Here is a 69941-nt window from a genome sequence, read left to right as displayed (position 1 = left end):
TCTTTTTCAGAAGGATTTACCTATCGTGATATTTCCTTTTAAGTCTCTCATGTTGAAGTGTCCTTATTGGTTAACATCTTATTCTAGAATATCGTAAGATCATTCGTGCTTTCCTGAAATCTTGAGTTTTATCGTACAAAACTTATGATGAAACCCGACCCAATTCGTAGCTTCATTTGATAAGGAAAATTTAATGAAGTTATTTTCACGAGAGCACATCATCCATGGAATTTGCAAATTTTTGTTACCATTTTCGTTTCCGGGCATCGTTATTGATTCGTCCGGAAGTTTTTGATGATAAGATTTCGAGTGGAAAATGACGCCTTCGACTCATATGTTACACGGCAAAAGGATGAGAATTCTAATAAAGCAAAAGATATCAGATTCGCTGCAAAGAAGATGCGGTGGTTTGACAAAGATTTAAAGGAGATTGAAGATAGGGGGGGACAAGCTTTTGCTTACCAAAATGGAGGATGTTTCGTCTTTCGACAAATCCCAAGAACTTCCCTCAGTTGGAGAGCAACTGAGGGCAAAAAGCGGAAAACGTCGTCGGATCGTCGGCGGGGGAGATTAGGGTTCGCTGTGAACAGGTGAATCCAACCCTTTTCACCCCCCTTCTCTCTTCGTTTTTATACTGTTCATCTCCTTCGTTTTAGCCTGGAAAAAATGTCGACCATCCATTGCTCTCTCTCTCTCTGTCTCAATGAGGTTGAGAGGCCAGATGATGCATGTGATCTGAAGCGTGGCTGCTGGTCCTATCCGTTCCGAAAATTAAGGATTTCACAGGAGACGGATAGATTTGGTACTGTTAATGACTTGTTTTGAAGCATTTTCGCCTCCAAAAGTTTGAACCTTGTCAATATCTTGTAATCAAGGCACGAATGATAACTAATCTATTTCTCTATTTATGTTCCAAACCTGTTTGAAACAGAAATTCGCTTGGTAATGCAATTCTATTTTTTCATTTTTGAAACAAATTTTTGTTCCAAAAATAGATTTGAAAGAGAAATAATAAGCTAGAAATTGTAGCTTCTCTGTTCCAAAAACAGAAATGAATGAGATATAACCTACCAAAACCCTTCGTTTTTTCTCAAGTCATCGCCGCACTCTCTCTATTGACCTTCCTTTGTCGGTAACCACCAACCGCCGCCCCTCGCAGACCTTCACTAGCCGCCCTCGCTCACCGTCGGCCATGGCCGACCCCCATCGCAAGCCGTCGATCGCCTAGCAACCACCACAACCATTGCACCGCCCATTACCGCCAACCAAAGCCCGCCGCTAGAGTAAAACTTAACTAATATATTTTTTAAAATATTAAATAATATTTTTTAATAATTAAAAATGAAATATAAATTTTTTGTAGAAGATTTTATGCTAATAATATTTGAGAAGTATAAATTTTCAACATTTATCAAACGAACTTCTATTCCATGAACATAAATTTATGTCGTTATCAAATACGTTTTTTTGCTCAAAAACTCATTCAAAAACTTATTTCTAGCCAAAAATTGATGTCAAAAATAGAATGGTTATCATACGTGCCCTTAGACACCAAAGTGCAAGAGGGGTAGCTTCTTCTATCTCCTTGTTTTTCTTAATGGGACATGCAGGAGATTTTGTAGTCTAGGTCAGAGATAATTGCATAAACATAGTGAGAGGAAAAAAAAGTCGAGTCATGACTCTCACCTAAATTTTTTCTAATCTCATGGTTGTATCTCATCAAAAGAATATTATTTTTAATAGATAAAAATATTATAGCAGAACAGAAAACTTATAAATATTCTTTGTATTTTCGAAAAAAAAAAAAGACTACATGGAGAGCCTGTTTGTACGCTCTACTAGAGGGCTATCTAAGGAAATCAAAGGAAATAAAATCATATATGCATAACTAAAATCAATATAGATAATCATATGATATGTCATAAATATATCTAGAATATCTCTAGATAACAGATATTATGCATGGTATCGTCGTGTTCTGAGGGAACTCCAAAGCCTCGATGTTTTTGAGTCTACAGTGGATCTACAAGCGAGATTTTCTTTTGTCTCCGAGTGACATATTCGATATTCTTTGAGCACACAATTGGTCTTTACGAACGTTCTAGGGATTTTGCTTGATGTATGTAGTTCACGTGCGAGGCCTCGAGAGGCATAACTGCACCTTTGCTTTGTGTGGTATCCCTTCAAATGATGGACTACTGCTACTCATTTGGAATCGGTGCATCAAATCATGTGTCGTAGGCTTTTGGAGCTGTCATAATCATAGGCGAACTTATGATTAAATTAGGTTGACTCGGCTAAGTTTGACTCAGCAAGAACTCCACAAAATAATTCAAATGGGAAAAAGGAAAACCCCACGTGCTTTTGTTGTCGATTGGATGAAAAGAATCGCTATGATTACTTGATTAAAAAGCCAAAAAAAAAAGGAAATGGCTTGTCAAGAATGGGATTCGAACCCATGCCCTTTCGGACCAGTACCTGAAACTGGCGCCTTAGACCAACTCGGCCATCTTGACATCGATGGCTGACTCTCTGTATTGATGATATATATCAAATATGAGTTTGGTCTCCCCACGCTTATTTCGGACAAGCAAAGTTGCCTAAAGAAGCTTGAGTTTGGTCTGCATTCCGATCAATAAAACACTTAAATCGAGGGTTTCCAACTCGTCTTTGCCATCGTCTATTTTGTCAAGTCATTCATTCATAACGAAGAAGAAGCTCGAGTTATCATTGAGAGCCTGTTTTTACTTGCTAGAAATGCAAAGGGCCAAATCTTTGATCCGAAAAATCTGTCTCATTTCGTGTCCATGCCCTCGAAACTGTCTTCTAAGACCTTCCTCGAAACACACTCCCTCGTTATCAAAAAGAATCTGCGGATTCGCGATGGTAAGTGTGTTCATCGATGTCACTAAAGACCAGAATCTCATTTAGATTCGTTCGAAGAATGCTAGGAGCGTGTTCATCTTTCTCACTAAAGACCACGTAAAAATTCAATGTAGATTAGTGGATGCACCTGCAAATATTAAAAAAAAAAAGAACAAGTGAAATAGGAGGTAGTTATTATTGCACATTCTCATATAAGAAGAACGCCTCAAATTAGAAGGAGCGATTTCCAAATACACAAATTCTAATCTAAAATAAAGAATTTAAAAAAGGTTATAAAGAGCAATATACAATCTGGGAAACAAAGGAGGATTTTTGGAATACATTCAATGACCAAATGTGGAGGAATTGTATTAAATCAATGTCGATTGGGAATTCTTCCCATTGCTAAAAGCCTAAAAGAAGATGACAGGGATTATCCACGTCATTCAACAAATCTCAATTGTTGATACGTGATCGGTAAATTAGTTTTCCATAAATATTCTTATTTAGATGGATCAATATTTTAGATTTTTTTTTTTTATCCTATCTCTAGCTCTCTTCTTTTTCTAACTTTTTCTATATTTCTTTGCAGAGCGCAAGAAGTCGAACCTCACACCTAGGATACTAGTGCCCTACTTTCTAATCCCTTTACTAACAGGACCGGATGCCTATTAGCAATTGATAATTTAGATAATTCTCCGCGAAGAAGATGCCTTTGAGAGTGAAGGATCTCTCTCCATAAAAAAGAAGCTAGAAAAGCCCATGCAAAGTTGGGCCTTATGGGCCCATTGAGTCACATCATGGGCCAGAGCCCATTTTCTCTCGCTTCCCCATTTCCCTCCCTTCGTCTCCCGCTTCTTCTTCTCCTCCTCCTCTCTCCCCCTCTCCAAACGCGAGTCCTACCCCTAATATTGCAGAGAAATTACGAATCAATTTCTCTGCAAGCAACCCGCTTATCGATTGCGGTGGATTCGCCTGCTGCTTTTGCGATTACGGTAACATCGATCTTCCGGAAGGATTCAATTTGTGCTGGCGATTTGATGAAATGCTCGGAGAACGCAATGTCAGGTGCAAAAAGCTGAAATCTTTTGGGTTTTGCGTTTCGATTTTTTATTTTGCGCCATTGTTTCGATAATGAGAGCTCATCCATCGGTGTTGGGGCTTAGTTTGGGTTTATTGGATGGATCATTGCGTTTTCAACTCGCAAATCATGGTTTTTCTTTGATAAAAGTTCGAGCTTTTGGCGTTTTAGAACTGCTCGTCGATCTCGGGTCAATAAGAGGTCCGGAAAAGGAGGAATTTCACTGCTGTTCGTAAAGTCAATGTCACTTGTGTTGGAGTTGACCTTCCCCATCCTTGGTTCCCACGACATTGTTTGAGTCGGGTATGGTGTTAGAACAAAGGCTCTTTAATGCCGCGTTCATCTGCAAGAAAGCTTCCGAATAGCAATGTGGTATCAATAGCTAAGGGATGGGATGGAAGGTTGATAAACAATGATGGCATTGCTTATTGAGGTGTGCGGTTTATTAGGAGATTAAATAGTTGCAGAGAACTCCCATCAGTGATAGAATAGATTATGGTCTTTGACGTGTGCGTTGAAAATTTTTGGAAGGAAACAAAACCATCTGATGAGAATGCGTGACGAAGATTTTCAACTTGTTCCGTCTGGTTAAGGATATGGTAGTTAGGGCTAGAGTTAAATCTCTGTTGGTTGTAATATCTGGGTGCCTAACTTTGAAAGAGCGGTGAGGGTTTGACTAGTTTTATTGTAGTTTATGTAATACTTCCTCGCTTCTATTCAGTGACTTACCAATACAGTACTAAAGCGAGCTTGCCAATCATTTTTTATGCCATGTCACTCATCTTGCTGATTAAACTTGGAAAAATTTGGACAGAACCTGGTAAATGAATTGTTTTCATGGGAAAAACATGGTAGGACAATTCATGGAGAACACATGGTAGGGCTAGTGACCGGTATAAATCTTGTGACGTTCAGATTATCAAAGAAACTGCTTTTGCAAAATGCAATTTGTAGTTCTACAAGGAACATGATCTTCACATTAAAGCATGCTATGTAAAATTTGGAACCATAATTCGGTTTAATGATTGGATGTTCTCTGGTAACAACTTTCTGTCATTCTCTGTACTGTTGATGGATTGAAGTGGGTGTACCATCTTTTGAGAGTTAACAGTTTCTGTTTTTTTTTTTTTGCACAACAAACGAAAGGGTTCTATTAAAGGATACAGCTTTGATGCTTGCTTAACACAGATACTTGCCGTACCTAGCGACCTTAGAAGCTGAGGTTGGAGAACTTGCTAGAGAAAAGAAATATTTGAATTTTCCCAAAGTTCTTTTTCTCTGCGTCAAGTAATTAAAGATTCTTTGCTTTCATGTTTTGTCCTTCTATGTTCCTGCCCTGATTCCCAAGTTTACTTTAAACTTGCCTTTATTCAGTTGGGCTCTAACTCTTTTATCAGCTCACCTTGGGACTGATAATTTTGTGTTTTATCTGGTGAGATTTGCAACCTTGAAAGTGTATACTCCATCAATATGGCACTCTAGAACCTAAGACTGTGGCAGTTGGAAAATGGCTTTGAATTCTGAGGACGAACAAGCTGAAGATTATTTGTTCAAGATAGTTTTAATTGGTGATTCAGCGGTTGGGAAGTCAAATTTGCTTGCAAGATTTGCCAGAGATGAGTTTTACCCTAATTCCAAGTCCACAATCGGAGTGGAATTCCAAACGCAAAAATTAAATATCGATGGCAAGGAGATCAAGGCGCAAATCTGGGATACAGCAGGTCAGGAGCGGTTCAGGGCCGTCACCTCTGCATACTACAGAGGCGCAGTTGGAGCTCTGCTTGTGTACGATATTAGTAGGCACCAGACATTCGATAGCGTCGGTAGATGGCTCAATGAACTTCATAGTAAGTTTCTTTTTTCTCCCTTTACCCCGGCATCCTGCCTTTCTTGCTTCTCTTCCTTGCGCATTGGCGTGTTGACTTGATTTTGAAGAAATTACTTGTTTCCTCACATAACCATTGGATTTAAGATCTTAAAGAGTCTTTAGTCCTTGCTGAAGGTTCCTGCATTGCCCTGTCCCTGAGGGTTGGCAAACAGATCTTCTAGTCACTATTCACTATCTTAAAATCATTCTTTAGATATGGAGTCATGGAGCCGATTTCGTTACAAATGAATATGAACTACGACGAGCTCATGGACATTACTAAATGACCAGTTTCTACCTTTGCCTTTTGGTTTTGAAGTTATCTTACGTCATTCCTAGGCAGATAAAAACGATTTTACCCAGATCTTCAAGCAAAACAATGAGCTTAGCATTGACTTCTAGCATTTCTATGAACAGCTCATTCCGACATGAACGTGATAACAGTTCTGGTTGGCAACAAGTCGGATCTAAAGGATGCGAGGGAGGTGAGCCCTGCCGAAGGCAAGACATTGGCGGAGGCGCAGGGCTTGTTTTTCATGGAGACATCGGCCCTCGATTCTTCTAACGTGGCGGCCGCATTTCAAACCGTGGTTAAAGAAATCTACGGCGTGCTGAAGCGGAAAGTGGTGGCGTCCCAAGAGGTCAATAAGCAAGACCCCGAGTGGTTGGGGAACGGGAAGACCGTAGTCCTGGATGGAGAGGGCAAGAGCGAAGAAGACGTGCCTCCTCGAAAATCTCGGTGTTGTGGGACATAAAATGAACCATGACACTAACATGAGGATCTGAAGTCTTGATCGTTCGTTCCTTCTCCTCCAGGAATCAAATTCTTGAAAGCAACATGTTTATTCAAATTAACCCCTTCTTTTTTGTCTGCATTTTCTTGAAGTTGGCCTTGGAATGGGGAATGTATATTGGCATGAAGCTTTTTTTTTTTTCTTCATGAATCTCTACAACTTGATGACGAAAATAACGTCTGTAAGCACCCTCTCCACCTTGTTTTTCCCATTCAGGTGCAGCGTGTATCTAATTTAACACCTTTTCTCTCTTGCCCCGGCCCTTACTCTCTCTCCTGTAGGTAAGGTATCCCTTCAAGCTATGGTATGGGGAAAAGGAAGTGAGATCTACCGATTGATTTGATATTAGATGAATGGCCATACTACGATCGTTCGGGAGACATGGCCATTCAAATGAAAATAGAATGACCATCTCCGACTAAGGGGAATGGAATGTCCACCACAGGGCGAGATGATCTTTTAATACGAAACTTAGTCATTTTGATAAACATGATTGCAAGTGGATCGGGGTTTCTTGGCTTCGCCTTTTATGATGGCCACGTGGCAAGACACGCCGGCGTAATTTTGGAGACGGGTAAAGATATTTTCGCGGGACGCATACTCATTCGAATCTCCTCCGAATTATATTAATTATCGAATAGAAAATTGCAATCCAGGTGGCACCTTGACAGAAGCCAAAGGAAGATAGTCTAATGATAATGAGAATAGCTATTCATTTAACTTTTTTGGGTTTTTTGTGTGGTCCAAAGCGGCTATCGATTGTATCTTTTCGATTAGGACTGGACGTGGATGGTGACTGGCCGAAAGCTACATGGCATTGGCACATCCCCTTCTTCTTTTAATCGAGTTAGTGACAACGTGGTACGTGGGCCCCATCCCTAAGGCTTTTTTAACTTACTTGCCCATCCCATCACCCCCTTTTTTTTTTACTTTTTTTTTTTGTCTTCATTTTTTCTTGACGTCGATGGACGGCCAATCTTTATCTGAACACGTATCTTCGCCGATATTATTTTGAAGAAACGAGTGACAAATTTTTGACGTGTGAATAGATTCAGGATTAGAGTGAAAATTTAAGATTTTTTTTTGAGCTAAAAAGTTCAGAGGACAGAACTTGATTTTGTTATGAGAAGTGGGATTTCCGGTTCTTGATGAACATAAAGTCGAGAGTATTTTAAGAAATTAATCCAATTTATAGCCATCACGTGAAAGTTGATTACTGATTTTCAAATATTTTTGTGGATGTTTGGTATTGGTTACTAAACTTTTTTGTTCTGTAAAGTAAGTATTGGACCGACTATTTCATTAAAATTTGTAATTATCGAACAATTTCTTAACATAAAAAGTAACTTAGTTGCTCACTTTTTTTGGAAACTTCCCTTAAAATCGTGATGATAGAATGTTCCAGTTAATTTGTAATCTGTCCGATCGCACGATTATTCGTCTTTCCCTTCCTTCTAAATGGACGGCCCAGATGATCCGAGTAGTACCAATTCGGGCAAAGCATGGCGACGCAAAAAAAAACAAAGGGCAAAAACGAAATAGGTGGACAGTCACGTCCCACGTGGAACTTAGTGGCCGTCGGTTTGTCGGAGTGGGGACCACATGCGACAGACAAAACCGATACCCCCACCCTTAACGACAATTTTTTCCAGATATGGCAAGTGGAATGACACGTGGCCCCACCAGCGTGTGCGGCCCGCGTGTGATTTTGGTACATATCTTTTCTGGGGATTCTTGGATGAGAGTCAAATTAGCCAATCCACGGGCGACACGTCTTACAGCTGAATGACACATATGTGCTCACGTGCATTTTGTTTTCCATGCCTATCTCCGGAAAACGCGCCACCTGGTATCGCGGAAACACGACGATCCGAAGCAAACACGTGCTTGGACATGGGCCTACACAACTCGATTTGTCCATCGTGATGGGTAATTGTGTGAATGCCAAATGATCGACGGCTAGACTTGCTCCTTTTTTTTTCACATCGTTGATAGGTGCTGCTAGGTTTCGATAATGATTATGCACTTGTGTTTAACAATTGATGAATAAGTTTGAAAGCAAACTAAAGTGCCTAGTTTTAACACGCGCTTGGACTTGGGCTTACACAACTCGATTTGTCCATCGTGATGGGTAATTGTGTGAATTCCAAATGATAGACAACTAGACTTACTCCATTTTTTTTTTTTGTTTGCACATCGTTGATAGGTTCTGCTAGGTTTCGACAATGATTATGTACTTGTGTTTAACAATTGATGAATAAGTTTGAAAGCAAACTAAAGTGCCTAGTTTTAACAAGTGCTTGGACTTGGGCTTACACAACTCGATTTGTCCATCGTGATGGGTAGTTGTGTGAATGCCAAATGATCGACGGCTAGACTTGCTCCTTTTTTTTTTGCACATCGTTGATAGGTGCTGCTAGGTTTCGATAATGATTATGCACTCGTGTTTAACGATTGATGAATAAGTTTGGAAGCAAACTAAAGTGCCTAGTTTTAACACGTGCTTGGACTTAGGCTTACACAACTTGATTTGTCCATCGTGATGGGTAATTGTGTGAATTCCAAATGATAGACGGCTAGATTTACTCCTTTTTTTTTTTTTTTTTGCACATCGTTAGGTTTCGACAATAATTATGTACTTGTGTTTAACGATTGATGAATAAGTTTGAAAGCAAACTAAAGTGCCTAATTTTAACAAGTGCTTGGACTTGGGCCTACACAATTCGATTTGTCCATCGTGATGGATAATTGTGTGAATTCCAAATGATAAACGGCTAGACTTACTCCTTTTTTTTTTTTTTTGGCACATCGTTGATAGGTTCTGCTAGGTTTCGACAATGATTATGTACTTGTGTTTAACGATTGATGAATAAGTTTGAAAGCAAACTAAAGTGCCTAGTTTTAACCAGCCGAGAAGAAAGTATAAATTAGCTATGCATAAAGTTTATTATGTTAATATTCTTCCGAAGATCAACCGTTAAGCATTGCTACTAAGTATACAGTAACCTTAAATGATAACTGATGATTCTTATATGTGCACAAGTCATCATCAAGTTTTCGGGCAATGCCGATTGGTTCAAAGGCCAATGCCCTAGAGCCAAACCGATTCCCAATTCTCTCTTTTTTTTTTAAAGAAAAAAATCCAGAACTGAGTCGGTCCCTATGTAAACCGACTTGGAACTAGCCAACTAAGGGTGATTCAGTTCGATTCCCGGTTACCGACCCCCGAATTTTTTTTTTTTGGTCGGTACCGACCCCTAATTTAAAGCACCAATCGTGAACTTTCTCTTGAGTAGAATGACTGAAAAATCTAGAAGAGACAGGAAACGACCAAATGTCTTGTAGCCCAACTAGCTGTAATTGAAAAGAAAAGAAGGCTCAAAAGTCAACAAGTAGGAACATGTTCCACCTCTTAGTTCCAACCCCTTTTAACAATATGATCAGCCAACAAATATAGCAAAATGACTTAAAAACAGAGCATTTACAGTCATACCATGACAGAAGATGACTCAAAAACAGAGCATTTTCTGGCCCATCAGAAAAAATTATTTATAATAGTTCTCTTATGGTAAAAATTTGATAAGAATTCAGTAACACATCTCTTTGGATTTCACAAGAGTATTCCATATCAAACTAATAACTTGTGCATAACTCTCAGTGTACATTTATCTGAAACAGAAGCCTCGGAGAGGGAATTACTGACAAGAACCAGCATGGTTGCCGAATAATACAGTGAAGAGAAAAAAAAATGTAAAGAACACTTGGAAGAAAAGAGAGAAAAAAAAAAATGTGAACAGAAAAAAGTGTCAGCCTTCTTATGTATCGGTGGATCACCAGAGAAGCATGATACAAATTTCTGGAAACACCCTACCAATGGTTTTTCACCGCAATCGGAACTCCAAGAAACAAAACCTATGTGAAAAATCTCAAGCCTGAACCTTGCACAAGATTACCTCTGTATCTGCTCGACTTACGGGCTTTCGTAGATGGGCAAACCAATCATCTGTAGACGTACTTTGAACTCACAGAAACAACTCAACATGGAAATTACACAAACACGAAATACTCCAAGTGCTTCGAAGATACAATTTGCCTACCGTAACTTTCTGACGTCTATATAATGTACTAGGTAGCAATTCCTGTCAAAAACAATGAAAGAAATGTCAGTAACAATATTTTGCATTTCGACTTCTCTTTTAGATATGAATGCTAAAACATCGGATAAGAAGATTTCTGTGAACAAATCAAGGGCACAAAAGCTTTAGGTGATAAATCAAATCCTTCCGCTTGTTGCAGTGAGTCGAATTTTGACTTTGCAAAGAGAATACAGATGAGCCAAATTTAAGAGTAAGAAGTCTGTCATCCCCACTCTTTCAATCCTTGAGTTGCCACCAAAAGATGAGTGGGAATGCCAACGATCTTCGAGGCATGGAATAGTGAGATAAGGAATCAACTCATTGTACCACCAGACATGCTATCAAAGTATTGGACGGAAAATTTTGTTCTACCAAAGGTTTAACAACCGCAATGAACCTACTGCCAATGTTCTGCGACAACCTGTACTACGCATGAGAAATTATTCTTCTTTTCTATTCGAAGGTAATGGAAGAACTACTATTTTGTCATGGGAACAATATGCTTCTCAATTTATGAGCATATATACTCGAATAGATCAATGCTTCCCAATTTCTGAACAGAATGCTAATCCGTGAAACATAATCAAAGATGACTATCCCAGAGATATCAAACACTCATAACATCAATGACAGCCATCGTATCTTTAACGGCTAAGATGTCCTTTCTCACGCATGACGTATTCATTGGCCAGAAATGAATCTATCGACTTAGATTTATTTTGCAGGACATGATGCAGAATGGCAGTTTACTGAGTATGGAGCAACTTTTCCTATCCCGCGGTCAAAAATGCAAAAGTTGAGAACCTAGAATCCTCTAAAAACTGCAACATATTCCCTATATCAACCTCGTTCTTGCTATATCATTGCTTATACTACTAATGAACGTGAAAAAGGATGCAATTAAGGAAGAAGAGAAGAGGAAGGATAACTGGCTTATGCAATGTCCACAACTAAGAGTGAGTATCGTTGACAATCGCACCTCTAGTTGATTGTCTATTAGCAACCCCATAACCAACATAACCAGCAGTGCTTTTGGTCATAACATCTGAAGTTGCATTTCCAAGTCCATAGCCAAATGGTCCAGATGTTTCTGGTTCTGGAGGTGATGATTGCCAAGTGAGGTCTCCATAAAGTGAACTACTTTCATAAAGATCTGGAGTCCCAATGCGGCCACCACTTGTTGCAGGATATGACAAAGCTTGTCCAGCTCCAACCACTCCACTGTTTCTTCCAATTCCTCCAGCTCCTGAAACATAACTACCATCCATACTGCCAAGACTAAAGTTTTCACCACTTAAGGTAGAACTATTTCTTCTACCTTGTGCGGAATTGGAAGAGGGACCCCAAATTGTTCCTGCATTATTAAAAGAGCCCAATCCCGCATTTTCACTTCCAGATCCCATAAGATTGTTGGTACTTGCATTGTTTGAAGAATAACCAAGACTGCCATTGCCCCAGAAACTCCCCCCTGCAGGGCTCAAGATGGAACCACTTCCTCCATGGCTCCCAGTGTTGTACCTGCTTGTCCCATTGTAGAAAGAATTGAACATCTTCCCGTAACTGAGGTTCGAAAGTATGTTTGCATTTGCCCCAAAGCTTGGGTTAAAACCTGGCTCGTTATTCAATCCTTTCGCATAAGGAGGAGTGAAAGGAGGAACTCCACCCAGACCAGTTGTCACTGGACTAAGTCTCCCATCCATTCTGGCTCCAAAATCTCCAACAGAGTTTGGACCATATCCCTGGGTATAACCATTGAGGAAGCCATTGACTCTGCTCATGCCGTGGTTATAGTTCCCTAATGGGCTTCGACTTGGTCCAGGAGATAATTCTTTTGGGACTGCTCGCTTTACCTCCACCAGTTTACCTTTCAGTTCATGGAATGTCTTGTACAAGACTCTATCCACAGCGTCTTCTGAATTATAAGTAATAAATCCAAATCCTCTGGGCCTCTGGGTGTTGTGATCATACATCACCACAACATCAGTTATTGTCCCGAACTGATCAAAGTACTTCTTGAAGTCACTCTCTGTGATTGTTGAAGGCAAACCTCCGACGAAAATTTTCTTTGTCCGGGTAGGAGCAGGTGAGCCACTGATGCTTCTATTGTTTCTGATAAGAATGTTGTGATCATCCCTTGGGACAGCCTTTTTTGCCTCAACCTGATCACGTTAAAGTACCTAATCAACAAGAATTCGATGCTTTTCATAGTATTCAATACTCGACTTTTCAATTGTCCTCTGAAATAGAATTGTGACCACTGAACTCTAAATTAAGGATCTTCAACAATATATTTGTTCTGCACCTTCACCATTCTTCAACAGTTAATGGAATTTCAGCCCCTTGATATTTGAGCTATACTAAGATAAAGATGGCTCACACAGAATCAAAAGAAAAAATAGTCAACTGTTTGTCTCATCTACATCTTTTCACTCATTAATAGTTAAAAAGTTAAATGAATTTAAAAAGGATCGTTACAAAGGCAATAATCATGAAACAACTGCAGATCATAATGTAGAAATAATTGAGATCCTTCTGATGCATAACACATTGCCATACATTCTCCGCACATGCCCACTAGTTGCTATCACATTTGCAGTCTTGTGTATTTTCACCAATTCCCAAAAAGATGTTGCTTCGTAAAAAACAGCTAAAAAACAATCCTATTTAGTAACGATTGAATATATGTGCACAGTATCGATGCTGTTATATTTCTATTCTATTGTTGGGTGAGTTCTTGTTTCTGAGCTTGGGATTTCAGCAAATTACCGTGTTCAGTGTGAACGTTCCAAAGGTATGCACCTGATCAAAGGTATAGTATGGATAAACTAAATGCATTCCTGCTGTAAATGCAATTTTCAGCAAGGAGAGAAAAAACCAAGCGTGTTAGAAAGAAGGAAACACTTACGCTTCTACCGTCAATCACATGCTTTTCCATAACAACTCTTTCCGCAACAGCAGGATCAGCAAAGACGACGAAACCGAAACCGCGGGCCCGTCCAGTAGCTCGGTCTCTCATAATCACAGCTTCTACTACTTCGCCAAAGTTTTGGAAATAATCCCTCAAGCGGTCCTCATTCGTGTCCCACGAAATCCCACCAACAAACAGCTTCCCATGATCCATTTCCATGCTGCAAAAAAATCCCATTCACCACAAACCACATCGATCAATACACCATCCTACCTAAAATCTAGCCACCCACTTACTAATCTCAACCATCTAACTGATCAACAGCGCGAAGAACACTCGATGCAATCTCCAGTCTCTCCCTCGATAAAACAGTGAGATACAGCATCAATAAAGAGTCCGATTTTCCGGATTCCCAAACCACAGGAAGCTCCGAATTCCACCCCAAACAGACAATTCAAATCGAGGGCGACAAATCGTAATGCGGATTGCACAGGACAAACTCACCTTCCTCAGAGTTTCTATGGACAGAACTCGGAATGCTTCTGGTTCCGGATGATGAACAAGCTCACGCCCCTTTGGAAATTCAATCCCGGATCATCGGATCGTTCGCCGATCCGGAACAATCCAGAATTCTCCAATCCCAACGTCGGAAAGAATCAAAATTCAGCACTGAATCAGCTCAAGCATTCAAAACAAGAATCTCCAGTGCTCGCCCAGCTAATTGATGAAAAAAATCGCGCAAAAACCGATACAGCAAAGATGGGTTTTCTCTTCTCTGTGAGATGAAATCGAGATCGAATTGAATCGAAGGAGGAATCACGAGAAATGGAAAGATCTGAGAAGAGAGGAATGATAAAGAAAGAGAGGGCGATAGGCCCTCTTTTTCTCTCTCCCTCTTTTGTTTTTTTCTCTCCTTCTTCTTTTTGTGTTTGGCAAGCAGTGGCTTTTTTCGATTCAATTTATATCAACCCAAGATTAATGAAATGATTATTTAATTAAAATTTATTTTTCTAAAATATAAGATCATATTATTTTTATTTTCGAATTCAAATGGAGAGAGAGAAGGGGGGAGAGCAGATTTGTAAGAACGCAATGAGTTTTCGGCCAATAGGTATGCGGCTCTATGGTAAAAGAATTGAGGGATGGAGACGCTAGTATTATACGCGCAGGGTTTGACTCTCGCGCATGCTCTGCGAAGTAAAAATGGAGAGTTAGAAATAGGATTTGCAAAAAAAAAATTGAATATTGCAAATTTTTGGGAAAATGACATATAATTATGTTAGAAAAAAAAAAGAGAGAGAGAGAGAGAGTTGCTATTGCTATCCCCTTATGTAAGAAAGTTACAAAGAGGAGAGATGGTGACGTCATAAATTGTAAAGTCCTTCTTTTTTATTTGGTGGGGGAAAAAAGAATAATGATGCCACTTTGTGTTGAGTTCAAAATTAATATGAAAAGTCACCTCGGTTATTTACGGGAAACTTGGAGGTTGGTGTGGTGAGTTGACTCGTACTAGATCGGACATTTTTCCAAAAAAAAAAATAAAATAAAAGCACAAAATTAATCGATATGCACAAATTACATCGTAATGATCGGGTCGAAACGCACGCCGCAAACTCATTTGATCTATTTCAAGTAGTGACTTTAAAATCTCAAGCTATGCAAATATGCCTAGAAAAACGTGATTAACCGGTCGGCGCAATCACATTTGGTGAAACAAGATGCAAAGTAAAGTCGAGGAATCGAAATCACGTACGCTTATTCCGCCCAAAGAAACCATTCTTGGTTAAATTGACTACTCTACAAGAAAAAGCGTGGCTTGCCAGCTCATTATTCCCCAATGTTTTGCACTAATTTTAAATGTGGCGTTCCACCACTTAAAAGGATTCCTTGCAATTATTTGTCCCTATGCAATGTAATTTATCAACAGTGATGAGGTCATACCCAATCGGAAAAAAGGAAAAATTAGATGATTATCCAGACAAATAATGCACCCCCCATCTTCCAGTTCTGGCTTCTTCTCCTCCCTCCCATGAGACCCACTTTTCAGAAATTTCAGCATGATTATTTGTTTTTTCAAGTATGCTAAAGTAATTTAATCTTGCCTTAATTTATATTGATAAGCAAAAATGACGAATGGTAGTGCAATTCCACAATGCATCGTGGGTGATTACTTCCTTCAGAGGCAAAGGATGCAACATTTGTTTGCACCATGACTTTGCTTTTTTAGCAAGAACAGTGGTGTGTTCGACAATGGTTGCAATTTGATTGCAAGGTCTAAAATAAAGTGATTAGATGGGGAAAAAAAAAACAAATTAAAGTAATCATCTTGTTAATCCTTTGGGTTTTATCTTATTTTAATTTTTTCTTCCATGTGAACTTTGGAATATGAAAACGGGGAGAATAAAGTGGGAGATGTGTGAAAGACAGAGGGGATTGCTTGTGCCATGCATCGAGAGTACACGATTTGAGACACAAAGCCACATGCATGACGTTAGAGGCTCGGCATTGTATGACTTGAGCGAGCACCTTTGATTCTATTAAGGAGAGGAATCTATTGGGTCGCCTTTAATTAGGCATCAAACAAAGTTTATCTTGTGGAAATTCTTCTTCCAACAAGTCTAGCTAGCTTCTCTTTATCCTTTTGGTAGAATTTTTTTTTTTTCCTTTCAAGTTGCACATTCTTGGCCGAAAAAGTCGATAGGATCACCTGCCTTTCTTGTGATTAGGTTCGGAATTGATAATTACTTGGCAAAAGGGTTCCCAAATAAGATGATTAACGAGCCATGCCCGGGCTAGGCACGGGATTTTCTTGTGCCGGTTCGAGGATCGGGCTCGGGCACGCCTAGGCAATTTTTGATATTGTGAAAAGAATATTTTCACAAAATCCTAAAAATTGCCAACTTTCAAGTTGGCGAGATTTTCTTGAAAGAGAATTAGCAAAATCCACACACATTAAAGTTTTCTAGTCTCGGAGACAATGCATAGAATACCATATTAAAATTTTGCCAACTCGGGTACAATGTCGTTCGAAGTTCAAACCGGGCGTGTGTTGTCCCACTTGAGTGCCGTGAAAGAACTTGTCAACTTGCGAATGTCAGTTCAAGAAGATGGTCCATAATGTCTCCTCTCCTCAGCTAATCCAATTTTACAAATTTTTTTGTTTTTTGGTCGAAAAATTTTCCTCCGTTCGTAGGAAAAGGTTATGGGATTTTAAATATTCGTTTTAATGCAAAGTGGGCATTGGCCGCTTTATAGCCGGTGGTAATGGAACGTCTTATCCCTTTTTCACATCTTAGAATAAACTTTGCAGATTTAATTTAGAACACACCAATTTCTTCAGATGAAAGTCAGATGGAATACTGAGCACATCTTTAAAATTCATACATAAAAAAGGATTAGTACCACGTAAAACTCCAAACTTGATAAATTTATCTCATATTATTTTTTTTATTACCAAAATCTCCGAACTATACACTTATGACAAATTTACTCTCCGTTCATTTTCGTTAAATCTACCCATCAAATTCACAAATTGAATGTCATAAAACAATTTGAGATTTTTACCTTCTGTTCATCACAGATTTATTAATTTAATTTTTTTTATGATATTAATCTAACTTAACAGAACGCAAATTTATCATAGGTATACGCATTTTTCTCGATAAAAAAATTAATTTAGAACAAATTTATCACAAAGTGTACAAATTTAAAATTTTTCGTAATAAAAAAATAATTTATGGTAAATTTATCACAGATGTACCAATTTAAAATTTTCCATTATATTAACTAAAAATACAAAGAATACATGTGCTGTTCCAAATGAAAACAAGCACACTGATTCAATTGAAAACGAACTAAGAGACAATTCTTGCAATATCCAATTCTCGACCGCAACAGTCAATTATCAAACCTTGGGGCCGGGGGGAGGACTAAGGCTTTCAGCCTGCTCATCTCGGTCAAACCATACATTTCATTCCATATACGTGTCGTATACTTCTCTACTTTCCCATTACAATAAGCTTTCAATGTCCTACTTCTAGGTGAACTTCTTATGAAATAAAAGCCTCTCCATCGTTTCAATAACTAACTCCTCTTTGAAATTATTTCTCCTGCCGCTCCTATCGACTTCTTTCATCAGATTTCACCAAAAGGCACATAAACCCATCTCCAGAAGGAACTTGAGGGGGAGAGGGGAGGGAAAACATCCATTAGGAACAGGGATTTCGAAACCAGGAACGTAAAATAGCACAAAACAGCTCAATTCTATGCAAATCAAATGGCACAAAACAGCTCTCTTTACTCTCACGCTTGAATTCAAAAGCAAACTTCAATATGAGCAAAACTTTCAAATGGGCAAAGCTAGAGTCATCGAAAGAAGTCAGAAGCATTCTTTTATCAGAGTCATCAGAAAGGCCTCAGAATTGCAGAATGACAGCAAGGCTTGACAAAGCCATTCAGTCCCGAAAGATGGTAATTTTTTCAACTGATATCATCACAGGCCACCATCCACTCAAACACTCAATTTAAACAACCGAAAAAAAAGGACCTTTTCCAAAGAAGTTGCCATTCGAGATGGCGAAATGTATGCCTCATGGCCAGTCCCAAGAGGTAAAGGCAGCGATGCTGCTCCACAAGGCGATGGAATATGAGACCACCCGCGGCGGAGAAGCTCCTCCCCCGAAAGGGCGGAGCTCCGTCGACGCCAACGGGCTTTCGTTTGTGACGTTTGCTTTGGACTATGCAAGCACAAGAGCTAGCTTGCTCCACAGCAGTAGCAAGGGATCTTCGAGTAGAATCCCCCGTCACGTAATTCGTAAAATTTGAAATCCGAATCAACAATGCAAACTAATTGACTTGACTAAAAGTTCTAAATCTAGCGAAGCATAGCTTCCTAGTCAGATTTCCAAAAGCAAAAGCTTTTACAGATCACAGACTTAGCAACCTCCAAAAAAAAAATCCGAACTTTTATACTCGACTTAAACTTTCCAAGAACGTTGTTCAGAGCCCACCGATGTCTCCAGCACCCTCGAAATTAGCAAACTCCGTCTGAAGTTCATGAAACCAGACGAAGGAATTCAGACAGAAAAACTGAGACTTTTTGAAAAGATCGACGACCATGTACGTCTCATGGCCAGTCCACAGAGGTAAAAGCAGCGACGCTGCTCCAGTAGGCAATGGAATATGAGACGCGCCGCCGGCGGAGGAGCTCCCGGAAGGAGGACCGTCGACGCCGACGGGCATCGATCTATGACGTTAGCCTCGGAATCTGCAAACACGGAATTTTCGTTTGCTCCGACGAAAGCCAAGGACTTCCTCGCAGAAGTCCCCGTCAATGATTCCCCCACGCAAATCGCAGAATCGAAAGAGCTCGTGGACGATTGAATCGGAAGAGCAGAAACGGCGCGGACCTGGAAATTTCAAGGAGCATCAACGATTAGAAGATCAGAGGAGAAGGTGGGGCGGGGGTGCTCTAAAACCCTAGAAATGGAAGATCTGGAGAGGTGAGGCTTATGGTCGGTGTATATATATAGAGTTACGAGCCTGGATCTGAACCGTCAGATCGGACGGCTAGAAAAGGCAATTTCTCTTTGAATTAATTTACTGCTTTCCTTTTTTTTTTGCCCAACACGGATTTGTTTCTCCTTTTTAAATTAGGATATTTAAGCTCTTATTGTTTAGCTAAAAATGAATAATTTCAAAATTATTTTATTTATTTTTTATTTATAAAAATGAATGAACTAAAAATATTTTTATCACTTACGATAATATTCGGACACAAATTATTGACTATAATTAAAAAAAAATCTTTATCTTAAGAGATATAAACGATCATTTTTAAGAAAATATTTACAAAATCAATCATATTTCGCAAGACAAACAAAGCCTTATTCTCCAAGGGTTGATAGTAAATCCATTTTCTAGCAAAATTATAGCTGAAAAAAAAATTGAGACTTTCTTTATTGATATGTATGTTGCAAGTAAAGCCATCAACTTTAAAACGGGTGCCAATTTTGACTCGATTTTTCTTTTTTTCTTTTTTTTTTTGGTTTCATAAAAGGTCGCTAACTTTAGATTGGATCTCAATTTTGGACCGATAACTTGTTTTGTCTTATGAAAAGTACCAATTTCAAGTTGAACCCCAATTGTGACCGGAACAATTTTTCATCTCCAAAAAAAAAAAAAATCGACTTCCGATTCAACCATCAATTTCCCAATCAATGACCAATCGACGACGTCGAATATATGATATGTCATTCTACGTGTTCTTATATGAGAAAAAAGAAAGTTCGGATTTGAATCGAGTTCCTACCTAAATTTAGTAGTTTTTTAGGAGACAAAAAGAGAAAAGTCAAGCCAGAATTGAGACCCGACCCTTTGGAACTTTTTAATGTAATTGGGCCTGAAAAAAGTACTCCGAATGATTCAACACCACATTTTTTTTTGGGGTGTGGGCCGGTGGAGACATCGGTCGGCCCTAAACAACCTTTGGTGTCTTAGAAATTACAACTCTCGTAACGGAGAGTGGTGGTCCTGTTGATTTGTTGTCACAGACTCGCAGCATGCTAATCAAATCAGTTGCTTGCACTCAGTATCAAAATGAAGGAAAGCATGTAATACAACCCTTGAATTCGGGCGTATTATACTGCGATTCACGACCGGGGCGATCTGAACCGAACTCGCATCGTGGACATGCATAGAGTAGTAAAACCCAGACAAAACCATTTCCCGAGGTCAGCACACAAGAAAGACTTACGAACTTGTGAAATGAGAAGGAGAGCTCATGAATTATCAGTATTCTCAACTGACCCAATTGCATATCAAATCATCCCTTCAAGATAGAGAGAGAGAATATATGAAAAGCCAACCTGTGGCTGTGACCAAATGAAAGAATAGAAGTAAGCTACCTAAACAGTTTTTCCTAATACTGTGTATACCTATCTGTCAAGAAGAGACTTGCCCTACACTGTAAGCATCAGGTTGTTCTTTCACCCAATCTTCTGCATTATTCCTGCCATAGAAGTCCTGGAAAAAGGAACAAAAGATTAAGACGAGCCCAGCCTCGGTGAATGAATTTTCAGTTAGGTAACAAGAAATGAAACTGACAGCATCAACGGTCATGGAGGTTTGAGAACTACGGCTTGTAATGCCTTGATAAGGACAGAACCTTGGACAGACAGCAACCTCTCAGACCAAAATTTCGCGAGTAAAATTCATAAAACATCGAATGCTGAGTAGCGAAAGATTCTGGAAGTTATCGTAGAACATGCAGTTCGAGATTTCGTGGAAGTGATGAATGACTGGAAAATTTTAATGTAATATCTTTAGGAACAAAATCTACAGAACACCAACAATGCATGCCGCCTAACCTTATGGAAATGGTTATAATAGACTTCGAATACTTCGGAAGAAAAGGGCTGCATAAGGACTAGATAATTCAACGTTTGTTGGCATTTATTAATTATGTTCTTGCCATGTGAGAATGATTTGTTATGGTGGCAAGTAACCCTGGATCTTGTTTTGGTTAGATTCACTGCAACATACCAACTACCAAGCCCTATGCTAAGAATAGTTGCCAGACCGAAAACTTACAACAACTGCTCCTCTCCAGCTTCCATCACTTCCATAGGAGAATCCAGCAGACAGAAAATCAACTAATTCAGCTTTCCTGACCAAGAAACTCCCCTCGTATATCAATCCTGCAACAAAAATTCAGAAAGAACTTGCTCATACCAGATCAGCTGAGACGGCAGTCACCAACTCCAATGAAGGTTGGAAGAGAATTGGCCTCACATAACTACCATTAGGACATGGCATGATTTAAGAGTCGAGTCATTCATGATTTCCATCAGAGCATTTTTTATCTTCAATTGCAACATTGTCAGTCGGCATTTTTGACATATCATCCCCATTTGGCTGAACCACTCCAAGTTCTGGCTTCTGTTGCCCTGTACCACAGCACAGAAAAGTTAAACCACATGAAATACTGATATTATTATTTCTCCCACTCTCCAAAGTTAAGAGGTCCACACAGGTGAAGCTATAGGGTTGTAGATGACGCATTAGCTGAGAGTACATGTATGTGTATGCACCTTGTGTTTCCTCATGGTGGTTCTTCTCAGAAGCCTCATTTGGCACAGAATTAGAAGTCCGAGCTAGCCGTTTGAGACGATTCAGACGTAAACCTGTCATTGATTTACCTGAAACATGTGCTGAGATATCAAACGAAAACTTACAACTTCGATTTCTAAAAGTTGTCACAAGACTCATAATGGTCATCTCTAGAACTGTGCAGACTAGCATCACAGCTGCAGCTGCCAAAGAACTTATATGATATCTCTAAAATTTATCAGACTCTTCTTGCATGCCCGACAGAAAAACAGCCAGACTAATAAAAGAATTGACATAATTAACTTACAGTTAGCCTCTGTAGTTCCTTTCAGGATGAGGTTTGCTACAATAGGGATATTACTGCTAGTAAGCTCACCCAAGGGACGCTTTAAGGATCGGGCAAAATGCTTAACGTGAATCAGACGCAGCCTTTTTTGAATTTTAGCTAAATCGTAAGTAAGAGACTCTGTGCCTGCAAAAGGGAATCAAGAAATAGTTATAACAATCCAGGACAATCTTAGTATTTCCGCAGGATCTAACCTCAACTAGTGACATATTCACAGCAGCTATGCGTGATGAAATTAATTGGTGAACAGAAAAGTACACACCACCATTTGACCTCAAGCTTTCAGTACTGATGTTTTGAAGAACTTGGTTAAATCCTACAGGAACAGCATGATCATATTGCACAGTAAATTGCGAAACGAGGTGATCCACTTGTCTGTTGTTCCTTCCAGTATTTCCATGCTCAAAAGCTGTGTCTGTTTGGCCAGATTGATGATCTGATCCCTGATGTTTTCTCTCCCTTCGGAGCTGATAATTCCTCCGGCGTCTAGCAAGATGCTTTTCCTTCTGTTCAAGAGTCATGGACTGTCTCCTTTGCCTGTCCCGCATCCGGCGTCGTTCTCTTTCCTGCTCCCTTCGCGTTCTATGCAAAGTAGCTAATCTCTCTGTTACATCTTCCATAGCCATGCCTATCATTCACACGAGTCACATCCCACGCTCCGTAATTGCTCCTCTACATTTGGCTAGGATCTACTCACGGGATAAAGAGAAGACACATGTCATTATCAGCGACAACGCAACCAAGAAGCAAGTTGATCAAATGATAATGCCCCCATGGCACGGCAATGCGGGAGTAAACATCAAGCACACAAAAATCCCAAATAAAGGGAGATACCCCCGCATCACAGCACATGACCTCGACCGAAAACTAAAAACACCACAAAATACAACAGACACAATTCCCATCCATATATAAAGAAAAATTCAGTTTGTAAATTAGGAACAAAACCCAGCAAATCAGAGCTGATTTACTAGCACTAAAATAAAAACGGCAGCTTTTCACTGGACGCAGTTGTTTTGAAGTCATTGATGCTTGCACGATTGGAGCTACGGCTACTACCTAAGCATAGTGGTAATCAGGTGGAGCGATCAACGGGTAAACGACTAAATCCTGCAAAATGCCAACCCAAAGCATTCACATTTCTTGCCGAAACCGCACATCACAACGCTCGGACCAAACAACACAACACCATAATCGACATCCCCAGAGTCGGAACACTCGCCGATCGCATTCCCAATGTCGGGATCGCAACCGACGACGGGACGCCCGCAGCTGTACGTAGCAAAACCAGCATCAGAAGAACCGGGAGAAACCAAAAAGCCGGAATTTTTTTCGAGGAATTTACCGCGATTCCAGGGAGAGGAAGGAGATCGAGCCGTCCGATTCCTTTGGGTCGTGCGTGATTACCATCGAAGAGCAGGCCCGACTCGAATTTCGAACCGAGATGAGGCGAACGGCGATGACGACGACTACGACGATGATGGCGGATGGGAGGAGTGAGGGAGAACCTTTTTTTTTTTTTTTGGGTTCATGTGAAAGTTCACGCCTTTAAGAATGGCGAAACTTGAAAAAAGTGCGTTTCGGGTTTCGCGGCGAACTGACGAATTGGTCGTTGACACGTATTTATTGCATCTTGAGTTTTTATTGGACACTTACGTTTTTATTTTGTCACAAAATTTTTTTTTTTTTGCCAAATTGGATTAATTTTTTTTTTTTTAGTGGTGGTTTTTGTGCTTCTTGATCCGAAATGTGAGAAGGATTGGACTGAAGTGAGCGGTTTTGATTTTAGCTTTTTACCGCACCACAAAATGATGAATGAAGGTCTCATGAGAAGTGAAACAATTAAGGTTGACCATAGCCTTTTTTGCAAGGAATCGGGAATTGCTCGGACTGCCGAAAATGGGATCGAATCGGCCCAGAACTGGCGGTTTCCATTCGAACCGGTCCAGTTCCTAGAGCCGTTGAGTAACGGTCCCGTTCTCGGTTCCGGGCATGGAACCGCCTAGCCGTCCACTCAAGCCGGACCGGTAAAATTTCAACTTGTTTTAAGTGAAAATGAGTCTTTCTCACCTGCCTTTTGCCATTTACCATACAATCCGACTCACATTTCGCAGTCTTAAAAATAGAACACACATCAAGATATCGACATTTACCGTATAGTCTTTCTTGCCCCCCACTCCCCTACCCCGATAGGATATCTCCATCGAGATTAACGTATGAAAATAATAAGCAAGAGACAGAGCCAAATGTCCAAATGAGAGCATTCATCATAAATTAACAGTACTATTTCATGTTTGATAAGCGAGACCCTCGTGCAGATTTCTTTATTATTCTTACATTTTTCCTTACAAAGAAGTATCCACATAGAAACTAGGTTCATCATGATATTAATTGATGAATGCAATTTGTAGGGATTGTGGATCGGCTCCATAGACCCATCTCGGAACCAAATCAGGCTAGCGGTCCGGTTCATGGATGGATCCATTGAACCAACGGGCGGGCGGTTCTCGGTTAAACCGGCCCTCGGTGGGTGGTTCCCGATTTCATGGTGAGAATCGCTCACTTGGACCATGCTCACCCCTACTCGTGATATTGTCTCTAGACTTGTCGAAGGCACGAGACTGTTCGTTTTGGTTCTCGGCTGTAAAGCTCATCGAAGCTACTTTAAGGTCATACAATACTTATTTACCAATGTGGTAGCTGAAATATAGCCAAATGCAAGATTAGATATATATCTGAATGCCAACATTCTCGCCTCGACCCCCGAAATTGATGATGGCACGCGGCCTACTCACCATCAGCACAATTCATGGTTCACCTATGCTTTGCAAGGTTTCAAAATACTCAAGGCTTATCACCCACACCCATGGCCTGGTTATAGGTGACCCGTTCAATTAAAGACACATATGAATCGCAACATTGGATCTAACCCATCAAGTTATGTACATCACACTGATGAATTGTCTCGCTAGACTTCAAAGATTTAATTTCTTTTATGTTATATCGTACATTGGATTGGATAGACCGAACTAGTTTCGGTGTTTGTCAATTATTTGAAGCCCCGTTAATTATGAGTGCCTTTTAAGCACTTGCGAAGTGCGCACCGATATTCATTTATAAGGGATTAACTACATTTAACATGAGAAAAATTGATGAATTCAAACTGCGGATTAGTGCACGTAGAGAGATGGATCCAATGTATTGCTCGACATGGGAACTCATAGTTAGACCTCATCATAGGCTCGAGGCTCACTAGCGCCGCTAGAGGCCCAACGACAAATTTGCATTGACAATGGCTTCTAGTTGTAAATCTTGGCCCCGATAATCTCATGTGCGGGTCCGCCCAACCTAAAAGCTTAAGTTTTTTTTTTTTTAACGGCTCTGGATAACAAGTTATGCCCGATTTAAGGAATCGAACTGGGCCGCCAATGATTACCTCTACTCATGGGCTTTGAGCTCAAGGCTTGTTCTGTCGGCCCAGTCCAGCACAATGCAGGCCCATCTATCCTGGTCTTTGACTCAATGCTCGATGAGAGAGCCTGCGTTTTCCTCTCTCGCTCTTTACACTTCTGACCAATTTCAACCATAGCGCCTCGTTTTCTCTTGAGTTCCACTCCACAAAAATGTCGCCCATTGATGTAAAAGTTTGGATCAATTGGTGGATGTTCTTGTGCCATTGGATCATTCGGCGGGCGGGTCTTCATAGTCAGCCGAGTTCGTCGGGCCACCGTCGCTTCGGAGCCGAAGTTTTGCTTGCCGCATTCTTAGCAGCCATAATTTTCTATTCGATTCGACACCAATAAAATCATCCTACGTTAACGTCCTTTCGAGCACATCAATTCGAAACGACACAAAATTTAGCTTAAGAAAGCTCATCTCTAGGGTCCAAATCTATGCCAAATTGCAAAAAAATTTATTGTTTGCTTAACAAGTTCAATTTGTTGCCTTGTCAAATTAATGAGGGCCGTCATGAATTGTGATTAGCTCGCCGGCGAGCGCGAACTTCTCGAAGACCTTCTTAGACAGAGCCCTCATATAAAGAAGAGTCAACCTTTGACTGAGCTCAATTTCACTAATAAATTCAATTCGGAGCTTATTCAAGTCAATAGGAAGAAACGGTCGTGGTGTTTTCGGATCCTTATTTTCCAGGGTCGGGTCGTCGTTGGTTAAACCTATACACTCCGCTAATTAACATCAGAACATAATCTTAATTAGATTATGAAGGTCCTTAAAAAAGAAATTTAGATGCTATAACACTACTAAACCTGCAAATTACGCAGGCTTTGTTTGATCGGCGAAAAATGAATGATTCGAAAATACATTTTTAAAAAATCGATAATAAATAACTAGTCAACGGAAAATCTTTTTTTTTATTATGGATAACAATTTATATCTACGCGTTTTCGTGAACCAACAGCTTCTTTAAGCGTCAAAGAGACGTGAAGGGAAGAACATCCAATTGATTTCAACACGGGCATAAGAGCCACGCCGAATTGGGTGTACCAAATCATTTTCAATACCTTTGTTGTTGAAAACTGTCGTGAAGAATCGATACAAACAATTATTTTTAGCGAAATATGTTTCGCTATCGGTCGTTTCTTGCGAAACGAAAACACCCTATATGATGTGAGTCAACATGTAGCATGCAATAGTGGAATTCCAAATGAAAGACCAAGTATTGCTGCACTCGAGTTTGTGTCCGTCTGACTCCTTTATGTTTTTTCCCCCCTTTTGGTTTTTTCTTTTTTGGTGCTTTGAAAGTCAATTTCTTTGACACACTATCCTAATTGATTTGAAACATTTCATGAAAAGTATCGTGCAGCTCTTTGGGACTAGGAAAGTGATAATGATATACTTTTCTAAGGGCGAATTTATTTGTCCTTATCATGATTTCACTTTGAATCTGCCATTCTCCCGTCAGATCCGTCATGCGATCATCTATCACGTGTGTTTTGCATGTGTACGTTTTAATAGTATAATGGATGAAATATTGACAGAGAGTAGATTTGGATCATCGATACCAATTCGGATTTTTCATGAGACAAAAATTAGTTTGGGTAAGTGTACCATAGGGTACCGATTCACAATTCTTAGGTTCCGTTTGTTTCGCAAAAAACAACTCTCAGATAAACATTTTTTGGATTTTTTGGGATTTGATTCGTGGAAAATAAGCTAGTCAAGGAAAATATTTTTCACCGATGAAAAAAACTCATTCGAAAGTGGGGAAAATATTTTCCTCTTATTGAGAGGAGGAAAACATTTTCCCCATCTTTCCTTCCGCCTCTATTTCAAATTTCCTTTCTTTTTAATTTTTTTTTACTTTCTTTTTCATTATGTATTTATTTCTTCATCATACAAATAGATATAAGATTTATGGGACAATTACTTAGAAGTGCATTTTATGCAATTTACTTCGCCCTTTGAGTTGACATTGAAAGAACATATTAAAGAATGATACGATTCAACTTCAAAGCCATTTGAACATAGTAGGTAACAGAGGGGCCCGAGAATTAATGTGTATTAGAATCATATGATCTAGTAATTGCCGATATGCTCATATCGATGACATTATTTTTGCTGTAATCAAGGAAGCATTACCAAACATACCTCTAGAAAGATGAGAAGTGATCAGAGCTATAATTGCATGTAATTGTAAAGAATTTGAATGTGACAACGATATGATAATACAATATGATGATAATGGCGATGTTATGATTGATCAAGAAGGAAATCCAAAAGAAATCCGAGTTTTTGGTGCGATTTCCTGAGAATTGAGACATCCAAATTTTAGTAAGAATTTCATAAGCACCAGAAGTATTATAAGAATTTTTTTAATTTTTTTTCTCTTTTTAAAATTTTTCCTTTTTCCTTCTTCTTCATTCGATTGCAGGCCACGACCACAAGCAAGCGAGGCCAAGCGTTGCCGGCCTATGACGAAACAAGCGAAGCCTTCATCGGTATTCATTTTCAAAAGTTAATGGAGGTGTTCTAGGGTTTTATCATTTGTCATTCTGAAAGAAAGAAAAAATTAGGGTGTGCATGACAACACTTATGGAGCATAAATTTATTTGATAACGTAATTAATGGAGCAGAAATTTATTTGGTTAAGCAACTTTATTTTGTTTACTTATGGAGTAATTTTTTTTTGCTCCATAAGTAATTTTGGAGACACTTGAAGAAGTAAAAAAAAAATTACTTATCACCAAAAGAAAAAAATCAATTTTTGCTCGGAAGCAAAATTTGATTTATAAAGCAGAAGTATTGTCATGCCTGCCCTTAGATTCCGAGTACATAATATTTTGGAGAAGCCTTCCAAAAAAACGACTCGTCGAATTGCTCGAAATGATTTGACAATGGACAAATGTTTATAGTGGAAATGACATGTTTGACTTAGAGTATCTAATTACTTGCTGATATTGGCATACCATACAAACCAAGAGAATAGTCCACTTGGGACGTGGCTTGTTGCATTATCCGACCCTAAACTAGTCGCCAATATTATTTTTTTTTATGGGAAATGACGTGGAAGGTGCTAATTCCCACGTCATCACATGATTTTAATTGTTTTATTTATATTGCATATGTATTCTTAAATCAACAAATAATAAAGTTTACCCCGAAAAAAAAAAAAAAAATGGAGCATCATCCGAGAACAACGCGAGCAGCTTCGGAGGGCGTGCCAACGTGCCCGGTAAAACGCGGTTCCCGACAAAAGCCCCCGCGATTCAGCGGAAATCACCAGATTGCCATTTGACGGATCTCCACACGTGCCCTCTGACTTTGAATTGTGTTTTAGCACGTGTTCTTTGCAGCTTGCGTAATTAAAAAATAAATAAATCAGTAGTTTCTTCCAACTACGCAAAATGTACGTCGGACCAAAACAGTGGGCAGTTCTCCGGATTTGCACGCGAAGGAAAGACATGAGTGACTGGTTTCAGGATAGGTCGATTTTTACTTTTTTAATCGATTTTCACCTTTGAGTCGTGAACCGGATTAAAAGGGTCCGTTCCCTGTTTATGGAATTGCTAATTGGCCCACGTAGTCTCGAACCGGTCCTGTCCGATCTCGGGTGGACTAGGAACCGATAGTGATATCTGCAAGTATTGTTGCAGAATCTAAACTCTCATTATTTAGCGTTTTGGATGTTTAATCAATAAAAATTTCGATAAAAGAGGGTAAAGATGTGGAAAAATATGATTAATTATCATTAACTTGCTAATAAAAAGAGTATTAGTGCGGTCTACGTGATTTGGTTTCACACCCGGAATCGAAAACCGGACAATCTTGATTCCAATTTCAAGAATTGGGAACCGCCCAAAATCTGCTAGTTCGGTCCGCGTCTCATCCCCGGTAAAAAATATGGTAAATCTCCATTAAATTCTTGATAAAGAGTCTTCTTCTCTAAATCGAACATCTACGACGAAAGATCAACTTAATTACTAATATTAAATATCCTCCGAAGAAAATATTGTAAATCACCATTAGACGCTTGATTACTCAATATGTACATTCGATTATGAATCATACGGTATATTTTATAAATAATCTCAAATAATGTACCTAAGGCTTCACCGAAAAATTCAGCTGTAACTCTTTAGATTAAATATTTGCTTGAGGTGAAAAGCCGTTTAAAATTTTAATGGAAATTTATTGTTATATTGATAATAACATTATTATTGTTAATATAATTATCGTTATTATTTGTTTTCGACGGCGTTGTCGATGCTCCCCACAGTCCACACGCTGTCAATTGTAATGCCGACTTTGTCGGTAGTACGACCGAGCATGTTTTACGCGCTCCGATTTATTCTGTCCGACGGATGGCAACTATCGTAAATATTAGCAACTTGAGTGGCACTAGTTACTGCGCGCCAACTATAAAACTCCCACTGGCCTTCCTTTGCTCTTGAGATCGGGAACAACGGCTCGACGGTCGTCGTTGTACAAGCGTGATCGAGGCGACTGCAGAGCGTTCTTCTTCAGCTAAAGGTGTGTGAGTGCTGAAGAACATACTCTTGCTGATTCCTTCTCGTTGTTTTCCTTTTCAATTCATGCGAAATGAGCAAGCTTTTGCGATTTCTTTGGGGGGAGTTGTCTGGACGGTGGTCGTGGATTTGGGTCGAAACTTTTTGGTGATTTTCTGTTGGTGGGTGCTTGCTAATCCGCTCCGGTATTCACCGAATGATCGTTGGATCGCATTCTTGACGCCTCGATTTGAGTCCTGCATCGGTTCTTGATTCATAGAGGTGGACGCTCGTTAGAATGTGCAATTTCTAAAGTTAAATCATCTTTCTTTCCGTTTCATCTGCTTGATTGAATCTCATTTCGTTTCACAAGTACCGTAACACTCTGCGATTGATGGTGTTGAGGATTGTCGAAATCTAGCTGTGTCTCGAAAGTCGGTGGCAAACTTGCCGGAGTAAAGTATGGAGTTTTGCACGAAGTGTTGTTGCTTGGAATCTAATTGTTGACTGAGAGACAGTACACGTTGAGAGACCTGGTCTTTACTTCAAAGTGTTGCCTGTCCTGCTGTTTCGATGGTTCATGAATTGTCATCTTCTGTACAGTGGTCAACTAGTTTCTTGTTTTCCCCTTTCCTGTCACTAGTAGCTGTTCTTTAGGCATCTCTGCTTCTTTTTTCCTCTATCTTCTTTGGCTGGCTTCTTTTGTCAGTCCCCTTTTTACTAATTTCGCGTCTCAACCTAGATGCTCCATGCCATGGAATTCTTTAGCTTCTCTATTGTCCCTTCTAGTGTCATACTTTCCGAATCGGCTTGGCCTTGGGTATGATGAAAGGTGCGGGGTTTTCGCTGTCGAATATTGACCATACTCCGAGTGATTCCAGTAGAGAAAGAAGGGCTTGAGCCAAAATGGATGTCGGAAACAAGCCATAAGAAACTCAAACTGTGTTGAGTTTACATGTGTCTATCTACATGTTCACTACCGCCAGAGATACCACATGTTCGTAGAATTTTCATTTTATGGCGAACTTTATTGTTTCTCTTGTCGCTTTATTGATACTTTCTTTCTCTGGTAAGCATGACTTTTCTCTGTTCACTTCTTTCCAGAAAGAACTGGGCTGCTGACGCTTTTCGTTTTCCCTCTCTTTCTTGCAACAGATATTGTTGAATCTGCCAAGTGATCAGTCTTGTCGGCTCTGCTAAAACGTGAATCAGCGTGTTGCATCAAAAGCTTAGCGGGTGTCCCGATTGTTCTCGTAGAGTCGCTCGGGTCATTGCATATCAGTCATTCATCCCAGTCAGCGGATCGCAACTCTCAGCTCGGGCTGAGTGTCCATTGGTTTTATCTCCAGATGCCAAGTTTTCAGAAGCACCATAGTTCTGCCAATGTCCTCAGGTTTTATCAGCAGCCTGTGCAAATGATCGAACCGTGTTATTTGTCCAACTACGAGCTCACAGACGGTGGCATGAACAAGGGTTCGGTTAGCCAAGGATCCGACGCATCGATCCAGACCTATGATGAACAAATTTTCACCCTCGATTCTTCCACATCAGCTTCCTGCTTTGTTTCCTGTGATTCTGCTTCCAACATCAGCACCTCGCCTGACGGGACTCCCTTTGTGAAGTCCTTTCTCTCAGATCGACATTTTTCTGTTGAAAATTGGTCCGGGTCGCCATTAAGTGTTTCTTCCATTGCCGACTATGGCAATGATTTCCAAGACAAATTGAGGGAGTTGGAGATGTCATTGTTGGGACCGGAATCAGATATCAGTGATTGCCAGGGTTGTTGCTTTAAGAACGAGTCCCACAATATTTTCCCCAAATCAATGTGGCCTTCAAACCGAGTTAGAGATATGGTGCCTAAACCTGACCTGAAACAAGTGGTAATCGCCTGTGCAAGAGCAATCTCTGATACTGATACTTCTAATGCATCAGGTCTAATGGATGTGCTGGAGCAAATGGTGTCAGTTATGGGTGATCCAATTCAGCGACTTGGTGCTTACCTCTTGGAGGGGCTTAGGGCGAGATTGGAATTTTCTGGGAGCATTATTTACCGAAAGCTCAAGTGCAAAGAACCTACGAGCGCAGAATTGATGACTTCCATGCAAGTTATCTATGAGATCTGCCCCTACTGGAAGTTTGCATATGTGTCCGCAAATGCCGTCATCACCAAAGTCATGGAAAATGAACGGGGAATTCACATTGTCGATTTCCAGATCGCGCAGGGCAGCCAGTGGATCCCTTTCATCCAGGCCCTCGCACAGAGGCCTGGTGGGCCCCCCCACCTCCGAATCACTGGCATCGATGATTCTGATTCAACTCTTGCTCGTGGCGCAGGGCTGGAGGTCGTAGGCCAGAGGCTTTTGAGTGTCGCACAGTCATGTAACGTGCCATTCGAGTTCCACGATGCAGCCGTTTCTTCATCTGAAGTTGAGCTACAGAACCTTATGATTCAGCCCGGGGAAGCCCTCGCAGTGAACTTCCCTTACATACTACATCACATACCCGATGAGAGCGTGAGCACTCAGAATCACCGAGACCGGGTCTTGAGAATGATCAAGAGTTTGTCGCCGAAAGTGGTCACCCTCGTGGAGCAAGAATCCAACACCAACACATCCTCATTCTTTCCAAGGTTTGTCGAGACGTTCGACTATTACAAGGCCATGTTTGAGTCCATCGACGTGGCTCGGTTGAGGGATGACAAGCAGCGGATCACTGCGGAGCAGAACTGTGTGGCCCGGGAACTTGTGAACGTGATAGCCTGTGAGGGGCGTGAGAGGATGGAAAGGCACGAGCTTTTCGGCAAATGGCGGTCGAGATTCCAAATGGCCGGCTTCAATCAGTTACCGCTGAATGCATCGGTCACTCGTGCTGTGCTCGATATGCTGAAGCAGTATCATGGGAATTATAGGATCGAGGCTAGGGAGGGGGCTCTATATCTCGGCTGGATCAATAGAGCTATGTCGACTTCATCAGCTTGGAGGTGAATCTTGACATCTTGTGCTAGTTGGTGGCTTTGTAAATTTTGCTGTGACTCTGTAGTTTTGCTCCCACCTACATAAGGGGGAATGTTGTCTGTATACACACTTCCGGTTGAGTGCTCACAATTCATAGGGCGCTAGTACACATTGTCAGTGTTCTTTTCTTGTTTCTCACATGTATTTGTTCCTCACTCTCTGGGAATGCGAACTTCGTAGATTTTCACATGATAAAAGGTAGCAGAGTAGCATGGTTTTTCTGCAACTATGTACACAGGTAGCAGAGTAGCATGGTTTTTCTGCAACTATGTACACAGCTTGGTATAATAAAGAAAAGCTCATTCGAAGTCCGACACTGTGAAGTTGCCCAAGGCGTTTGAGGCCGGAAAAGCCACTTTCTAGACTGTGTTTCTGGCCATTTTTTTCGAATTTGACCCCTACGAGGACCACCATTTTGTTTCTCGCTCATTTGATGTGGGGACGACAGCTTCATCCAGAACCAAGGAGGCATTCTGGAAGGCGTGTGCTTGTAGGAAGGCCGACCACTACATAAGCTAAAAGACTATGACTACAAGCCAAGCCGGAAGCGACTCGCCGGCGAAGGCCTGCTGGGGCTCTGGAAAACTGGTCCGAGCCGAGCTGGCCTCAGCATGGGGCTCTCTTGGAGTGCTCCGAACAGCAGGTTGTGTGAATGGACAACAACGTCTGTAGATCATCCGGTCCATTTGCTGTTTCTTTCCGGTGGACGACATTGCGGAGTCCATTCAAATTGACTCCATTTCATTACTTGCGGATTCCTGTCCATTGACTTATTTGGGCTATTTAACCTTCAAAATATCACATATCGCTTGCCTATGTTTATGGTTCGGATCGTGATCCCTCTCCCAGCCCCGGTACTTTACTTGTGGTATTGGGTTCGCAACTTGCATTGAATTTTTTAGATCATTACCAATTGCTCTTAAAATTAGGGATAATTATCCAAAAAGTCTTAAACTGATTGTACGACGGTTAATTTAGTCATGAACTTCTTAACTTAGCCATTTAATTTTAAATGTTTTGACATTTTGTCAAAATAGTCATTTCGGCTAAATTTGACAGGAAACCACTGCGGTGGACTCAGACAATCCTACGTGGCATAATTGGTGCTGACTTTGACAATTATTTTTTTTTAAATTTTAATTAGTTATATATATTTTAATTTTTTAAGTTTATGTTGCTTTTTTTTTTTCACTATGGGTGAGCGATGTTTTTAAAGAAAATTGCAAAAATTATGCATGTCGGCGTCGACCATGTCGTGTAGGACGGTCGACGTCTACGTCTACGATTTCTGGCCAAAATTGAAAAATCGTTAAAAGGATTAGGATTAAATTGGTCAATTTAAAAAGTTTAGGACTGAATTGGCCGCCGTAAAATAGATTTAGGACTTTTTTGGATAATATTCTCCTTAAGTTTTAAAGAAATAGCAATGCATAAAAATTTAAATAACATTTATTTTATTACCAATGAATAAATAATGGAAGGGCTTCTTTTTTCAAATAGGACATATCAAATTGGTGGTAATGGAAAAATAAAAAATTCAAAAAACAAGATGGTAACAATCCCTCTGAAGCGTGTTAATTTAATTGAGGGGGCAGTATCACGGGAATTATAGAATCGTGAAGGGAGATGAGGCTTGGAGGGAAAACTTGATTTCTTGTGCTAGTTGGTTTCTTTGTGAATTTTAGGGCTACAAATAACTTGCATTGTAGATCCATCAGTTGTTGGTAGGGAAAATTTTCAAAAAAGTCATCAATCTTTTGCATTTTTGTCGACTCACTTCTAAACTTTTTCATTTTTTTGCCAATTCAGTCTTATTAACTGGAAATTGATGACGCGAATGGTGGTGGTTCTATGTGACATTGCTGGCGTTGACTTGGATAATTTTTAATATTATTTCAATATTTTTTTCAATATTTTGATATTTTTATTTTTTTCCTCCTTTTTGCTTTTCTTTTTTTTCCCTCCGGCCATCACCTGGCCTCGACCTCCCCCCCCCCCGGTGAGGGCCGCCCACGCCCGCCCGGGCAAGGGCGACCCTCGGTGTCAGAGGTCGAGGGTGATGAAAGGAGGGAAAAAAGAAAAAAAAAGGGAAAATACAAAAGAGAAAAAAATCTGAAAAAATATTAAATTATTAATGAAAGTTGTCCACGTCAACGTGGTAGTGCCACATAGGATTACCGACGTCCATGTCAACAATTTGCAGCTAACATGACTGAATTGATAAAAAATAAAAAATGTTTAGAACTGAATTGACAAAAGTGCAAAAGATGTAAAACTTACAATTTTTCCAATGTGGTTCATAAGTGGGTTCTTGCTCACAGGGACCCGGGATCAAATAGAACAGAATATGCAAGAATTAGAAAGAGGAAAACCCAGAATGCTCTTCACCGTCCATACTCCATAATTAGTCATTGAATTTATTGTAAAAAAAAAAAAAAAAGTCTCTTGACAAATGCTTACTTTTTCACCTTCTTCGGTACCCATTATTTCAAATGAGATTCAAGCACCCGAAAACGTTTCCAGCTACACATTTTCAGCATACCGCCAAACAAATGAAAGCTAATCATTTTCTTCGGAAAAATTTCCACCAAAGATGTTTTTATTATCATGAAATTTTACGCGAAATAAACTCACCCTAGAAAGGAAATATATCTGCATGTACTTGATACATATCCAGAGCTACAATACGCCAGCATACATGGCATTCAATTTGAATTCTCGGTGAATGCAAGCTGGTAAACTTCCACAAAATGAAACGAACCAGAGAAGCAAGGTCCATCCACAACGACGTCCACGTCCACAATCTTTTTTTTGTGTGTGTACTGGTTGTACATGAATTGCGCATCCACACGACCACATCGAACTATCGCGAGTCTTGAATTTGATCTCCGGCCTACCATCATTTTTTTTCCCGACGAAACCGTCCGATTTTGCCGGATAGCTCGCGTTAAGATATTTTCCATGATTTCAATCAACTCTCGCTGCATTGCAAAAGAAGAAAACTTCTACCGGAGCAACGAGAAACGGGACGACGGGCGCGATGAGATCTTGAGTTCTCGGACGAGAAAGAACTTGAGGGCTAGTCTTTAGAGTTTTAGGGTTCAGACTGCTCGCATGTCCGTTTGAGTGAAACAACGAAATGAATTCCCCAAGGGGCGACTCCATAGGAAAGATAGAAAATTAAGGAGAAGAGCATGCTGGGTTTCCTCTTTCTATAAGGGCATGTCCAGCTGCATATGAAGCTTATACCACTGGGATTACTAAGCTGATAAGGTGAATTATAATGAAGAGAAGGTAGTCTAGGATGCATTTCGCGCCGTAGCTTGTCGATCGATTTCTTTGTAAAAACTTGAAAATAATTTTTCGTGAATAATAAAGCGAAAACAAAATGATGTTCTCGTTTGTTTTCTAATTGGAACAAGTGAAAAGAAGTTCAATTGTTGTGGATAGTTCATCTGAGTATCAACATCGCTACGATGTTATTCTGTTTTCTTTCGGGGTTAATACAAAAAAAAAAAAAAATCTCAAATTGATACATCTATGACAAATTTACTTTAAACTATTTTTTAGACCACCAAAAACCCCAAACTGGTATACTGTGACAAATTTAGCCCAAACTATATTTTTTGACCAATAAAAACTCCAAACTGGGATACATGTGACAAATTTACCTGTCTTTAGTTTCCGTTAAATTGGGTTAATACCACGAAAAATCTCAAACTAATACATCCGTTACAAACAGAGGGTAAAAATCTCAAACTAGTACACTCATCAACAGTTATGTGTCACCCAATTCAACAATTTGATAGTAAAATTTAACGAGAAATTAACGGAGAGTAAATTTGTCACAAATATATCGATGTGGGATACATTTGTTACGGGCGTAGCAATCTGGGATTTTTTGTGGTTTAAAAATAATTCGAAAAAAATTTGTCACGATCTTATCAATTTGGAGTTTTTCGTGCTATTAATCTTTTCTTTAATTAGGGGGCGTTTGTTTTGTTAAAAATAAAAAAAATTTAAATTTTTTTTTTTCTGAAAATAGTCACTCATATCGCTGAAAATAATCAGTTAATAATTTTTTTCGTTATTGACAACAATTTATGGCTTTAATGTTTAGGTGAAAGATGAATTTTCCCTTTTCCATTCTTTGGGAATCCCTTTCGGTATTATTAATAATTTTTGTACGCTAATGGTCACTTTAGATGTCTTTGTTAGTGAAAAAGACAAAATCAATTGGCAGATTTGCCATTTGAGTTCCTCTCTTTTAGCAAATGAGGCTCTGTTTGTTTCACGAAAAATATTTTTCAGGAAATTTTTTTTCTCAATTTCCTGTGTTTGGGGGGCGGAAAATGAGCGGCAACGGAAAATATTTTCCGGTCAACAAAAAACCTTTTAAAACTAAAGAAAATGATTTCCTCATTTTGAGAAGAGGAAAACATTTTTCACACTTTTCATTCTTCCTCTCTTTCAACTATTTTTTTTAATTATTTTTTTACCTTCTTTTTGTTTTTTTTTTCAAAATTTGAAAATTTTATTTTTTATTTTTCGGATAAAATTTATTTTAAAATTACTTTCTTTATTGTTTTTTTTTTCCTTTTTCATCTTTTTTTTTTTAGTATTCCTTCTTCTCCTTAGGCCGGTTGCCGGCTATGGCCGTAGCCGATGGGCGGCCAAGTGAGGCCTAGCGTCGCTTGCCTCGAGCAAGGTATTAACCATTTCTTCAATTAGGGTGTGTTTGTTTTGTGAAAAATGAGTGATTTGAAAAAAAAAATTTCTAGAAAAGATCACTCGTATCGTTGAAAATAATCAATCTAATTGTTTTTTGGGAAAAATCCAAAAAAGGGCCCGAAGTCTTCAGATTTTTTCAAATAAGGGCCCCAAGTGAACTATGCTTCAAATAAGGGCTCAAAGTGACATAATATGTTTCAATTAAGGGCCCAAAGTGATCATAATGTTTCAAAAAAGGGTCCGCACCGAAGGGCGTTTTCGTCATTTCACATTTTAATTTTTTTATTCATTTTTTTCTCTTTTTCCTGATTTATGTATTAAATAAATAAATAAATAAATAAATAAAATAATTAATTAATTTAAAAAAAAAAACGTCCACGAGCGGGAGGGCTGCCCCTCCGCTTGTGGCACGCCGGCCCACCGGGTGGGGGGTCGGCGGGCGGGGTGAAGGCCGGTGGGGTCGCCGGCGACCCCGGCGACCCGCCGGTCGAGGCGAGGGCCTTTGGCCCTCGCCAAAACCGGAGAGGGTCGGGCCCTCTCCGGATGCAGGTGAGGGCCGGCGGTCCCCGCCCGAGATCGGGGACCCGCCGGCCGTCGCCTCGTCGGCGGTGGGGGGTCGCCTTGACCAGGCGACCCGGCCCGGTCCCCGGGCGACAGTCGGCGGTCCCCGATCCGGGCGGGGACCGCCGGCCCTCACCCGGATCCGGGAGAGGGCCCGACCCTCTCCCGTTTTAGCGAGGCCGAGAGGCCTCGCTCCTGGCTCGGCCGGGTCGCCGGCGCTCGCGAGGCTCCGGCGACCCCGCCAGGCTTTCTTGCCACCGCCTACCACCCTCCGGCGGGTGGGGCGGTGGCTACGAGCGGGAGGGCCGCCCCTCCCGCCTGTGAAGGTCCGATTTCCAGTTTTTTTTTTTTTGTGGTGAGAAAACAGATAACAAATAGAATAATAAAAAAGAAAAAAATTAAATAAGTAAAAAGACTAAAATGCCCTTAAATCAAGCCCTTTTTTGAAATTTTATAGTCATTTCAAGCTCTTATTTGAAACAATGTTGACTTGGGGCCCTTATTTGAAAAAATATGAGGACTTCGGGCCCTTATTTGAAACAACGTTCACTTGGGGCTCTTATTTAAAAAAATCTGAAGACTTCGGGCCCTTTTTTGGATTTTTCCCTTGTTTTTTTTGTTATCGACAATAATTTATGGCTTTAATGTTTACGTGATTGATGAATTTTCTATTTTCCATGCTTTGGGAATCCCTTTCGGTATTATTTATATTTTTGTACGCTAACTGTCACTTTAGATATCTTTGCTAGTGAAAAAGACAAAATCAATTGGCGGTTTTGCCATTTTGAGTTCCGTTCTTTTAGCAAATAAAAAAGAAAGGGAAAGAAGCAACTTGGAAACTTCACGATGACGACTAGAAGAAGAAGGACTTTGAGTTCGCCTAATTTTACTCCTTAGATTTCACGAGACGTGGGGGATAAATCGGAAGGACGGTCTTTGAAACCGTGTTCGATATTTAATGTAATCCATGAAACCTTTTTTGTTCAATTTAGTTCCGAACCTTTAAAATTGCAATAAATAAATGATCTTTCCGTATATTTGAAAGCCATATATCGGGTATTCTGCCCACTTTTTATTTTCTTCTTCTTCCTCCTTTCTCTAAACTATACTTACCGGCTATCCCACCACCGTTGTCACTCCGATGTAGTTCCGCTTCACTACCCATCACAAGCCACACTGTGCAACCGCGGCGGCGTTTGGTCCCAGATACGGTTAGAGGGTGTCCCAACGAGGTTGAGTTGAAGAATCAAATTATCAAGCTTTACAAAAAATCGGGAGAATTGTACAAAAAAGCCCCTAAACCTACTACACTTTCGTCAATTCAGTCTTGAATCTTTCGATTTTTTCAATTGAGTCCTAAACTTTTTTCACATTTTAACAATTGTGTCAATCTGGACAATTTAAAGAATTTAATTCCAACTTTCAAGCTTTGGCAATTCATTTAGTGCCGTAAATTTTGCGATATTGATGAGGAATCGAGGAACATGACCAAGGTAACCAAAAGCTAGACATGTACTCGTGAGTCCAATGAACAACTTCGAGGCAAAATCTTTTATTTCATTGGATTAAATTTGCTACCTCCTTCTGGACGTAGATCTCCATGATCGAATCGCATAAATCTGACGTTCAATTTATGTTCGTATTTAATCTATTTTATCTGTTCGATCTCTTACTTTCGCAACAAGGTACTGACTTGTGACAGAATCCGTGGAGAAACACAGTTTTTGGACACAAATTTATCGGAGCGAGATTCATTCTTTTATTGGAGCAACCAACCGCAGAAAGGTCGGTCCGAACACTTACTGGTTCCCGATTCCCAATGTCTGCCTTGTCTTTGGTTAGTGGAGGGTAAATACGAAGCTTCCTCGCGGTGAATGAACCTCCAATTCAGCAAAAAAAACAAAAGCATATGATCCTGTCCAATTGACTTCGTGGTCACCATCATCTTTTTTGAGGATGGATCATGGGGTCGGGTCAATGGCGTGTAGTTGCTTGAAAAATCAACGCGAGATTTCTATATGACAAAAACTCATAATTAGAGATATTCGAACTGATCCACGATCATATCCACGACTCAGCTAACAGCTAAACAACAAGGAAAGCCATGGACGCGCCTTGAAATGGATATGTTCAAGCCGTTCGTGAAGTTGTACGGAACGCGCGCTTTGACTCTAATTTAATCTGAGATATGTGAAGTATTAACATGTTACCCAATTCTTCCATGTATTAGCGGAACTCAAAGAGTATCTTTACATTTTTATATGTTGAGGGGAAGTTGTGAGTAGATGATACATACATGCAAATATAAAAGCCATCACTCGTATCGATATAAAAATGTCGGTAAAAGGACACTTTAGTGCCAAAAGTTTCAATCCGATTATTTTAGTGGTAAGTTTTTTGAAAAAATATCACTTAAGTGCCAACTCCCATATTCTTTGTCGGAAGTCCTACGTGACACTTTTTTTATTAATATATGATGCTGACGTGGCTGTCGGAGGTCCATTTTAAATTTAAATTTTTTTATTTAAAATAATTTTAAAAATAAGCTGAAAATTTTTAAAATTTCTCTGTTAAATTTTATTTTTTAAAAATCTATTTTATTTTTTTCTAAATTTTGAAGTCCGCGTGAAACTTTTGGCGGTAAGGTGATGTCTCACACAACTATTCACACTGGAGTGTACTTATGACTAAAAATGCCTCAGTGGTGGGAAAGCAAGAACGTGGCTAAACGCCCTTTTTCAGTTTTCTGCTCCCAGTGGTAGGTACCAGTCTTCACTCATAGTCTCATCTGCCCCAGAGAGAGAGAGAGAGAGAGAGAGAGAGAGAGAGAGAGAGGAACCCGGAAGTGTGGCTAGCTTTCTTCTTGCCCGTTGATGAACGTGAAACTCCAAACTGGGATGTTCTTCCTCCATGTCCTATTGAGTCATAAAAGTTCCAAGTGTGATTAACCCATATTCGCTCACAAGAATACCTGTCTTCATCATCTAGAGCAAGGATGTGCCAAAGAACATCATTCATTGAACTAACAGAAATTAGTAGAATTGTCTCTTAGGCTTCTCAGTGGCAATATGGTGGGAGCATTTTCTATTCAGAAGATCAACTAGTCTCAGTTGCATTCCATGGCTACTGGGTTAAAAAAAGCATTGCAAAGTGTCTCTCAGTAAATGAGTCAGTTGATTGAGAACTTGAAAGCTACTTTCAGGGTATTACTCATTAGTACCAACAATGTAATGTCTAACCGATTTATTTATGTCACATGTTTGAAGCCACAAATCAAGTTCCGACCATCGAATTTATGCTTCACCGAGTTTACTGCTTTTGAAAAAGGAGCATACTGGAAGCACTTCAGATTTGAAACTTCAACTTAAATTGAGCTATAACAAGGTTTGCCAAAGTCCAAACAGAAAATCAATTGATAAGTGTAGTGATCCTTCAGGTTGTACTAGTTTTTAAAGCATTACAGCTACAGGGTAACTCAGACGATCACACCTTTCTATTAAAGGGACAATGCTTGAATTCTGAATAAGTGAAATAACCCCAGGTCACCTAGTACTATTGTACATAATCAAGGATACTTATTGGTAATCCACAATGCATCTGATTACAAAGACTGAACATCTTTTCTTTTTCTTATTTTGCTACACCAGAACTAAGACGTGTCATTCTACGTAAGTAAGTAAGTATGTACGTACGTACGTACGTACGTACGTATGTACGTACGTACGTATGTATGTATGTATGTATGTATGTATGTATGTATGTATGTTGATGATAGAACTTGTCTATTCATGGATTCATTAAAAATTGCTTATTATTCTTTGTACAAATCATATAAGCACATATTATTTGGGCGTTAGAAATATAATTGAAATGCAATCAAGATATTTCAGATAAAAATCTAGAATTGCTATGCCGTGATACTATTTAAGCTGTGAAATAATATAGCTTATGTGGAAACATTGGGAAGAAGTTTCTAAACCTGAAGTAACATATTCATGTATTACAGAGCACAGAATTTCCGGGTACTGGATTCCCAGAGCTAACAAATGAAGATATTGCTAAAATGCTAATGGAAAAGGATTTGACTACTTTACAAGGATTTAGAGGTGTCCAATGGATAGCACAAGTCCTCGACAGCGACATGGCGAATGGAATTCCGGGTCATGAGGAGGACCTCCATCGCCGACGTATGGCAATCCTCAAACCCAAGTTGGAGGCTCATAACAGAAACTTCATCCACTTCCTCAAGAAATCTTGCAACAGTAGCACCATTTTCCTCCTCCTAATTTTGGACATTCTGTCATTTGCCTTTAGGATCAAGGAGAAAGGACTGAGCACAGGTTGGTATGAAGCGGCTGTTATACTAAGTGCTGTCATTCTGATCGTCATAGTCCAATCCATTTGTGACTCTCGGAATGAAAGTTCACGTCAGCTATCAACAAACCAGCTTTGGCAAAATCAGGAACCGAAAGTTCATGTTTTGAGAGGGGGATGCCGTCAAACTATTTGCATCTCCGATGTCCTCTTGGGAGACATTGTGCTATTAGAGAAGGGGGAGCAAGTTCCTGCTGATGGTTTGCTCATGTTGGAAAAATAATGGAATGTAGTAACAATGTGGTCGGACTTTGAGGCGTGTAATCACTCTCTTTTAGGATCAATTTGCCCCACGAAGTTGCTATAGGTTTCTGGCAAATTCCCTTCAGGATACAACAAAGTCGCGATGAGATTACTGGATAGCAATTCCAGTAATTCTCCAAAACTCTCTACGAAACAATGAAGATTGGCTGTCTCTCTTTTGTAGGAAAACGAAAGAAATAAAAGTTGTCCCAGAAATTGAACAAAATTGTCCTATATATAATACTAATGGAACACACCTCTTGGTGTCCAAACCGCCCATGTACGAACGCACCTTTTCATGTCCGAAACATCGCACCAATTCATGTCCGAAACATTACCATTTGGACATGACTGTTTGTGAGTGATAACAATCATTCGAACACAACCGTTCGTAAGAGACAACCGCCATTCGGACGCAACTGTTCATGTCCGAACAGTCATGATTAATAATATAAAAATAAAATAAATTGATTTCGAAAAAGAAAATAATAATTAAGGTTTATTTCCGTCCGCGGCGCGCAAGCGTGCTAAGTGCTTCTAATAATCGCGTCTAATAATCGCGCAATCACACGCGCACCCGCACGCGGGTATAGTGGGGTCTAGCCCACTTGCCCATTTCTTTATTCCGAAAGACTATTGTGGCCTTCTAACTAATAAAGAGACTTGCACCCTTCTTTCTATCCTATGTGGGATTGAAAAGGCAGCTTTTTGTTTTAACAAACAAACTTCAACAGCTCATACCCACTGAATCTTTGGAAGTGAATGACAAAGCTGATCCCATCATCAATGATCATAATCCATTCGTGTTTTATGGTTTCAAAGTAACTGATGGTACTGGAAAAATGCTAGTGACCCCAGTTGGTGCCAAGACAAAGTTGGGAAATATGTTGAGCAGAGCTCGTCCATCAAAAAGGACACCAGTAGAGGAGCAACTCAGAAAGCTGAGCAATTCGACACAAATAATCGGTATTGTCATCTCAATAATCATCATTGTTGTGTCGTTCTCGCGGTTCAAGCTCAAGAAGGAATATGATAATTCAGGCCTGCGGGACTTCTCAGGGAAGTCACATACTCTGAAGGGATTATATGAAGCTATAAAGAGAGTTGCCCTGAGACCACAAGGGATGTTAACTATGCTGACTTCTTCACTTACTTTGCTACTAGTTGGAATAGCCGAAGGACTACCATTAGCAATTACTATTGCCATCACTTGCTGGAACAAGAGGATGCTAGGTGACGAGACTTTCTTAATTCTTTGAGGCGTCTCTAGGGTTTCCACGCTCTCAAGGGGTTTAATAATTGGCTATATATAGCCTCAACATTTACGCGTAACAAAAGAAGCGGGGCTAGGCGATTTGGGCCCGCCAAACCGTGTATCTCCAATCATGCGTTTAATCGTTATCTTATAACATGTACGATCACGTAAATATTTAGAATATGAAAATAAATTAAAGTCTACTTCTTAAATAGATCAAGGTGTAGAGAAAACATGAACTCGGTTCGCTATTGTGTGCAACCTTATAGGTTCACTAAACATTAACAGTGTACTCAAAATCCTTTTTGGCCCACAAGTCATAAGCGATTTCTAGTAACACATTATGACTACATAAGTATAGTGAAAGTCGTTTTTCGACACAACCTAATCCACAACTAATATTGGAGTATCAACCTTGATTAGTTGCTAGGGTAGACCGCTAACACCAACAACATCATCAACGAAAAAATAGCGAATTATCCCCCAAAACCATCCACTAATTCAGTATAGGATGCTCGACAAGGACCCTCGATACTTTTAGCTAGTGAACATCACCAGTTCATCTAATCAACAGTTACCAATAATGGTGTGGAGAGAACAAGACGGTCAAACCATTTGATATTCAGTTCACCTCCATTCTGTACTCACATTCCCCCTTCCTTCTCATTCTTCTTCCTGTCGTTGATTCACCCAATCATTCTTCTTCATTTCCAAGAAGGCGTTAACTCTCAAACACGCAAGCAATATCAGCTTACAGATCTTGAACAAAACCCAGTAGAAGGAACTGGCAAACCATCGGCAAAGGAACTTCAATGGAAGGCGATCAAAGTCCTTTGTTTCGAGCTTAGCTTCGATCCAACTCACTCGCTAACTGAACATAACCATTATACAGCAGAAATGTCGAGAAAACAGAAGTACAGACATGAATTTGGAACGAGCACCTGCAAGCGAGCTCAGTTGAAGCATCACTCGGTCTCATGAAGTTGTTGAAAGTCAACGGCCCTCTCCGTTTCAGGAGAGTTTAACCATGACCGGACACACTTTTGTCCGAAAGACCAAACCTTATATTCCGTTTGTTAGTTTAATAATCCCGAATCCGACGGTCAGTATTCCACTGATCAACGGCCACATACGTAATGCAAAGTTGTGCAATCACGGGTTGTTGTCCACTTTAATAGCCATGCAAAATCTTAAACAACGAATTCAAATGTAGCTTTCATTTCATGGGTCGGAGGTATGAACCTTTTCTCAGACTGGGTCCGAAAATATTCACATACAACAATTTGTGATTCTTTTGGACATGTAGCCTAATTTCTGTTAGGGTGAGCAGAGTTTCGGAGTAAAATCGAGAAACGGACTGTAGGTATGAACCTTTTCTTAGATTGAGTACAAAAATGTCGCATCTCGTTAGTCAAAACCTTATATTCAATAGCCACTCTCCACTTATCGACATAAATTTTTAGAAAAATGCGGTTTGTCTAATGTGGTATCATAGCACATTCAAATCATATCATTCCTTCGCAAAGTCATTACTCATGGTACTGGGTCCACAACTTGTGATGATATTTATAGGCCATGTAGCATTCTCTCGACCCATTCTAGTCGGATGCTCGAGCGAAACACGAAACTTTTGAGACTGGGATTATAAGCTAATAATTTTGACCTATCTTGTAAGTCACAATATTAGAGCATTCAAGAGGAGTTTTGAGGTCTTTTTTTTTTTTTTTCCAATTTTCTTAGATGAGTTCTCTATGGGAGATTGTGTGGAAAATATTCCTGGGATTGCTTGGTTCTACTATTGGGAAATACTTGAGGGCATGTGCAATCTGCTTGTACTTCTTTGAATTTACGATGGAACTTTTGCGGCTGCTCTCCCCATGAACGTGAGTAATGAATCGAACCACACCATGTAAGTCTCGATGTGTCCTCTCTATTTTCTATCTACTTTTCTTTGAAATTGTCTTAGACTATCGTTCACCGGTCTATTGCATGATCACTGAAAAAACCATAAATTCGTGTAACACACTCTAAAGGGAAAAACCCACAAAAAATCCTAAACTATGCCTACTGCAACTTATTTACCCTGAACTTTTTTTTATGTGATGCATTTACCCTATAATTTTTCTTGTAACATAGAAACTCCAAACTTGTAACTATGTGACCCATTTGCCCTCCACCAAGGTTCCATCGGATAGTTTTGCTGCCATAATTACATCGTTTTCATTTCACTTAAGCCACATAGAGGTCATGCCAATACTGTTTGCTTTTCGGCGTCCGTGTAAACATTTTTTTTAATAGTGCTCATTGACGAAGGCTATATGTGTAACATATGTATAAATTTGATATTTTTTTTTTCACATAAATTTTTTTAAGGCAAATGTGTCGCAATGGGCTTAGTTTTGGAGTTTTGGTTATTTTTTCACCTACTCTAAAAGATTAAGTTGAATCATGTGGCGGTCAACAAAGCAGCATAAAAATAGATACCAAAATTAGAAAATCACAAAAAAAATAATAATAATCATTGTTTTGTTTCAATCTACGCGTAAAATGACGTATTTTTCCACATGGGGTTAAGCAAGAAAGAAGATAAGTAACTCTCTCTACACTCACTTTATCTTTGTCTTGGTTCTTTTCTCGCACTTTTCGTCAAAATTATTTTAATTTGTTTTTATAATTCGTGAAACTAACTTAAAACATGATACAACGTGCGAGCTATCAAAAATCATGTGCGTCTTCATATTTTTCGAGCTAGATTCTATGTAATTGTGATTTTTTTTTTTTGTCTTTGTAAAAAGAAAATAGCATGCGATTTTGACGAGAGTGGCCGTGTTAAATTTACTAAAATCAAAATAGCAATATTCACAAAGTGAGTGGGAATTGACTCCTTTACTTGTAAGTTGTGACCACCAAGGTCGATGACAAATAACTAGAAATCTAAGTGAGCATAATGTTAATCGTTTCTTTCATAACAAAGAATATTAGCACTGTTTCACAACCAAATTTTTTTTTTTTGGTTAAATGCGATTGACTTGATTCAATAGGCTGTTATTTCATGAGACTATTGCTAGGTAATACTAATCGCGATGCATGTACAAAATCGATACAAATAATTTGATTATACAATAGCTAGGTTGTTAATGAGCATTAAAACACTAGCAAAAAGCATTAAGATCGCCATTAAAAAAAGGGCGGGAAATAGACAATACCAAAAATCAGATACACCCCGATTACAATCTTACAATGAATTGTCGGAAATTCTTACAATCTCCGTTTATCCATTTTCATTATTATTTATACCGATATGTCGTAAATACCAAACAATGACCATGATAATAAAAGAATATATCCTTTTCCGTTGTTGTGATTCATCAAACGGTGAATATGACATAGCAAAATCATTGAATTTCATATCTTATTATATCTAATTCTATTTTATCTACAAATTTAAATGACCAAACGCAACCTTAGTGTATTTGCAAATTTTTTTGGCCACTCCTTTGGCCAAATGCTGGCATTGACAAAGCTTAAAGCCCAAGGTATTTTCAACATATTCAGAATGACATTTCCTAAGGTCGATAATTTTTTTCTTCCAAAACTACCCTCACCAATTTTTTTCTTTTTCTTTTTATTTATTTATTTATTTTTCCCTTGCAAGAGCTATCCATCTTTTCCATGCAGATGGCTGGTGAAGCTCTGCCGAGGAGTTGCGTGAGGCCGGCGGACATCCGCCGACGTTACGTGGCATCAGCTGGGAGGGTTGAAGTCACGCGACCTTCTTGAGGGGGCCGCCTCGGGTCGCTTCACATAGTGCGCCCTGAGGAGACGGTGGCCTGAGCCCTTCCTTGAAGCCTGCGAAGGGTTTGATTTCTTTCTTTTAAAACAAAAAAAAAAAAAGAAAAAAGAAAAAGAAAAAGTCCTTTGCAAATAGAATCTTGTGCGGCAGTGTCGGTCAAAAGCAGGAGGCGTATGTCCGGATAGGAGAGAGAGGAAGGAGAGTTAAAATGTAGATCCCTTTAGTGACAGGACCTTTCATAATGCCCTAATGAGATCTTCTTGTTGCAGCAACCTCGTGACCAAACCCAACCCACCACGTCCCTCTTCTCTCTTTCTCTCTCTCTCTCTCTAAAAAGGGGGGCAAGCGATCATGTCCGATCATGTCCTACGGGACTAAAAATCTATGCATCATCACTACGGGGTTCGGTCCTTAGAAGACGGTCTCGGGAGGCCTGAGCCCTTCGCGAAGCTGGCCAAGGGTTCGATTTTATTTTTTTGAACAAAAAAATAGAAAAAGTATTTTACAGATAGAATATTTCTCAAAGTCACTTTACAACAGACTTTAGATTATAATTTAACAAACACAATTGTACTTCGGAAAACTCCTTTAAAATCTTTTACATTTCCTTAAAGGCTTTTCCCAAAAACGAATCAAACACAACGGTAGTCATTCCGGCTAATTTTTAACCGACAATACGGGACGTGGCGGTCATGCCACATAGCATGGCGATGCCCCGGTCTCGAATGTATAAGTCTCATGCTAGTGCACTTCATGATTTCCCCTCATTTCTCCTCCTATGCGCTCTCTCAGCCAAAACCCCTCACCATTTTCGTATGGAAGTCATGCACAAATATCTTTGTACTCCTGCCATGAAGCGATGTCCAACTCTTCTCGGTTTCCGTAAACGCGTGCAGATCGGCCCCTCCACGTGCATCGAATAAGCCTCCGATCCCGCGAAATCGAACTGTATCATACGATCCATTTTCGTGAAGTCGAGGATGGGATTGAAAAGTTAGTTGAGGATGGGATTGAAAAGTTATCGAGCTTGTGTCAAACGGCATCATTGTACTTTCCAATTTACCCCTCCCCTCGGTTTGTGGTATTTCCTTGAAGGGCCCACGCGCATTTCAGCTTTCTTTTAGAGGGGCTCACCTCGAGATCCGTTGCCATGCACGCCTTTGTTTCTCGTTTGCTGGGATTCTTCAAGCATCTACTTCGTCTGGGTTCATCTAACAGGTAAAGTTTTCCTCCCTATCTTTGCTAGAAGTTAACCACAGAGACAGAGAGAGAGAGAGAGAGAGAGAGAGAGAGAGAGAGAGAGAGAGAGAGAGAGAGCGAGAGAGAGAGAGAGAGAGAAGGGGCTCACCTCGAGCTCCATTGCCGTACACCGCTTCGTTTCTTGTCTGCTAGGGTTCTTCAAGCATCTACTTCTTCTGGGTTCATCAAAGATGTAAAGTTTTCCTCCTTATCTTTGCTAAGAAGTTCATTGGAGAGAGAGAGAGAGAGAGAGAGAGAGAGAGAGAGAGAGAAGGGCCTCACCTCGAGTTCCATTACCGTGCACACCTTTGTTTCTAGTCTGCTAGGGTTCTTCAAGCATCTTCTTCTTCTGGGTTCATCAAACATGTAAAGTTTTCCTCCCTATCTTTGCTAGAAGTTCACTCTACAGAGAGAGCGAGAGAGAGAGAGAGAGAGAGAGAGACAGAGAGAGAGAGAGACAGAGAGAATAGCGAAAATGAGTCTTTCTCTCTCCTCTCTCTTCTCCCTTCCCTGTGATTTTCTCTCTCTGGCAGACTCCCGACTGAGGATTGACTGCCTTTTTCATATTTCGCTTTTTCCCCCAACCCCCCTCGGGGAAATTCCTCTTCCCCATCTCCGATCATGTCCTACGGGACTAAAAATCTATGCATCATCACTACGGTTCTTCAAGCATCTTCTTCTTCTGGGTTCATCAAACATGTAAAGTTTTCCTCCCTATCTTTGCTAGAAGTTAACCAGAGAGAGAGAGAGAGAAGGGGCTCACCTCGAGCTCCATTGCCGTATACACCTTCGTTTCTGGTCTGCTAGGGTTCTTCAAGCATCTACTTCTTCTGGGTTCATTAAACAGGTAAAGTTTCCTCCCTATCTTTGCTAGAAGTTCACAGGAGAGAGAGAGAGAGAGAGACTATGTGCTATGTTACCTGGTAGGCTGGTAAGTGGGACTAGTTCTCTTTTTGCCAGCTGATCAACGGGAAGCTCCATCCAAAGATGTCGCAGAAGAGCTCGGCGGATGCCCCGGATATTGAGTCTCAGCAGGAGAGCCTCCTCGTCGATGCAAATAACACTGATATTAAGACATGTGTGGTTGAAGATCAAGATGTCAAGTTGCAGCCGGCGCTCCGGGTCTCTTCGACAGCAGATGAAACCGTGATGGAGAAACAGCTTGGAGTAAGTAGTCTCAGATCATTGCCTTTTCCATCACAATACCACAAAGCACTTTCATAACAACTCACCGCCAAAACATTTAACAAGGGATCTTTCCTATCTTTGTCTTGCTTAGAAGTTCACTAATCTCCGACAGATCTTTCATGTGATGGTGACATTCCCATTTCGAACCCAGACTGGTTCTTCCTCCACGTCCTATCTAGTCATATAACTTCCATCGTAATCAACCCATATCCGTGCACATGATCACCGTCTTTACCATCTAGAGCAATTGTGCCGATGAACACGACGCATAGATGGGTAGGTAGCTAGATGAGATTGGTAGAATTGTCCCTTAGGGTGTGTTTATTTCATGGAAAATAAGCGATTTGAAAAACATTTTCCGAAAAGTGATTGTTTATATCGTTTAGAAAAATTAGTTCAATAGCAATTTGTGCCTAACTACTTTTGCAAGTGATGAAAAAAATTTCATTTATTCATTTTTTTAAGCGACATAAGCAATAGAATTGTCCCTTAGGCTTCTCAGTGGCAACATGGCGGAAGCACTTCCTATTCAGAAGATGAGCTGGTCTCAGTTGCATTCCATGGGTACTGGGTCACAAAAAGATGTTTTTTTCACATAATGAATCAGTTGATTGAAAACTTGAAAGCTACTTTCACGCTCTTACTCATTAGTGCCGAAACTATAATCTCCAGGTCTCCTGCAACTGATTTCCATGAAGTGTTCGGAAGCCACAAATCAAGTTTCAACGGTGGAATGAAAACTTGTCTATATATTGATGCATATGTTGCTGATAGCACTTGTCTACTTCATGCATTGATGGGCTTCACACATTATCTGTTATTCTCTGTACTAATCAGATGAGCACATATGATATCGATCGCTAGAAGTATAGCTCGATGCGCTGAAATGATTGCAGATAAAGATCTGGAATTGCTATCTTGTCATGCTTTTTAAGCTGTGAAATAGTACAGCAGCTTACAGGAAAACACTGGGAAGAAATTCCTACACCTGAAGTAACATATATTTTTTGAGCGAAAAAAGAAAAAAGAAAAGAAGTAACATATTCTGTTGCTGCAGAGAACGGAATTACAGGATACCACGGAACCAGAGCGGACACATGAGTTGGTCATCAGTATCGGGTGCAACAATCATGAAGCTACTGATATGGTGCTCAAAACTGAAAACATTGTTAGGATGGTAATGGAAAAGGATTTGAATAGATTACAAGCACTTGGAGGTGTACAAGGGGTAGCTAAGGCTCTCAACAGTGATATAGCCAATGGAATTCCAGGTAATGAGGAGGACCTCCGTCACCGACGTGCTGCAATCCGTAAACATGAGTCGGAGGCTCATAACAGAAGGTTCATTTACTTCCTCAGGAAATCTTACAATAGTAGCACCATTTTGCTCCTCCTGATTTTGGCCATTCTGTCGTTGGCCTTTGGGATCAAGGAGAAAGGACTGAGAACGGGTTGGTATGAAGGCGTTCTTACACTAGGCGCTGTCATTCTGATCGTGATGGTCCATTCAGTTTGTGAATTTCGGAATGAAAGTTCGCGTCTGCTGTCGAGAAACCAGCCTTGGCAAAACGAGATACTGGAAGTTCGTGTTTTAAGAGGGGGACCTCAACCTATTGGCATCGGCATCTGTGATGTTATCTCGGGAGACATTGTGCTGTTAGAGAAGGAAGACCAAGTTCCTGCAGATGGTTTGCTCATACCTATTGACACTAGATCCTTGGAAGTGAATGACAAAGCTGATCCCATCATCAATGATCAGAACCCATTCTTGTTTTATGGTTCCAAAGTAATTGATGGTGCTGGCAAAATGCTGGTGACCTCGGTCGGTGCCGAGACAAAGTTGGGAAATATGTCGAGGAGAGCTCAAACATCAAAAAGGACACCAGTAGAGAAGCAACTTAACAAGCTGAGCACAATGAAGCAAATAATCAGTGTTGTCATCTTGATAATCATCAGTGTGGTGCTGTTTTTGCGGTTCAATCTCAAGAAGGAACATCAAAACTCGGGCCTGCCGGACTTCTCAGGGAAGCCACATTCTCTGAAGGAATTACATGAAGCTATAAAGAGAGTTGCTCTAAGACCATGCGGGATGTTAAATATGCTGACTTCATTCACTTTGCTGCTAGTTGGGATAGCTGAAGGACTATCATTAACAATCACCATTGCCATCACTTGCTGGAACAAGAGGATGCTAGGTGACAAGACCTTTGCTCAAGAACCTTCCATTACGGTCACCATGGCATCAGTCACAGTTATCTGCACTGACAAAACAGGAGGACTACCATTGACGCCACAAGAAGTGGAAACGTGCTGGATTGGTAAAGAAGTTATCAGTGAAGATTCCAAGGTACCGACTTGTGTTAGGGAAGCACTTTGCGATGGAATTGGCGCATCGTCTTTACTAGCAGAGAACAGCCAAACCTCAATGGATAACCCAATCCTTTCTTGGGCCGCAGAGAAATGGGGACTGGAAATGGAAACCTGGAAGCAAATTCACAGTATTGCTAAGGTCGAACAGCCAACCCACAACGAGAACATAGTTGCAGCATTGGTTGGAAAGGATGGAGGTAACGGGCCTAGGTTCTTGCACTTCAACGGACCTGCAAAAATAATTTTAGAAATGTGTACACGATTTTATGACATTAAAGGGATACCAATGCCCATGGATGAAAGGGAAAAGGCATTTTTTGGAGACGGCATTGGGAAAATGCACTCAAACGGTTTCAAATCCATTGCATTTGCTTGTCAGCAAGTTGATAAAGACGATATAACGATGCTGGGACTATTGGCGCTGAACAAGACTAGCAGGGAAGATACAAGAGAGGCGATAAATAAATGTACAGAAGCCGGAATCAAAGTACTATTAGTATCGAGTGAGAAGGTTTCAATGCTTCCGAGCATTGCTTCAGAGATTGAAGTGATACCGCCTGATTCAGATGCACGGGTCATCACAGGTGAAAGATTTCGGAATAGCTCTGTGGAAGAGAGGAAGGACATGGCAGCTAGAATTTCTGTGGTGGGGGACTCCCTCCCATCCGATGGGGTTCTTCTGGTGAAGTGCTTGAAAGATCAAGGACACACAGTTGCGGTGGTGGGAAACAGAACAAATGACATTCCCATGCTAAAAGCTGCTGATGTGGGACTCACATTTGCTACTTGGAGCGCTGAGATTGCAAGAAAGAGCGCCGACATCGTCATCACGGAAGGCAATTTCTCATCCATCTGGGCCATAATGGAGTGTGGAAGATGCATATACAGTAATATGCGAAAGTACATTCAATTTCAGGTGACTATGACCTTTGCCGGGTTGTTGATACCGTTAATCACGGTTGCCTCTCATGGAAGTTCGCCTATAACGACGGTTCAGTTGAACTGGGCAATCTCAGTTTTGACTCTTCTAGGTGGTCTGGCTCTTTTGATGGAGCCACCTGGTGATATGCTCATGAAGAAATTCACAGCTGGAGCACATAAACAACTCATTACCAAGGCCATGTGGGTGAATATTTTCATACAATCAGCTTACCAGGCATCTCTTTTGGCAACCATACAATCTCAAGGGCCTACAATGCTCAGGCTTAAAAAGAAGGTAATTGAGACCGTGATATTCAACAGCTTTTTTCTATGCCAGGTATTCAACATGTTCAATGCCCGAGAGCCCGAGAAGAAGAACATCTTTGGAGGGGTCCATCGCGGTAAATGGTTCTGGGTGGGTGTAGTTGCAGCTTTGTTGTTGCAGGTCGAATATCTCGAGACGGCACATCGCATTGCAGGTGATTCAAGATTGACATACACAGAATGGGGAATATGTCTGCTCGTTGGGATAATCTCATGGTGCATTGACTTGGCCGGAAAGTGCATACTCCTCATGATTAAGAAGTGGGTGACAAAGCCACCTGGTTCAGTTGTCGGAGATAACCGAAACCTATCCTCGGCTGTCCCAGAACCCGCTTGCAATCTCGAGCTTCTGCAAGTGATGTAAAAACTGGATAAGGTGGATTAGGAAGAGATGCATGATAGAAGCGAGTCAGGCAGAATGAGTCGGTTCATTAACCTTAGTTTTGCAACTTAAACTGACTAGTTGCCCAGAATTGCTCATTCAGATCTCACTGTACATTGTATAAGACGCCACAACGAACTCCATCTTTGTCTCCAAATCATTTCTTTTTCCTTCCAATTCTTCTCTTTTCTTCCTGTTTTCTGTAAACTGTCTCTTATTAGCACTTCTTTCAGGTCTTAACAGTTGGTTTCTGGAAATGTCTTACAAAGTATCCAAAACCCTACCCAAAAGCTCATCAGAATGGAAAGTTGGATATGCATATGAGCAGGTAAAATAGCTGCAATCTTAAGAACTGGAGATTAACCGGACATATAGAGATGATCATAAGTTATAATTCAGCAATCTTCCATCATAAACTATTGGAAGAGACTACCGAGACATGAGTTTGAAGCGCGAATTGATGCTTGCAAGTAGGTGAAGTGATTAAGATAAAAGGAGCACCTGCATCTGAGCTTAGTTGAGAGCGATACAGCAATTGGTTCGGAACTCCCTTGCTCTTTCAGTTCTCTGATCTGCGAGCACTTGACCGGCTCCTTAACACACATCTTCCGTGCCAATGGCTCAAAGATTGCAATCGGAATATTCATCAAGATGCTGTCTTACACGAGGCTCGAACAGATTCGCGGCTTGCCTCGCTACCTAATTTGCCAACATGGTCAAGGGTAACAGCGAACTAACCCGCAAAAAAGCATCCATAACAGTTAAAGGAATAATGGTTTGGACAGCACAAGACCATTGACCATTGACTTTCAGTGCACTTCAGTTCTGTCCTCACTTTCCTCTTCCTTCTCCTTCTTCTTCCTATCTTTGATTTGCGCAACCATTCTTCTTGATCTCAAGTGAGCATTAACTCTCAAACGCCGTGTGCAAATTCAAATGCAGATCTTGAACAAAACCCAGTAGAAGAAACGGTTGGGCAAACCCACGGCAAACGAACTTCAACACAAGGCGATCGGAGTCCTTTGTTCCGAGCTTATCTTCGACTGGACCCAATCACTAACTGAGCTTATAGTTATACAGCAGAAAGCTCGAGAAAACAGAAGTGCAGGCATGGATTTGATACTAGCACCTGCAAGCGAGCTCAGTTGAAGAACCAGTCCATCCATGAAGCTGGTCAGAGTCAACGGTCTCTCCATTTGTGGTGGAGATCGACCGTTATCGGACGCACACCTGTCGTTTCGGTTATTGGATGACGAGTGATCTCGCTGTGTGAAAAACGGAAAAACCGAACATTTCATCTTTCCGTTTAATAAACCCCAATCCGACGGTCAGTATTTCATCAACTTCCGATCGAACGGCCACGAGGAGTGCAATGTTGGGTAATGAAGGGGCAATCACGTTAGCAGTTATTGTCCACGTTATTCCCCATGCAGAACCTTAAACAACGAATTCAAATGCAGCTTTTCGTGGGTCCTATGTGAAAGTTTGCGCCTTTTCTGGAACGGCAATAAGTAGTGATTCTTCTGGACATGTGGCAGAACTTCTTTTTGCTCGCATAATGGCTATGCCTAGTCGATCGGTTTTTGGATTGGGCCGGTCCACCACCCTAGAACCGAGAGTAGGACCGGTTGGTTCTGCTCCCGAGTTGGTTCGGTTCCTGGGGTGGACCGATCCGATTTAGTGTTTTGGCAATTTTCTTTTCTTTAATTTTTAAAAGAAAAGGAAAAATAAAATACATGACTATAGGTTCAGTTGGTCCGAGTGGTTTGATCCGCACCTAAAACGAGGGATCACCCTAAATCGATTGGTCATGTCCAATTTTAGAATCGATTCGGTTCCCGTGCACATCCCTAATGTCTAGCTTGCCACTCATCGGTGGAGAAAGGGAAAATCTGATAGACCATGGTGGAGATATGATTAGCTATGACCGTGTTTGTGATTTGATATGGCGCATCTTCATGAGTTTTCGTGATCATGATCCGAGTCAATCATGTACGGATCACAATTAGTCTAGATTTGCTTGTTCTTGTTACGTGGAGATCGGTCACTCGTGTACTTTTGTGTAATGAGAACGTGCAAAATCTTGTGAGACTATTGTTAAGTGTTTTAAAAAGGTTAAGCTAAATGCATAAGCTGCACTTATTTGTAAGCCTAAAAGACCGATCGTGGGCTTCAAAACTTGAAATTAGGATCTCCTACTCTAGTGCCATGTAATTTTTTTTAAAAATCATCGTTAATTATTTTAAAAGTTTATATTGTTAGATGAAAGCACGGTTTTAAGTTTGTTTTCTTTGGCTCTATCATATTTTGTAACTCCTTAAGGCATAGCCCTGCACCCACTTGTCAATATGTTAAGAAGCTCAATTGAAATTGGCAAAAGTTGTTGGACTCATGATCCAAAAGAAGGGAAAATCAAGTAAGGGCAGCAAGGTAGGCTGCTTTTAAAGAGGGTTCAGAGTTGCCCTTATTTTAGACAAAAACCTAAAACAGATAACCTAGTGTCAAATAAGGAAATAAAGTAGGCTTGTTGTCTGAAAAAGAAAAGGGCCACAGTAGAGCTTGTCTCGAATAAGAGGCTTGGAGTGAATAATTTAGTCTCAAACAAAAATTTATAGTGAAGTCACTTTCTTAAAAATGGATATAAAGTGGATCTCGTTTCAAATAACGACATAAAGTTGCCAACTTGGTTTCAAATAAAGGATTGAACTCACTCGCTGGCCAAAGGATGGTTTGCACATGTGAGGGAGCCAAGGATGATCGACACGATTGAAAAGGAGAAGCTACGTCGGAGATTTTAGGAGGAAAATTGCCCATAGAAGAACCCTAACCTTAAAATGGATGACCCTCGGTGTCGGAGGTCGAGGGTGACCCTCAGTGTCGGAGGTCGAGGCAAGGGCGACCCTCGGTGTCAGAGGTCGAGGGTGATGACAGGAGGGAAAAAAAGAAAAAAAGGAAAATAAAAAAGAGAAAAAATCTGAAAAAATATTAAACTATTAATGAAAGTTGTCCACGTCAACGTGGTGGTGTCACATAGGATTACTGGCGTCCATGTTAACAATTTCTAACTAACATGACTGAATTGACAAAAAATAAAAATGTTTATAACTGAATTGACAAAAGTGCAAAAGATGTAAAACTCACAATTTTCCCAATGTGGTTCATAAGTGGGTTCTTGCTCACAGGGACCCGGGATCAAATAGAACAGAATATGCAAGAATTAGAAAGAGGAAAACCCAGAATGCTCTTCACTGTCCATACTCCATAATTAGTCATTGAATTTATTGTAAAAATAAAAAAGTCTCTTAACAAATGCTCACTTTTTCACCTTCTTCTGTACCCATTATTTCAAATGAGATTCAAGCAGCCGAAAACGTTTCCAGCTGAACCGCCAAACAAATGAAAGCTAATAATTTTCTTCAGAAAAATTTCCACCGAAGATGTTTTTATTATCATGAAATTTTACGTGAAATAAACACACCCTAGAAAGGAAATATATCTGCATGTACTTGATACATATCCAGAGCTACAATACACTAGGATACATGGCATTCAATTTGAATTCTCGGTGAATGCAAGCTGATAAACTTCCACAAAATGAAACGAATCAGAGCAGCACGCTAGGTTCACCCGCAACCATGTCCACAATCTTTTTTTTGTGCACTGCTTGTACATGGATTGTGCATCCACGCGGCAACATCGAACTATTGCGAGTCTTGAATATGATCTTCGGCCTACCATCATTTTTTTTCCCGACGAAACCGTCCGATTTCGCCGGATAGCTCCCATTAAGATATTTTCCATGATTTCAATCGACATTTGCAGCATTGCAAAAGAAGGAAACTTCTACCGCAGCAACGAGAAATGGGATTTTCCGACGGGCGCGATGAGATCGTGAGTACTCGGACGAGAAAGACCTTGAGGGTTAGTCTTTAGAGTTTTAGGGTTCAGACTGCTCGCATGCCCGTTTGAGTGGAACAACGAAATTCATTCCGCAAGGGTCGACTTCATAGGAAAGATCACATTTTAGAGAAAATTAAGGAGAAGAGCATGCTGGGTTTCCTCTTCTTATTTGGGCATGTCCAACTGCATATGAAAGCTTATACCACTGGGATTAAGTAGCTAAAAAGGTGAATTATAATGAGGAGAAGGTCGTCTAGGATGCATTTCGCGCCGTAGTTTGTCGATCGATTTCTTTGTAAAAAAGTGAAGATAATTCTTCGTGAATAATAAAGTGAAAACAAAATGATGTTCTCATTCCTTTTCGAGTCTGAAAAAGTGAAAAGAAGTTCAATTGTTGTGGATAGTTAATCTGAGTATCAACATCACTACGTTATTATTCTCTTTCTTTAAGGGTTAATATTATGAAAAATTCCAAACTGATATATCTATGACAAATTTACCCCAAACTATTTTTTGAATCGCCAAATCTTCCAAACTGGTATCTTGTGACAAATTTAGCTGAAAATATATTTTTTGACCACCACAAACTCCAAACTGAACACATGTGACAAATTTACGTTAAATCGAATTAATATCACGAAAAATTTCAAATCGATACATCTGTCACAAAAAAAGAGTAAACATGCCAAATTAGTACATCCATCGACAATCACGTGTTATCCAACTCAATAATTTAATGGTAAAATTTAACGAGAAACTAACGGAAGGTAAATTTATTACAAATGTATCAATTTGGGATTTTTTTTTATCGAAAAAATAATTCGAGAAAAATTTGTTACATGTGTACCGGTTTGGGATTTTTTGTGATATTAATCATTTTTTTAATTAGAGTGTGTTTTTTTTTGTGAAAAATGAAAAATTTTAAAAATATTTTTCTAGAAATAGTCACTTATATCGCTGAAAATAATTAGCTAATAATTTTTTTTCGTTATTGACAATAATTTATGGCTTTAATGTTTAGGTGAATGATGAATTTTCCCTTTTCCATGTGCCTTGGGAATCCCTTTCGGTATGATTGACAATTTTTGTACGCTAATGGTCACTTTGGATATCTTTGTCAGTGAAAAAGACAAAATCAGTTGGTGGATTTGCCATTTTTTTGATTTGTTTCTTAGTGGATTTGCCATTTGAGTTCCTGTCTTTTAGCAAATAAAAAAGAAAGGGAAAGAAACAACTTGGAAACTTCACGATGACGGCTAGAAGAATGATGACTTTGACTTTGCCTCATTTTACTCCTTAGATTTCATGAAATGTTTGGGGGGATAAATCGGAAGGACGGCCTTTGAAAGCGCGTTCGTTATTTAATGTAATTCATGAAAACTTTCTTGTTCGATTTAGTTCAGAACCTTTAGAATTACATTAAATAAATGATCTTTTTGTATATTTGAACGCCATACATGGAGTATTCTACCCACTTTTTATTTTCTTCTTCTTCCTCTTTTCTCTAAACTATCATTATCAGCTATCCCACCACCGTCATCTCCGATGTAGTTCCGCTTCACTTCTTCCCATCACAAGCCACACTGCGCAACCGCAGCGACGTTTGGTCCTAGATACGATTAGACGGTGTCCCAACGAGGTTGAGTTGAAGAATCAAACTATCAAGCTTTACAAAGAATTGGGAGAATTGTCCAACAAAAGGTCGCTAAACCTATTGTACTTTCGTCAATTCGATTCCGAACCTTTCGATTTTTTCAATTGAGTCCTAAATCTTTTTCACATTTTAACAATTGTGTCCATCTGGATAAATTTACCTCAAACTATTTTTTTCAATTTCAGTGCAGTAAATTTTGCGATATTGATGAGGAATCAAGGAACATGACCAAGCTAACCAAAAGCTAGACACGTACTCGTGAGTCCAATGAACAACTTCGGGCAAAATCTTTCACCTCATTGTATTAAATTTGCTGCCTCCTCATGAACGTAGATCTCTATGACCGAATTGCATAAATCTAGTGTTCAATTTACTTTTGTACTTAATCTATTTTATTATTCGATCTCCTACTTTCCCAACAAAATACAGACTTGAGACAGAATCCGTGGAGAAACACAGTTTTCGGACACAAATTTATCAGAGCGAGATTCATTCTTTTATTGGAGCAACCAACCGCAGAAAGGTCGGTCCGAACACTTACTGGTTCCGGATCCCCAATTTCTGACTTGTCTTTGGCTCGTGGAGGGTAAATACGAAGCTTCCCTCGCGGTGAATCAACCTCCAATTCAGCAAAAAGAACAAAAGCATAGATCCTGTCCGACTGACTTCGTGGTCACCATCATCTTTTTTGAGGACGGATCATGGGGTCAATGGCGTGTAGTTGCTTGGAAAATCAACGCGAGATCTCTATATGACAAAAACTCATAATTAGAGATATTCGAACCGATCCACGATCATATCCACGACTCAGCTAACAGCTAAACAATAAGGAAAGCCATCGACGCGCCTTGAAATGGATATTTACACTACTATTATATGTTGAGGGGAAGTCATGAGTAGATAATACATACAGGCAAATATAAAAAGTTATCACTCATATCGATATAAAAATGTCGGCAAAAGGACATTTTAGTGCCAAAAGTTTCAATTGGATTATTTTAGTGCTGACTTTTTTGAAAAAAGATTACTTAAGTACCAATTCCGATATTCCTTATCGGAAGTCCGACATGACACTTTTTTTTTATTAATATATGATGCTGACGTGATTGTCGGAGGTCCATTTTAAATTTAAATTTTTTATTTACAATAATTTAAAAAATAAGCTGAAAAATTTAAGAAAAAGATAAAAAAAAAAAGGAACCGCTGACTAGGCCTAGCTGCCTGATCTGTTTTTTTTTTTAAAGTTTTTTTGTTAATTTTTTTAGCTTATTATTTTAAATAAAGTTTTTATTTTTAAATTTCTCTGGTAAATTTTCTTTTTTAAAAATCTAATTTTATTTTAAATTTTTTTTTTCTGAATTTTGAGGTCCGCGTGAAATTTTTGGCATTAAGGTGATATCTCACACAACTATTCACACTAGAGTGTACTTTTGCCTAATAATGCCTCAGTGGGGGGAAAGCAAGAAGGTGGTTGAAAAGACAAAGTGCAATTCTCCAATTGACCCGAATGTGAAAGTTAAACGCGCTTTTTCAGTTTTCTGCTCCCATCGTCTCTAAAAGAAGAGGCTCCCGCTCCCAGCCAGCATCATTGATAGGTACCAGTCTTCACTCAGTCTCATCTGCCCCAGAGAGAGAGAGAGAGAGAGAGAGAGAGAAAGGAACCTGGAAGTGTGGCTAGCTTTCTTCTTGCCAGTTGATCAACGTGAAACTCCAAACTGGGATCTCTACGAGAAGGGGCTCGGCTCACAGCGAGATCCATTGCTGTATACTAGTCTTTTTTCAGAATCCCGTCTGCTACTTCTGCCTTTTCTTCTTTGCTAGTGCTGTTGATCCACAGATACTTATTTGGGATTCGTAAAACAGGTAAAGTTTTCCCTCCCATCATTGCCTAAAAGTTCCAAGGGGGAGAGAGAGAGAACTATATCCTATGGTTTTTTCAGTGATGATCCTTCATTCATTACCTGGAAGTTTGACTAGCTTTCATTTTGCCAGCGGGAAACTCCAATCAGAGATGTCGCAGAAGAGCTTCGCGGATGACGACTTGGACATCAAGTCTCAGCAAGCGAACCTCCCCGTCAGTACCGGCAAAACCCGAGGAGACAGTGGCATTTGGTCTACTCGGTCCTAAAGGCTCTCCTGATGCTCGTTTCGACAGCAAAACAACTTGAAGTGAGTAGTCTCAAATCATCACCTTTCCATCACAAGACCACACAACCCTTTCATAAGGAGTCACCAACACAAAACTATCTGAAATAATTCCATGGTCATGAATGTTCACCATTTACCTGGTAACGCGTGGCTAGTTTTCTTTTTTCCAGTTGATCAACGTGAAACTCCGTTCAGAGATGTCACAGGAGAGCTTTGTTAATGACCTGGACATCGAGTCTCAGCAAGAGATCCCCCTCATCAATACTGGCAAAACCCCAAGGAGACGGTGGCAGCTGGTCTACTTGGTCCTAAAGGCTCTCCGGGTGCTCGATTCGACAGCACATGACCCTGTGATGGGCACACAACCTGAAGTGAGCAGTCTCAAAATCATCTCTTTTTCTTCCAAACGACACTTTCATAAGAACCCACCAACAAAAAATCTTAGTAAGTCTTTTGTCCTGCTTGTAAGTTCGTCAGTCTCCAAACGATCTTTCCTTTCCTGTGATGGCGACATAACCATTTGAAATAGGAATAGTTCTTCCTCCATGTCCTATTGAGTCATAAAAGTTCAAGTGTGAATAACCCATATTCGTTCACAAGAATACCTGTCTTCATCATCTAGAGCAAGGATGTGCCAAAGAACAGCATGCATTGAACAAACAGAAATTAGTAGAATTGTCTCTTAGGCTTCTCAGTGGCAATATGGTGGAAGCATTTTCTATTCAGAAGATCAACTAGTCTCAGTTGCATTCCATGGCTACTGGGTTAAAAAAAGCATTGCAAAGTGTCTCTCAGTCAATGAGTCAGTTGATTGAGAACTTGAAAGCTACTTTCAGGGTCTTACTCATTAGTACCAACAATGTAATGTCTAACCGATTTATTTATGTCACATGTTTGAAGCCACAAATCAAGTTCCGACCATCGAATTTATGCTTCACCGAGTTTACTGCTTTTGAAAAAGGAGCATACTGGAAGCACTTCAGATTTGAAACTTCAACTTAAATTGAGCTATAACAAGGTTTGCCAAAGTCCAAACAGAAAATCGATTGATAAGTGTAGTGATCCTTCAGGTTGTACTAGTTTTTAAAGCATTACAGCTACAGGGTAACTCAGACGATCACACCTTTCTATTAAAGGGACAATGCTTGAATTCTGAATAAGTGAAATAACCCCAGGTCACCTAGTACTATTGTACATAATCAAGGATACTTATTGGTAATCCACAATGCATCTGATTACAAAGACTGAACATCTTTTCTTTTTCTTATTTTGCTACACCAGAACTAAGACGTGTCATTCTACGTAAGTAAGTAAGTATGTACGTACGTACGTTGCTGATAGAACTTGTCTATTCATGGATTCATTAAAAATTGCTTATTATTCTTTGTACAAATCAGATGAGCACATATTATTTGGGCGTTAGAAATATAATTGAAATGCAATCAAGATATTTCAGATAAAAATCTAGAATTGCTATGCCGTGATACTATTTAAGCTGTGAAATAATATAGCTTATGTGGAAACATTGGGAAGAAGTTTCTAAACCTGAAGTAACATATTCATGTATTACAGAGCACAGAATTTCCGGGTACTGGATTCCCAGGGCTAACTCGTGAAGATATTGCTAAAATGATAATGGAAAAGGATTTGACTACTTTACTAGGAGTTGGAGGTGTCCAATGGATAGCACAAGTCCTCAAGAGTGACATGGCGAACGGAATTCCGGGTCATGAGGAGGACCTCCATCGCCGACGTATGGCAATCCTCAAACCCAAGTTGGAGGCTCATAACAGAAACTTCATCCACTTCCTCAGGAAATCTTGCAACAGTAGCACCATTTTCCTCCTCCTAATTTTGGACATTCTGTCATTTGCCTTTAGGATCAAGGAGAAAGGACTGAGCACAGGTTGGTATGAAGGGGCTGTTATACTAAGTGCTGTCATTCTGATCGTCATAGTCCAATCCATTTGTGAATCTCGGAATGAAAGTTCACGTCAGCTATCAACAAACCAGCTTTGGCAAAATCAGGAACCGAAATTTCATGTTTTAAGAGGGGGATGCCCTCAAACTATTTGCATCTCCGATGTCCTCTTGGGAGACATTGTGCTATTAGAGAAGGGAGACCAAGTTCCTGCTGATGGTTTGCTCATACCCACTGAATCCTTGGAAGTGAATGACAAAGCTGATCCCATCATCAATGATCATAATCCATTCTTGTTTTATGGTTCCAAAGTAACTGATGGTACTGGAAAAATGCTGGTGACCTCAGTTGGTGCCGAGACAAAGTTGGGAAATTTGTTGAGCAGAGCTCAACCATCAAAAAGTACACCAGTAGAGGAGCAACTCAGAAAGCTGAGCACTTTGACACAAATAATCAGTATTGTCATCTCAATGATCATCATTGTTGTGTCGTTCTTGCGGTTCATGCTCAAGAAGGAATATGATAACTCAGACCTGCCGGACTTCTCAGGGAAGTCGCATACTCTGAGGGGATTATATGAAGCTATAAAGAGAGTTGCCCTGAGACCACAAGGGATGTTAACTATGCTGACTTCTTCCCTTACTTTGCTACTAGTTGGAATAGCCGAAGGACTACCATTAGCAATCACTATTGCCATCACTTGCTGGAACAAGACGTGCGCAATCATGTTTGCTCAAGAACCATCCGCAACTGCCACCATGGCATCAGTCACCATAATCTGCACTGACAAAACGGGGGGACTGGCATTGATCCCACAAGAAGTTGAAAGGTGCTGTATTGGTGGAAAAGATATCAGTGAAGATTCCAAAATATCCATTCATGTTCTGGAAGCATTTTCGGATGGAATTGGCATATTATCTCTAATACAAGAGAACAGCCAACCCTCAGTGGATAACTCAATCCTTTCTTGGGCTGCAGAGAAATGGGGATTGAAAATGGAAATCTGGAAGAAACGTAACGGTATCATTGAGTTCAAACAGCCGACCGAGAACAAGAACATAGTTGCAGCATTGATTGGAAAGGACGGAGGTAACGGGCCTAGGTTCTTGCACTGCAAGGGACCTGCAACAACAATATTAGACAGGTGTTCACAATTTTATGACATTGAAGGGATAACAAGGTTCATGAATATAAGTAAACGGATGGATTTTGAAGGCATTATTGAGCAAATGCAGTCAAAAGGTCTTGAATCCGTCGCATTTGCTTGTAAGAAAGTTGATGACTGCAAGTCTGATGAAGGCAATCTAGTGATGCTGGGACTGCTCGGGCTGAAGAAGACTAGCTGGGAGGATACAAGACCAGTGATAGAAAATTTTAGAGAAGCTGGAATTAAAGTACTGATAGTATCGAGTGAGGAGGTTTCGACACTTCAGGAAATTGCTACGGTGTTTGGAGTAATATGGCCTGATGCAGATACACAGGCCATCACGGGCGAAGGATTTCGGAGTATTTCTGATGAAGATAGGATGGATATGGCAGCTAGAATTTCTGTGATGGGGAATTCCCTCCCCTCCCATCAGCTCCTTCTGCTGAGTTGTTTGAAAGATCAAGGACACACAATTGCAGTGGTCGGAAACAAAACAAATCACATTCCCATGCTAAAAGCTGCCGATGTGGGACTCACGTTTGAAACTGGGAGCACTGACATTGCAAGAAAGAGCACCGACATTGTCATCAAAGAAGGCAACCTCACATCCATCTTGGCCATAATGAAGTGCGGAAGATGCCTATACAGTAACATCAGAAAATACATTCAATTTCAGCTAACTATGACCTTAGCCGCGGGGTTGGTACCCTTAATCACAAATGCCTCTTATGGACGTTCGACTATAACGACGATTCAGTTCCACTGGGTGATCTCAGTTTTGACCCCTCTAGGTGGTTTGGCGCTTCTGATGGAGCCACCCGGTGATATGCTTATGAAGAAATTTGCACCAGGAGCAGATAAACAACTCATTACCAAGGCCATGTGGGTGAATATTATCATACAAACGGTTTACCAGACGTCTCTTTTGGCAACCATACAGTCTAAAGGGCCTACAATGCTCAGGCTTAGCAAGGAGGTAACCAAGACGGTGATGTTCAACAGCTTCTTCCTATGCCAGGTATTCAACAAATTCAATGCCCGAGAGCCTGAACAGATCAACATCTTCAGAGGGGTTCGTCGAAGTAAATGGTTCTGGGTGGGTACAGTTACCGCTTTGTTGTTACAGGCCACATTTCTTGAGACAGCACATGCCATTGCAGGTGATTCGAAATTAACATGCACAGAATGGGGAATGTGTCTGCTTGTTGGGATAATCTCATGGTTCATTGACTTAGCCGGAAAGTGCATACTCCTCATGATTAAGAAGTGGGTGACAAAGCCACCAGGTTCAGTTGTCGGAGATAACCGAAACCTATCCTCAGCTGTCCCAGAACCTGCTTGCAATCTCGAGCTTCCACAAGTGATGGAAAAACTGGATAAGGTGGATTAGGAAGAGATGCATTATAGAAGCGAGTCAGACAGAATGACTCAGTTTAGTTTCACAACTCACACTGACTAGTTGTCCAGAATTGCTTATTCAGATCACATCGTACATTATATTAAGCGCCGTGACGAATGCCATCTATGTCTCGTAATCAGTTCTTTATCCTTCCAATTCTTCTGGTTTCTTCCTCTTTTCTCGCATTAATCGATGTAACCACCCCTCTTTCATTTGGTAGCATATATATATTTTCTGCAGATTGCCTCTTATTAGTGCTTCTTTCGGGGTCGTAACAGTTAGTTTCTGGAAATTTCTTCCATATCTGAAGTCCTAAGGAAGAGATCATGAGAATCTACAGTTGCACGTGCAAATGAGCAAGTAAAATAGCTGCTCTTTTAAGAATCAGAGATTAAATCAACATATCGAGGCCAAGCAAATGACAGCAGAAGATAATCACAAGTTTTTATTAGGAGGAGGCTACCGAGAAATGAGTTTGGAGGGGCGAATTGATGCTTACATTTAGGTGAAGTCATAAAAACAAGAGTAGCACCTGCAACTGAGCTCAGCTGAGAGTGAGACAGCAATTGGTTTGGAACACCCTTGCTATTTCGCCTCTCCGTCCCGTGCGTTCTCGACGGCTCCTTGACAGACATCTCCGGGCTCAATGGCTCAACGCATTTTCCGCTGAAAACATTCATTAAGAATGCTGTTTTTTGCACGAGGCTCGAACAAATTCACCGCTTGCCTCGCTCGTCACCTAATTGCCAACAACAACATCAACGAAAAAATAGCGAATTAACCCCCAAAACCATCTACAAATTCAGTATAAAACGCTCGACAAGGAACCTCGATACTTTTAGCTAGTGAACATCACCAGTTCATCTAACCAACAGTTACCAATAATGGTGAGGACAGAACAAGACTATCAAACCATTTGATATCCAGTTCACCTCAGTTCTGTACTCACATTCCTTCTCCTCCTTCTTCCTGTCATTGATTCACTCAATCATTCTTCTTCATTTCCAAGAAGGCGTTAACTCTCAAACACGCAAGCATATCAGATTACAGATCTTGAACAATACCCAGTAGAAGGAACTGGCAAACCATCGGCAAAGGAACTTCAATGGAAGGCGATCGAAGTCCTTTGTTTCGAGCTTAGCTTCGATCCAACTCGCTCGCTAACTGAATAACCATTATACAGCAGAAATGTCGGGAAAATAGAAGTGCAGACATGAATTTGGGACTAGCACCTGCAAGCGAGCTCGGTTGAAGCACCAGTCGGTCTCATGAAGCTGTTGAAAGTCAACGGCCCTCTCCGTTTCTGGCGAGTTTGACCATGACCGGACACACTTTTGTCCGAAAGGCCAAACCTTATATTCCGTTTGTTAGTTTAATAATCCCGAATCCGACGGTCAGTATTTCATTGATCAACGGCCACATGCGTAATGCAAAGTTGCGCCATCACTTTAACAGTTGTTGTCCGCTTTAATCGCCATGCAAAATCTTAAACAACGAATTCAAATGTAGCTTTCGTTTCATGGGTCGGAGGTATGAACCTTTTCTCGGACTTGGTCCAAAAAGATCCACATGCAACAATTCGTGATTCTTTTGGACATGCGACCTAATTTCTCTTAGGGATGAGCATAGTCTTAGAGTAGAATTGGGAATCGGACCGGAGGTATAAAACTTTTCTCAGATTGAATACAAAAATGTCGCATTTTGTCTGCCAAAACTTTATATTCGGTAGCCACTCTCCATTTATCAGCATAAATTTAAAAAAAAAAAAAAAAAAACCGATTTGTCTAATGTGGTATGATAGCACATTCAAATCTTGTCATTCCTTCTCAAACTCATTACTCGTGACCCCTTCTAGTCGGGTGCTCAAGTGACACACGAAATCTTCGAGACTCGGATTATAAGCTAATAATTTGACCTATCTTGCAAGTCACAATATTAGAGCATTCAAGAGGAGCTTTGAGGTTTTCTTTCAATTTTTTTGCATGAGTTATATACCGAAGATTGTGTGAAAATATTCCTGGGATTGCTTGGTTCTACAGTTGAGAAATAGTTGAGATCTTGTGCTTTCGTGCTTGTAATTCTTTCAATTTACGGTGGAACTTTTGCGGTTGCTCTCCCCATGAACGTGGGTAACAAATCAAACCACACCATGTAAGTCTTGATGTGTTGCATAAATTCATGTAACATACTCTAACGGGAAAAAGTTACAAAAAATCCCACACTATGCTTATCGTGACATATTTACCCTAAACTTTTTCTTGTAACATAAAAACCCCAAACTTGAACTATATGACCTATTTACCCTCCATCAAAGTTCCGTCGAGTGGTTTTGCAGCCAAAATAACGTCATTTTCATCTTAGTTAAGCCACATGGGTGTCATGTCAACATTATTTGCTTCCCAACGTCCATGTAGACGGCTTTTTAATGTTGCTCATTGACGAAGCCTAAATGCATTACGCAGGTACAATTCCGAGATTTATTTTGTCATAGAAAAAAGTTTAAAGCAAATGTGTTACAGTGGGCATAATTTCGAGTTTTTGGTGATTTTTTACCTACACTAATAGTTTATGTTGAATCGTGTGGCTGTCGGCAAAGTACCATAAAAACGAATACAAATTAGAAAAATACAAAAAAAAAAAAAAAAACTGTTTTGTTTCAATCTACGCGTAAAATCATGTATTTTCCCACGTGGAGTTAAGCAAGAAAGAAGAAAAGTACAAAGAACATCCTTGCATCTAGAAAACTTTCTCGACACTGACTTCATCTCTGTCATGGTTCATTTATCGTTGAGCTTTTCTCTGAATTATTTTGATTTGTTTTTGTAACTCGTGAAACTAACTTATAACATGATAAAATCTGTGATCTATAAAAAAAATCATGCGCTTCTTAATATTTTTCGAGCTAGATCATTCCCCCTATGTCTATGTAATTGTGATTTTTTTTTTTTTCGTCTTTCGCGAGAGGGGCCGTGTTAAATTTTGTAAAATCAAGACAGGAATATTCACAAAGTGATCGGGAATTGACTACTTTACTCATAGCCACCAAGGTCGATGATAAATAATTAGAAATCTAAGTGAGCATAATGTTAATCTTTTCTTTCATAATAGAGAATATTAGCACTGTTTCACAATCAAATTCTTTTTTTTTTTCCTCCCCGAATGTGATTGACGAGATTTAGCAGACTGTTCTTTAGATGAGAATATTTCTAGGTAATTTTAATCATGATGGATGTACAAAATCAATACAAAAAAAATGATTATATAATAGCTAGGCTATAAATTTAGTATTCGAACACAAGCAAAAAGC

At 40.1% G+C, this 69941-nt stretch overlaps 8 protein-coding genes and 2 non-coding genes across 15 annotated transcripts in view; 5 read left to right on the top strand and 5 right to left on the bottom strand.

Moving 5' to 3' along the window:
- LOC115728107 (inositol transporter 4) overlaps positions 1-739 on the bottom strand; it is a 5541-nt gene extending 4802 nt beyond the window's left edge. The window contains exon 1 of the mRNA XM_048276148.1: positions 463-739. The gene's annotated coding sequence lies outside the window, so the exon portion shown is untranslated. The remainder of the gene's footprint in view (positions 1-462) is intronic.
- A 1696-nt stretch (positions 740-2435) lies between these two features.
- On the bottom strand, positions 2436-2516 carry TRNAL-CAG. The gene has a single exon. It is a non-coding gene; the product is annotated as a tRNA-Leu (tRNA).
- A 1208-nt stretch (positions 2517-3724) lies between these two features.
- Positions 3725-6623, top strand: LOC115728114 (ras-related protein RABA5a-like). 2 transcript variants are annotated; one of them, XM_030658449.2, is made up of 3 exons: positions 3725-3933; positions 5373-5793; positions 6231-6623. In XM_030658449.2, exons 2-3 carry the CDS (start codon positions 5454-5456, stop codon positions 6566-6568), a joined length of 678 nt encoding a protein of 225 aa, XP_030514309.1. In that variant the 5' UTR covers positions 3725-3933; positions 5373-5453; the 3' UTR covers positions 6569-6623. The 2 variants fall into 2 exon arrangements, with proteins under 2 accessions (XP_030514309.1, XP_048132107.1); XM_048276150.1 differs by lacking the exon at positions 3725-3933 and adding an exon at positions 5086-5168.
- Positions 6624-10182: 3559 nt separating this feature from the next.
- Positions 10183-14563, bottom strand: LOC115728100 (heterogeneous nuclear ribonucleoprotein 1-like). Its single transcript, XM_030658432.2, has 4 exons — positions 14156-14563; positions 13649-13871; positions 11723-12902; positions 10183-10746 (listed from the first exon to the last, which is right to left on the bottom strand). The coding sequence occupies exons 2-4, from the start codon at positions 13868-13870 to the stop codon at positions 10733-10735; spliced, it is 1416 nt and encodes a 471-aa protein (XP_030514292.1). The 5' UTR covers position 13871; positions 14156-14563; the 3' UTR covers positions 10183-10732.
- Positions 14564-18061: 3498 nt separating this feature from the next.
- Positions 18062-18153, bottom strand: LOC115728110. The gene has a single exon (XR_004013774.1). It is a non-coding gene; the product is annotated as a small nucleolar RNA SNORD96 family (small nucleolar RNA).
- Positions 18154-20439: 2286 nt separating this feature from the next.
- LOC115728108 lies at positions 20440-23631 on the bottom strand. Of its 4 annotated transcripts, XM_030658443.2 has the most exons (8): positions 23452-23631; positions 23166-23378; positions 22369-22795; positions 22068-22232; positions 21742-21849; positions 21451-21597; positions 21242-21348; positions 20440-20674 (listed from the first exon to the last, which is right to left on the bottom strand). In XM_030658443.2, the coding sequence occupies exons 3-6, from the start codon at positions 22739-22741 to the stop codon at positions 21482-21484; spliced, it is 762 nt and encodes a 253-aa protein (XP_030514303.1). In that variant the 5' UTR covers positions 22742-22795; positions 23166-23378; positions 23452-23631; the 3' UTR covers positions 20440-20674; positions 21242-21348; positions 21451-21481. The 4 variants fall into 4 exon arrangements, with proteins under 4 accessions (XP_030514303.1, XP_048132106.1, XP_030514302.1 ...); XM_048276149.1 differs by lacking the exon at positions 23166-23378 and having other exon boundaries at positions 20756-21348; positions 23452-23629; XM_030658442.2 differs by lacking the exon at positions 23166-23378 and having other exon boundaries at positions 23452-23629.
- Positions 23632-30014: 6383 nt separating this feature from the next.
- Positions 30015-33319, top strand: LOC115725902 (scarecrow-like protein 21). Of its 2 annotated transcripts, none has more exons than XM_030655563.2 (2): positions 30015-30095; positions 31226-33319. In XM_030655563.2, exon 2 carries the CDS (start codon positions 31420-31422, stop codon positions 33052-33054), a length of 1635 nt encoding a protein of 544 aa, XP_030511423.1. In that variant the 5' UTR covers positions 30015-30095; positions 31226-31419; the 3' UTR covers positions 33055-33319. The 2 variants fall into 2 exon arrangements, with proteins under 2 accessions (XP_030511423.1, XP_030511422.1); XM_030655562.2 differs by having other exon boundaries at positions 30022-30099.
- Positions 33320-42517: 9198 nt separating this feature from the next.
- LOC125314287 (putative calcium-transporting ATPase 13, plasma membrane-type) lies at positions 42518-44252 on the top strand. Its single transcript, XM_048276243.1, has 2 exons — positions 42518-42950; positions 43753-44252. The coding sequence occupies exons 1-2, from the start codon at positions 42518-42520 to the stop codon at positions 44250-44252; spliced, it is 933 nt and encodes a 310-aa protein (XP_048132200.1).
- Positions 44253-51966: 7714 nt separating this feature from the next.
- LOC125314286 (putative calcium-transporting ATPase 13, plasma membrane-type) lies at positions 51967-54447 on the top strand. Its single transcript, XM_048276242.1, has one exon. It carries the CDS (start codon positions 51967-51969, stop codon positions 54445-54447), a length of 2481 nt encoding a protein of 826 aa, XP_048132199.1.
- A 9349-nt stretch (positions 54448-63796) lies between these two features.
- On the top strand, positions 63797-66625 carry LOC125314285 (putative calcium-transporting ATPase 13, plasma membrane-type). The gene has a single exon (XM_048276241.1). It carries the CDS (start codon positions 63797-63799, stop codon positions 66623-66625), a length of 2829 nt encoding a protein of 942 aa, XP_048132198.1.
- Positions 66626-69941: the final 3316 nt, after the last annotated feature.

The sequence above is a fragment of the Rhodamnia argentea genome, chromosome 3, assembly GCF_020921035.1.
Source record: "Rhodamnia argentea isolate NSW1041297 chromosome 3, ASM2092103v1, whole genome shotgun sequence".
In the NCBI taxonomy this organism is placed as follows: Eukaryota; Viridiplantae; Streptophyta; class Magnoliopsida; order Myrtales; family Myrtaceae; genus Rhodamnia; species Rhodamnia argentea.
This window is presented reverse-complemented; position numbering and strand designations above follow the sequence as displayed.

Excerpts from the sequence above, each read along its gene's own strand:
- LOC125314287 (XM_048276243.1), top strand. The coding sequence starts at position 42,518 with ATGGCGAATGGAATTCCGGGTCATGAGGAGGACCTCCATCGCCGACGT. Across the intron at positions 42,951-43,752 it reads GGAGCAAGTTCCTGCTGATG|TGAATGACAAAGCTGATCCC; the intron begins GTTTGCTCATGT and ends AATCTTTGGAAG.
- LOC115728100 (XM_030658432.2), bottom strand. The coding sequence starts at position 13,870 with ATGGAAATGGATCATGGGAAGCTGTTTGTTGGTGGGATTTCGTGGGAC. Across the intron at positions 12,903-13,648 it reads ATGTGATTGACGGTAGAAGC|GTTGAGGCAAAAAAGGCTGT; the intron begins GTAAGTGTTTCC and ends TAACGTGATCAG.
- LOC125314285 (XM_048276241.1), top strand. The coding sequence starts at position 63,797 with ATGATAATGGAAAAGGATTTGACTACTTTACTAGGAGTTGGAGGTGTC.
- LOC125314286 (XM_048276242.1), top strand. The coding sequence starts at position 51,967 with ATGGTCCATTCAGTTTGTGAATTTCGGAATGAAAGTTCGCGTCTGCTG.
- LOC115725902 (XM_030655563.2), top strand. The coding sequence starts at position 31,420 with ATGCCAAGTTTTCAGAAGCACCATAGTTCTGCCAATGTCCTCAGGTTT.
- LOC115728114 (XM_030658449.2), top strand. The coding sequence starts at position 5,454 with ATGGCTTTGAATTCTGAGGACGAACAAGCTGAAGATTATTTGTTCAAG. Across the intron at positions 5,794-6,230 it reads ATGGCTCAATGAACTTCATA|CTCATTCCGACATGAACGTG; the intron begins GTAAGTTTCTTT and ends TTCTATGAACAG.
- LOC115728108 (XM_030658443.2), bottom strand. The coding sequence starts at position 22,741 with ATGATAGGCATGGCTATGGAAGATGTAACAGAGAGATTAGCTACTTTG. Across the intron at positions 22,233-22,368 it reads AAGCTTGAGGTCAAATGGTG|GCACAGAGTCTCTTACTTAC; the intron begins GTGTGTACTTTT and ends TCCCTTTTGCAG. Across the intron at positions 21,850-22,067 it reads AGGAACTACAGAGGCTAACT|GTAAATCAATGACAGGTTTA; the intron begins GTAAGTTAATTA and ends CACATGTTTCAG.